The following is a 72,089-nucleotide window of genomic DNA, read 5'->3' as shown; positions in this document are numbered from 1 at the left end:
ATTTTTTTTTATTCATGGGATGTTTGATAAAGAATTCCAAATAGTGAGAGAGCTAGAAATGGGAGAAATTCTCTCTTTTCAGCTTAGAAAAGTTCAACATAAAGAAATAGGGTGACGATGTGATCTCCCCACAAAATAGGAAAATGAGCTTTTTCAAAATAAACTATTAAGACAAGTATTAGGAAACAGTGTTGTGGAAAGCATTTGAAGTCAGAGTAATCTGAAATCAAATTTCACTTCTGTCACTAGGTGAGTAAACTTTAACATGATGTTTAAACTTTTGGAGCCTCAGTTTCCACAACTGAAAATGAGTATCCTAGAGTTTGGTTTACAGGGTAACTGTAAAATTTAAACATGATAATATATAAATGAATCCAAGAGTTAATTACTCATTGAGCACAAAGTACTGCCTGGAATGCTGTAAATATTTAATAAATGGTAGCTATTATTATTATTATTATTAGATTTTTACCTCTAAATAACTTTAGTGAGTATTATTTTGATCCATTACATTATAAGCATTTTTTTTCTTCAAAGCAGTCAATCAAAATCAAGTTCCATTGCTGTTTTACAGATGATTGGGGCATATGTTTTAAATCTAAAGGCTTCCTAAACATCTAGTAAAGTCAAGTTAAAGTAGGTGCTCCTATTTTAATGTAATTCATAAAGTTTGCACACATCCAAAGAGCTGGGTCTTTTGTTCCCTGAAATCCCTGTCATCCTCTTTTTTTCTCTTTAATGTGAAAAATAAATTATAAATTTTAAATCAGTTAACCAGGATGCTAAAGAGCTGGGATGTTCTAGTCAATTATATTTTACTTTGATTTATTTTTTTTCTGTCTACCTTAGTAGAAATTTCCTTTTGTCTAAACCGCAATATAAAAATTATGTTAGTATATATTGTTATGACTTTCAGCCTTAGAAGTAGTATATCATAAACATTATTAATCTTTTAAAAGAGACTCTTACAATACAACTGTCATCATTATTCTGAACATTAAATTATCGAGGCAAAGTGCTGAGTATGTTAAAGATGTATGAGATTGAGTCATCTCATATAGACCCATGCTCTTGATGTTGCTTTCTGTTAAATAAATACCTGGAACCTGTTTGTTTCTTCTAAATGTTAAATGGGAGAGGGGGCTCACGGGGTTGACAACTGAAGGTTTCTAGAGTTCTGATAAGTTGATAACTTAATAAAAAACATGTTAGCATGTTTTACAATGGAACAGTAAGCATACTTGGTACTCCTGCTTGTAAAATCGTAAGTGAACCAATTAAATGAAAATAGGGTAGCTTTCACACATCAGTTGTATTAAGTTGTCAAAAAAAGTTTTTCGATAAGTTTTTGCACTTTTAATAAGCAACATTAGTTAGTAAAAAATAAAAACTCTGACGCATTCAGAACCTATAGATCTAAACCAGACAAAACAAAGCCTCATAAATGTGTTTGTTCATTAATTTTTAAAAAGCCAGACTTTGAGTTGTTATCATGTCAACTGGCACCAAACCATACTCAATTTAGTGCAACTACAAAGTGAACCCATAGTCTACAATGGCAGGGTTTTTGATCACACTAATTAACAGCCATTTTGTTTAAAATAAACAGATACGAGTCTAATTGCCTTTTTTACATAAGAAAGAGAAGATCTTAAAAGTAAAAACATGCAAAAGAAAAGATCAGACAAACACCACTCAGACAGATAAGCAAAGTGTGTGTGAAAGGAACCCAGAGGATGTCGGAGCTGTTCTTTGGATTGACAGCCCAGTGGAGCAGAGGATTAGTCTCTCAAAGGTTAAAGGGAATTGAGAAGTGCATGGCCTGTAACTACCCATCCTTTCATCATTTCCCTTCACAAAGGACTGTACCTTAGTTTTATAATGTGTTAAGCAGTAGCAGGCCTGATAATCCTAATTAGGAGAGAACCTCTCATTATAGACAAATCATTCCTTCTACCCTAGTACACACTGACAGAAGAGGACGTAGTGCAACTAAAAATTCAAAAGTAAGTTGTGAACTGGTTCGCTAAGTTCCAGATGTTTTACTTGAATTTCATGTTAAAAAAAAAAAGTGCCCTCAATCAGGTATTTGTGTTTTCTAAGGCCTACAAGTGGTCCTTAATATAAATATAAAATATTGTACTGGGAATCTATTTATACATCAAAAATTGAGTTTGTGTACTTGTTGAATTTTTATCTCTCTAGCTGGTCAGAATGATTCCTGAAGACACTGCCTTATTTCAATTAATAAATAATATGCTAATTAGGTATTACTACACACCCACACACACATATATATAATGTATGTGATAAAAGCCACAAACAAAATAAACATAATTTAAAAACAATACCTGCTGTATCACCTATGATGAGCGATTTAAATGTATAACCAATATAATAGGAACATCACTCACCCTACAATACCTAATATCAATGAGTACATGAAATAATTTTTAAGTTATTAAATATGATTTTAACCTCTGCAAAAAATATTCCTTTTGCTTACTCACAAAATATTGACTACTCAAAAACATTCATCTTTCTATTAATCTTTGTATCCCTGTTCCTAGAATGGTATCATGCAGAGAAGGGCGTCCTAAAGTGTCTGGGGAGCCACTTTTTAAACTAAGCAAATCTGATCAGCATACACTAGTATCTGCATTTATAACAAGGCTAAAGCTGAAACCAATGCTTTGTTGGTATATGTTTAACTATCAACTCTCCAGGAGGAAAAAGAAAAAAGCCCTGGCTAGCAGCATTTGCAAATTTCATGGTGAAATACCCCTAACGTCAGATTTCAAGCTAACACCCCACCGTGAACTTACTGAACACAGAATGGGGAAAAGATGTGCTTATTTGGCTCACACAAGCTGGTTCATGCCTGCAAGAGTTGGTTCTGTCACACCACTGGTTGAACTCAAAATGCTTTAGAAGTAGAATAGCAAATTCCCAGAAATAGGATTTAAGTTGACTATGTTGTTTTCAACCATCTATATCTGTGAAGCAAGCAACAAAACAAACAAGACAAACAAACAAAAACTCATAGACACAGATAAGTTTAGTGGTTACCATATGGAAAGGGAGTGGGGGGATAGATAAGGGTAAAGGGGGTCAAATATATGGTCACAGAAGGAAATTTAACTTTGGGTGGTGAACACACAATGCAATATACACGGACGTGTTATTGAATTGTACACTTGAAACCTATAATTTTATTAACCAATGTCATCCCAATAAATTTAATAAAAAATATCAATAAAGGATTTTGCAAACTAAAACAATCTATTGTCTTCAGATCTCACAAACCTTGGGAGTGTTTTTAGGTTTTCTTCTCTAGATCAAACCACCAAAAACTATAGTACAATTGCTCTTAAACCAATCTGAATAATACTCTTCATGAGTGTGAGTACAGATATGAGACTGAGCCTCCCGTGAATGATTAGTACTGGCCCTCAGCCAGAAAAAATTCTGCAAAGGTCTAGCCTCTCTAGTTCTTACTGAACACCTCAATGTATTTTCTAATATCTGAGATTCTATAACCTAAAAAGGAGCAAGGTGGCTTTAATGGTAATTCATCAATTTATTCTGCATATCTGACTGCCGTTTGTGAATATTTAAATATGAAGAGCAAACAATGTTTATGAAAACTAGAACATAATTTAATATGTAATAAAAATCTTGATTAATCAAGAATTTGTCTTATAAAAGTGGCCACTTTATAGCATACTCAACTTCTAAGGAAACATTTACATAAATATATTTTATTTGTATAAAGGATGCCATAAATTATTTTCATCTTAAGGCCTAAATAACTGCATGACATAAAGTAAATATAGAAGAAATATAGAAGAAAGTTATAAGATTCGAAGGATCATTTTTAATGTGAAATATAACAATAAGATTTTATACTTATTCTATATATATTTTGTTATATAAATAATACTATATAAATATATTTAGCTATGGCTTAGAGAGATGCTTGATTTAACAAGGTTTAATAGACAGACCCCTTCTAAAATGACTTCTCTAACAAAAATAACAGCTTAAAAACTAAGAAAATAGCTGCTAATATCTGGTGCCTTAAAATCATGTTTGAATTAACTTCATCTGGATGATATACCCAATGTAATGTCATTTTAAGTCTTGATGTCTATCATGGGAAAAATTTGATCTGTAAGAAAAGATTAGAGGACTACTATATCATAATTTTAAATAATTTTATGTAATTCTATTATAAAAATTAATAACAATAATTCTGCATGGAATAATTTATATTGCCATGTGTTTTACCCTATATTACATTTTTTTAATTCTACACATAAAAAATTAATTAATTTGAAAAATATCAATAAAATTGAAAATAATTCTATAACTTCTTTGAAGTGAAAAGTAGTAAAATTCAAGAAACCATCAAGTTTATAATATTTAGATTATTTATGAGAGTATATTATAATTTAGTATATTAAACATACATAAAAATGGAACTTGGTCAGGGTCTCCAACAAGATTGAAAGTACTTTGAGGGTAGGAATCATATGTTATCCGTCTTTACATCCTGAGCATCTAGTACAATATCTTGCAAAAAGTAAGCACACCAAAATGTTTGTCAACTGAGTTGAAGGTGGTAGTGATGAGTGTGATGTGGAGTGAGAGACACTCTAAAAGATTGTGAGGACCAGTGCTGTCACCTCTCCTTGTTTTCTGGGCTCTAGCCATCTAGTGTATTATCAGCGTACTGGAACAATGAGTACCTGGCAAGAGATACACTATATCCCATAAAGTACAGAAAAAAATAATTTGTTATTAGAAGAAAGTTAACAGGCTAATTCTAAACTTTAGAATTTTAATCAGTAGTGGAAGAGAAAAGGTTACATTCAACTTCCTGGAAGGAGAGCCTAACGTGCTGAGCAGTGTTGCCTGTATATGAGAACCACTGTCCCTTCAGGAATCGTTTCTGGTTAGCAAGAAGAGGGGCATAGCAACTCAGAGTAAGACACAGAAACATAACAATTTGACAGAGTCCTTTTATGTCTATTAAATCTAACAATGAAAAATCAGGGCTTGGATTCTACATATTTTTGGTTTTCTTTTTTCCACTTTTCAAATATCTTCTTATTGTGTTTTTTAATAGCATCAGTCCATCACAGATTAAAAAGTAAAAAAAGAAAAGAAAAACTTGTCCTCATCACAGATAATTTGCAAAGCACTGGTGTAGACCGCAATGCTACTCTGGATAATAGAACTAGCACCTATATATAGATATTCTAAGGTGGTCAAATTTTGGTCAACCATTAAAGTAGAACAAAATAAAAGAGCCTTTTAACAATGAAAACTGACCAAGAGTAGAAATGACTGACAAAAAAATGCAGCGAACCAAACGCTATCGCAATTGTTCAAGAGGAAGGTGGAGGAATGAAAGAGAAGGAGTTGAACCCTTGCTCCAGCCTGGACTCACAGCTCTCCACTTTCCTCTTCTTCGTTATCACACTGCCCTTCATGCACCTCTGTGCATTGGCCTTCCCCATTAGTCTGGGAGTTCCTTGAGGGCAGAGGCATGTTTTATTCATCTTTGCCTGGTCTCTAAACACAGTGGAGGCTCACAAAATTTACTACAAAAATAAATCTCTAACATCGAGATGGAATAAAATGATACCAAAAATCTTCCTGGTCTGTGATTCAGTGGTTGATAAGAATGACAATTCCAATCTGAAGAAAATGTCATGACATATTTCAAAATTAAGGTTAAACATTCCATAATTAAAGGGTTAACAGCCTTCTGATATCATTTCTATTCGTATACTCAGGGTGAGAATTTAAATATTTTTGTATATGGCTACATATCACAGAGAAAGAATTTTATGACCCACATACAATCATAATTTTACCACCTCAGTGTTGAAAATGACCACCGTCCGGCAGTTTTTAGAAACATTGAATGTTCTGGGTATGAGGGACACATCAAAAAGACAAATTCTTCACTATAGTATGTGAATTCCAGTCTCAGTTTGATTAGAAGGAACTATATTTAAAGAAATAGATGAATGCCTTCAGTTCTCTGGGTTTCAGGTTCTTTTCAAAATGAGATGAATACTCACACATCTGCATCAAATAATACTGTAAACTGAAGAGTTTGTTAAATACTACTTACCTATAAGCATTTATCTATTATTTATTATTATTTGCATTTGTACTATTTATATATAGATTCATATAGTAATCATTTAAATATAAGTATTCTAGATTCTAAATTATCAGTATAGTTTATCTTTCCCTTGAAGTCTATTTAAAAAGTAGCTAAGTAAAGTTACCAGTTAATAGAATAACTTGCCAAAGAATTACTTACTTTATTAACTTATGAAATTAATTTGTAAACAGTTAAGAAAAAAAAAAAGCAAGTCTTTTAAAAAAGAAACACAAAACCCTCAAAATAAATATAAAGATTTAAAAAGTGTATTTGTCCTATACCTAGAAAATCCAGAATCAAGGACTATTTGTCACACCCCAAACAATGTATTTGGTAGTATACTGAAAGAGCTTTTTAAATTACTATTGAAGAGTTAGAAATAATCTTGAATTTTTTTTCTTTCATGTATCTTATCATAAAACCTTACTACCATTTAAACAGTTTATTGTATTTGATATTAAAATCCCAAGTTCATAAAGGATCAGATTTCCATTTATCTATTAAGATCAATGAAGAACACATTTACATCTTTCTCTTTGTACTTCTCTCATTTTATTATTTTCTTGAAAGAAACAAAGGTGCTCTCCTATTATGCTGTAATTCAACAGCTTTATCAGAATACTGCAATATTTACCTTACATCTACAGATTTCACAGTTAATAAAAAGAATCATATTCTTTCTCATCTTCTTAAAGAAAGATCTCTCCACTTTGATGATGACCATGATGGAGGCCAGTATCGCAGGCTCGATAAATTCTAAATGGAGCTCATTACTAGTTTTATTCCTGTTAAAGCTACTCCATGCCTTGTGTTCTCTATTTCTGTTAGTGGCAGCAGCATCTTCTTAGTCACCTGAAATTAAAAATCTTGGAGCTTTATTTGTCCATCCTCTTGGTTTTCTTTCATATCCAGTTGCTGAGTTTTAACAATTCTTCCACTGAAATCTCTTTTTCATCTGTTCCTTCCATTGCATTCTCACTTATAGGACTAGCTCAGGACTTCATTATTTCTTGCTTGAATGATTACCCAACTCTTTCCCCATTCTATCTTATTTTTAAATGCCTTTATTTCCAATATCTCTATCTCTATCCCATCCTACTTATAAATGTCAAATGATACTTTCTAGAATTCAGGGAAGTTCCAATCATGTCATTCTCCTGCTCTGAAATCTTAAACATCTTTCAAATGCCTGACAAATAACATCCAACTTATTCAAGGACTTTTATTATCATTCCAAACTATTTCCCACTATTTTCCCTATTAATAGTATGAATCAATGCCTCCCTTTTAATCTAACAAAGCAGAACTTCTCTCTGTTCCCATTAAGCACCTGATTTCTTAAATCTGAGTCTTCACGTATGTTGTTCCCTCTACCTGAAATGCCATTTCTCTGCACAGAGAATATTTAAATTTTATGCATTCTTCAATGTACAAGTAAAATATCAACTTCTCCTAACTCTCCTTGACCATTCCTCTGCACCCTCACTGCCACCCTATTAGAAATATACATAACACATTAACCTCCCTTATTATATGTGTCATTTTCTACCCAGCACATTTGTTTTTGTTTCACCTCTCAAACTAAAAAAATACTAATATCTATTGTTTTCTATGACCAGGCACTGGCTAAGCACTCTACATACATATAATCTATACATAAGGTCTTTGCAACAACCCTTTTACAGTTGAGGAAGATAAAGAACATACCCAAGATCACACGTGTATAATATATCTCCAACTCTGAAGTACTTAAGACAATACTTAACTTGCACATATAAAGATATATTAAATGAAAAATAAGTTCTATAAAATTTTACATTGAAAAATAAGGGGTATCCAGGTATTTATTGAATTTTATGTATATTTATTTCATATGTAATTACCTACTATGAGATAGATCTGTGCTCGGTGCTGGAGAATTCATTAAGAAAATTGTAATAACTAATGTCTAATAGATACCTACCATAGACAGGATTCTAAGAACTTGGCCAGTATTAACTTACTTAATTCTGAGAGCCACATAATTCCTATTTTCTGAAGAGAATAACTGAGGTACAAAAACAACTAACTAGCTACCTTACCCAAGATTCCACATCTAGTTTGGATCCAGAAGAAGTTTCTGGATGGAGGCAGTCTGGCTTTACAGCCGGCATGCTGAATCATCGTACTATGCTGCTTTCTTAGCATGGGGCTATCGTCTACCCTCAAGAATCTCAGTACAGAAGGGATTATCTGCTAGTATGGGCCCATCTACCTAAATTCAAAAACATTTTTAAATTAATTCTTAAAATAGCCTTTGGTAAATCTATCTAATGTGAACTGGGAGAACTCTTGATTAGTAGTTAATACAGTCATCAAAAGCCTTTAAGTTGAAAGCTTTTAAGTAGAATCACACAATGTGTGAACAGAAGACTATTTTTAACTTCGGACATTAAAAAAAAATTGCCATTCCCCTCAGCATCCATCCTATGCAGCATCTCTCAACAGCAACAACTCCTAAAACAACAAGAGAAGTAACAAGTGCTGCCATTTATGCATGGATAAACTGTACACTCGCACACTGAGAAAGATTCCCAAATGGGAAAAGAAAGAATGTAAACAGGAAAAATATGCCAGCATAGGAACAGAAATTGCCCTTAAATGACAGTTTCTCCTGACACAGAATGAAAGATAAGTATAATTCCCCAGAGGAGAGAATGGGGAAATCAGGACAGCTTTCATTTGGCAATAATAACATATTAAGAACAATTTTACTCATAGATTTTTTTTCAGTCTTTGAAATGCTAACACTTACCAGAAATGATATTCTCCTCACTATTATTACTATTATACATATTAATATACATCAGAGTGGAGATGTAAGTAATCCTTGATCCATGTAGAATGTTAGATCTTCTAAGAAATAAAAATCGTCATACTTTTTCATTGAAATCCAATTTCAGTTTGCCTAACCATTCTACAAATAGTATGTTTATGAATCAAATTTAACTAAAAAGTAGACTTCCAAAGTTTTTATTTTAGAAAATTATACTTCAGAATAATTTTTCATTCTTGTGATTTCATTTTATGATAGATATTACTTTTAAATTTGTGCGGAATGTATCTTTAAGGAACCACATGGAACAGAGAAAACCACATAAATGTGGACTCTTGATAATTATGTACACTCACTTGAAAATTTATAGTAAGAATAGCATGAATAAAAGGTTGATCCAAATTAACATACTGATATAATCTTATTTCTATAGATATTTGTTCATTGTAGAAAATCAACTTTGGATGTTTCTATTACTTAATGTGTATGTTTATAAATATATAAATATATAAATATAAATATATATATATATATATATATATAAACATTTCCCTACCATTACAACACCAGTGTAGCAGCTAGAGTGAAATATATAGAGAACCACAGTGAAAATGCAGTTAAACAATGTTTAGGACAACTCAAATTCAGTCACAAAGATATATATTTCCTCAGTTTTCTGACTAATGAGACATTTCAGGAAAATACTTTAATTTTCCTTTAAAAGGCATCAGGCTTTTCTAATCTTCAAAAATAAAACTGTATGTAGAAGATAATGCTTCTTTTTCTTTTATCTAAAATTAAACAAAATAAAACAAAACAACACCATGTAAAATTTTTCTAGGATGTGAAAACACCAGGTGAATTAACTTAGCTCTATAGCAATTTTATCTTTCAGTGAAAGTTCTTATGGACCTCTCGAAATCACTCACCACAAAAACTAAACCTTGTTTGGGGCATCCCCATTCTTTGTCACTTTAATTTAGTTATTTAAATGAACAATAAGTTTTCTTCTCAGATGAGATGCTAATCATGGGGGCAGTCTTCTAAATCAAAACTGAAAAGCAAATGAATACTTGCATATTTTACTGTAATTCTAGTTGGCAAGAGTAAAGAAACTCCTTTGTTTTAAGGATGCATGATCACCTACAGACTCTCTCAGCCTCCTTTAACAAAGACATCTGCCTGGGTGATAAAAATTTGGCCACAGTGAGCCTAACTTGACTATAAATTGATTTCCTAAGCATTTTTCAGAGTTTAAACACCACACATAAAACTCTTTACAATCTTTTTCATTTTCTTCATTAGTTGTTTTGAAGCAACACATGAAGTCTTCAAAGTGTTTTCCCTAAGTTAAAAAAGACTTTGTTTTAAAAAAGTGTGCTGAATCAGACATACATTATGTCACAAAGGCAGAGATCAATTCTATTCATATTGTCCATTGCATTTCAAGTTTGTATATGCTGCTAACGTAAAAGAGCTGCAAGAAATGAATGACGTCCATAGTATTAAACATCATCTCGGCTCCATGGAGCGTCTTTGGTCTCTAAAGTCTCATAAAGGAGTAAATCTGGCGATTTATCATGTCTACAACCATAGTACTCACTTAACCAAGATTTACATATTTAGTTCTAATCTTCTCTCTGTAAGTCAGTCCATTCAACTCATTAATCTTTCTTGCTACTTGTCTCTGGTTGCTTCTAGTTGGTTTACTAAGAAGGTAACATTTTACTAAAAACTTCTCCCTCTTCTTAATTTCGATTCAAAGGATTATAAACTTCTTGAGAGCAAGGACTATGATTTCTTGAATTAAAAATAAGTTACAGAGATAAGATGCCTTATTGGAGATAATCTTTCATCACCTTGCCTTTTGCTAGAGGACAATGTTTTAAATCATATTAATTAGGAACACTGCATTTGTTTCTTTCTTCTGGGAAAGAATGAACCACAGCTGAGCATCTTCAGACCTTTAAACTATAAAGGAGGTATGTGTGTGTGTGTGTGTTCTGTGGTTAGTAACTACCACCGAATGCCTTATGATAAAATAATCCTCTTAAAGGAATAGAACTACATTTTCCCAGTGGAAATAAACATTGTATATGCATCATAACAAACATTCCTCATTTTTCTTTAAAAAATCATATGTGTCAAAAGATTTTTGAAATCAATTTCCAGTGAAGATTCAGGACCTTTTTGCCCTAATAGCATTCTGTCCATCAAATGATTATAGCCATAATTAACATGTATTCTTCTCAGCCACTGCTTTATATGGACTGAATCCAAAAAAGTTTAAATCTGGAGGTAGAAAAAAATAAGCAAATGTAAAATTAAATAATATAAGGGCTTTTACTGAAAATAATTTTTTAAACCTATGTAGAAAAAAATGCTTTTGTATTCAGAAGAGTGGGAAACTCAGAGATAAAAAAACATTACAGTAGATTTAGGAATTGGAAGTCAAAGGCACATTGACAAGATTTTGACAGGTGGAGAAGGAAATAAGAGTAGTTAGGTACTGGGGGAAATGTCCTGTAAAGAAAAATTGAGGTGGGTTTAAGTAAAATAATAGAAGGAAGTAAACACAAGTTATTCAATAGGACACTAATAATATATCACAGCAGAACAAAGATTGTAAAATATGAATACCAAATCCCAACAAATAATAATGAGAACATAGACCAAATAATCCAAAAAACATTGGGGTTGGGTGGTTTTAGCTTCAAATTGTGTAAATAATTTTCAAGATTTTTCTAGCTCTCGTAATCAAAACTCCAATCTTGGGGGCTATTAAAAAAGTAACTTTACCAGTAATTCAAATTAGGATATGAGAACTTCAGAGTTGGCATTAAAAGCACAGAATTGTCCAAACAAATTGTTAGAAAGACTTTTTAGCGGTGTAGGGGAAAGAGCAGACTTGGACCAGAAAGATTTCATTTTGTCTCTGCCATTGACTTTCTATGTGGCAACTATTCTGCACTTGTTTCTTTCATCTGTAACTCTATATATCAAGTACCCTTCCTATTTCTTGTGATTACTAGAAAAATATATTTAAATGCACCTACAAAAAAATCTGACATATAATAGCTATCAATAATTTGTAACTATTACTATTATATACTTTCCCACATTGAAGCTTCTTTGTATAATGTGGTTAAATGTTTTATCCTCTCAACCCTGAAATGTTTGTCTTCCCTCTTCCACCTGTCAAAAACATGAGTCTTTCAAGCAGCTATTATTATAATATTTTCATATTAATCAACTATATTTTATGCATACCCATTACATGCCTCCTGATAATGTCTCTTCTAAAGACCTTTTCAATTTTTGTAATTATATTTTGAGATACAACATATATAATAGCTAGATTAACTGACCAACCGTATCTCTTTCAGGACCTAAAGGAGGCTTAAAAGTGACTTGGTCCAATCATTACCAAATGTATGAATTTCTTCTCTAACATCCTAACAAATAATGAATTCAATCTCTGTGGCAGATGTCCAAGAAGTCCACCATTTCTAATGAAAGCTCACTCCAATCTGAAGTAGTTTCATAAAAGGCTTTTCTTATCCTTTGAGCCCCAACCCATCTCCCTACAATAGCCAAACGAGAAAGAAATCTAAGTACACTTGTGTCCAAAGGTCTTTTGCATTTGAGAGCAACTCCTCCTGTCTCTTCCTCAAATCCCTTAATTCTGGTTGCTAGTCCTATAATCCTTTTTAAGATGTGACTTAAAATTAGTTAAAAATAAGACTCCTAGAATGTTACAGAGTAGTTTCAGTTCCTTATCAGCATTATAGCTCATCAACAGATACACCCAACACCACACTAGTTTGGGGAGAAGCCCAAGCAATGTTAACAATACCACAACGTTTACCCATACTGTGTCCCCTGAAGTCATTAACCCTTTTCCTTCCAATACAAGGAAATCACTTTTTTTTTAACCATATTTGTGAGTGTGTAGGGACTTTGTGTTGATCCCCAAAGCAATGACCTATTCTATTCTATTCTGCTGAGATGAATTTGAACCCTAATACTATTAACCAACATACTGTTAATCTGAAGGTTCTTCAACTTAGATCATCTTACCAATAAGGCACTTATTGAGAGAGTGAATCATATACCAGAGGCCTCTGGCAAGACACTGGAAGTTTTTACTATTACATGGATTCATGCAATCAACATTCTTGAGTTATAATACTACAGTGTCCAATGTCATTAAAAAATGCCTTGCTGATATCTAAACACATTAAATCTAATGCATTCCCTTCATCAACCATGTCTGCTATAGGTTATCTTTTAATTATCAAAAAAAGCATAAAACATCTTATATGATGCTTTGGCTTCCAAAGAAAATAAAAACTGGTTAGAGTTACCTGTATGCCACCTAGGAAAGAACACTAAACAAACTACTGTGCCACAGGCATTTGCTAAAATCAGAAGTCGATGAAGTTAATGATAAAAGCTAATTGAAGTTTATCATTGACCAGCCTAGGTCTCTAGACCCAGCAGTAAGAGAAATCCATAAATTATTCCTTGAAATACTGTAGATTTCCAAATAACCTAGAATTAGAACCAAAGTAAAATGTATGCCTTGCTTCCTTTATCTGAAAATAAAATTTAAATTTAAGAAACTTAGAAAAATCTTTCTTTATAATATTTTATATATTTTATAGTGCTGTATACCTTTTTATATAAATATCTGTTTATATTTTAACTTTCAAAATCCAAGCTGCATTCTCTAAATATATAATCAGTGTTCCTTTTACAAAAATCAAAAGGTAAATACTATAAAGAGACTATAAGTCTGCACGACACAGAATATTTCATGAATATTCATTAAAAGGGACACAAAACAAGTACATGAGACTAGATCCTCAAGATAAAGCCAAATGCTTCCCTGCTATTTCTTTGAATATTTTATATAGCCCATTTCTTCATTTTAAAAAAACAGGCAATCCTCCTTAATACTCCATTTAAGACAAGAAGTTACTCCAGAGCAACAAAAATTACCCCTGTAATTACCAATATTCTACTTTTAGAGCTATTTCTCCCAAGGAAAGACAGTGAATATGTAGTTCAGGATCCCATTTAAATAGGCTGTCATCATTACAAATTTTAATGTCTGCCCTATTAAAGGAGGAGCTGCCAGCAGATGAGAAAATACCTCTGTCCATCAGGTCACAGTAGCCAGTGTCCTCTTTTTCACCAACAAGGAAAACCTTCAATAGAGGCAAGATGACATTAAGCTTTAGTACATTCCATACCCAGGGCACGGCAGATAATAGGAGTTTGGCTCTTATCCTTCTCCCATAGCAGCATCGGAGAACACCTTTATTTCCCAATTACAACATAGTAGAGGAAAATGAAATATTATTTCCCTGAAGCAAAACTAAAATAGTTATTTTTTACTTTGTCAAACTCTCAAAAGTGTAAACTTTAAGAAGAGGGAAGAAATTCAGATAACTGAATGATTCATCACAAATCTATTCGAGAGTGACTTAAAATGCTTAAGGTTAAAACAATTCCTCAGCTACTTATACTATAGGCTGTGTCTTATTAAATATCTGTATGAGTTGCCAGCTTCCCAGATACAATGCATGTCTGCTCAATGTGTTAGAAAAAGACCCACAGCATCACTAAATCTGTACTTAGAACTGATGAGATAATTTTACATTTAATTTTGAAGATGTTCAATATTAAATATTTCATTTTGCCATAAGTAAGAATCCTTAATACTTAAAAATCTTCCTGGAACCCAACCTCATTCTCACCCAAACCTGTTTTAAGTCTTTCCACTATAAATAACCAAGTCCAAAATGTGTTCTGAAGCATATAGGTGATATTAGGTGATTTCCATTAAGTAGCATTATAAGAAAATCTCCACAGAATTCAAAAAGTAAGATATCACAAATTAATTTTAATCCATTAGGGTTTTCAAGGATTCTATAGTTTTAAAATATTCTAATAGAAAGTTAAGGCCAGAATGAGATAAGATCCCCGCAAACTATATTTATTGTGTTAATGTACCATTTGTCTTCTGGGCAAGTAACTAAAGGTCATTTGTTCTTCATGGCAAGTGTTGAAAATAGTTTACATTGAAGGTCTAACTTAAAGGAACAATGTGAAACCCCCTGGGCCTAAAATGACCTTTGTACGCTAACACAGATGTCCAAATCTCTTAAAGAGCAGAATAGTGATGTTTGCACTCTGATTTCCAGTTAATTCAACTCCCTTTTCTTAAATGCCTCTGATGGAGAAATTAGAATCATTTCCTGCTTATAGATCTCAGGACACTTTGATTAACTATCAGAGTCAGGTATCAAAATTGAATGCCAGACTGGAGAGGGGAAAGTTTCCAAGCCTATATTTGTCAAATGAGAGGGTGGTTGTGGGAGAGAGAGGCACGTGGTAAAATCTGTTTGGGAGTAGAGGGCTGTTTCTATTCCCCAGGGTTCGAGTGGGCTTCAGGGAGGCTATTTAGTAATCTCACACAGTGCTTGGCAGAAACCCAATAAAGCCTGCTCAGAGCACGTCTCCTTCGGAAGAATAAGAGAATGAGGGAAGAAGAATAAAGAAAAAGGAGGCAAGGCCTAACTTAAGGTTGCAGGCTATTTTACTTCATACACTCACAAAAAATCCTTTGGCCATATCATATTCCTTGCTGTCCCAAAGAGGACCACCAGAGTATCCCTTGCTAGATAAGAAGGCTCTGATGGAGATAGAGGGATGTACGCTTTCATTTTCTCTTCTAGATCAGCTGGAGCTGATATTTCCCTCAGACTTTACTAACCACACATTGAGGTTTCTGCTCATGAAAAAAAAAAAATAGCCACAAATTCACCTAAAACATTTTGTAACTTTTAATGTGGTGTAAAGACACCTAAATTCAAGTTCACTTCATACTGCCCCCAAAGACAAAAGCCCTAACAGCACACCTCACTTGTCCTCCTGCAGTTTACAGCAGCCTTCACACATGCATGTGCTTGCTGCTTTGTCACATTTGCATGGCAAAACGATGCCACAGGACAGACGCTGCAATGAATAGAAAAGAGACCATTTGTTCTACAGCACGGTTTTCTTCAGGCTACATATTCTATCAATATCCAGAACAAGAAAAGCACCCAGGGCACCTAGAATCAGATCAGATTTTATTAATTAAAGAAAAGAATTGTGTCCTGGAATTTTGCCCTGTGGTTCCCCAAGATTGTTCCTGAGATGGGCATTCAATATTCAGAGAGGGGGTGAAAAGAGAGATAATGTGTTTTTATAATCCTTTTAATATCATTTTCCTTCTATTTATTATAAAGTAAATTAGCCTATTGTCCTTTCTTATGAGGCACTTTCTTTAAAGAAGGCCGTTAGTACTATGCAAGCACATTCTGAAACAGGTATGAAGCCAGTATGTCCGAGTGTGGCTGAAACCAGAACAGCTCTTTTTTTCCACTTACACAGGAAAATTCAGGGGAAAAAAAATGGCTACATGGGCAACTCACAGTTTCTTTTGGAATGCTTTCATGGAAATTCAGACTGTATTTGATACACACACCATATTTTTTAATGGTGTTGTGTGGGTGGGTTGGAGGCACATGAAGAGCTCCAAAATCCATATAAATATCCAAAACGGGCATGGAGAAACTCTCTCATTTCCCTTTTATTGTCTATTGCTCATTTGCTAGCTTACTTGTAGCATGATACCCTAATATTCCTTTATGCCTATTTTAACTTAAACATTAGCACCAGGTTTCTAAAACACATGGCTAAAAATGTCAATGCCTCGCCTCCCCCCAACCGAAAAAAAAAAAAAAAAGATTTAAAAACTAACAAACACCAAAACTGCTGGTACATTTGTAATAAGAGGTAAGACAAGCCTACCCCTATTCTTTTCATCCCAAAGCCAACCAAGACAGACAAACCAACCAACCAAAAACCTAATGTCTCTTTCTTTCTCTCTTCATGCCAGGGCTGCTGCCTGGGTGGCAGCCATTCATTCTGGCTTGTGTGCACTTGGAGTGAAGGGACTAGTTAATGGGGAAATTACAGATGACTCTGTATGGTGGGTTCTCTTATTTACATTTGCGGTAAAACCCAAGGCAACTGATCTGTAACCCTGACTTGAATTGAGCCCTTACATGGAAATTTTTCCAGCCTGTGGCAGCACCTAAACAGGCTTTCTGGGAAGGGTGCAAGAACCTACTCTTCCTACTGTAGCCTTAGCCAGGGTACTTTATTATACAAATCATGATCCCCGGACCATCCCTCCCACACCCATCCCCAAAGCACTGTTTGCAAGAGTCACATGCTGGTGTCTGGTTAAAAAAAAAAAAAAAAATTCTCAGGCAATGCAAACTGATAAATTTTGGTTCTGGATCTTAGAAATAATATTTGAATCAAAAAGTAAAGATGTATAAAGGTCCTTTGGAGTACAGAAGTAACCAAAGTATAATTAATTGACCAATATAATGGAAACTATAAAGAAGAACAAAGGGATAAAGGACTGATGAAGGAACAAAGGAATGGACAGAGGAAGTTCTGATAAACACTGGAATCACATTTCAAATCCGAGGCTGTCCACTGCAATTAACACTCACTCTAAAAGTATGTAATGAAACTCAGTCTACCTTCCTTGCTCTGTTTTCCCTCATGGCATGAGAAAATGCTTTGTCTTTCACCACTGTACAAATGTGTTGTTTCACACTCCTAGTAGAATATTTTTTTAAGGTGAATTATGAGCCAGCGAGTCACTACATGTTCCTAATGCATTTGCCAAATTAGGAACTCAGCATCTTCACTCCATTTAATTGCTTTGAGGCAATAAAGTATAAACAGCTTTGGTTAAAGCAAGAACTACAAACAGATACACACAGTCACCAAATTTTTTATCAGAATGAAATCTTTAAACTCAAACTAATCAAAAGAGGAAGGAAGAACTACCATCTGTCTCCCCCTCACATTAGCCTGCTATAGCTTCATACATTTCACACTGGCTAAAAGGGGCTTCAATGCAAAGTGCAAGTGTAGCACCGATGTGAGCTGACCAACTGAAAGAGTTGTTGGTTTGGGGAACTAAATGTCAGGTATTAAAGGAAATAAATGCCTTCTGACTGATCGTTTAGCCACATTCCCCCCTGATTTAAAAGTCCCTGAAAAGTTTCACCTTCTTTGGTGTGAAGCAAAGGACATTTCCCCCCACAGGAAATGTCTTGCCTAAAGTAAAATAAATTGCATAGTATGGTACATCTATTTCAGGAAGTTTAGTAAACCTGAACAACTGCAGAAAAAGTGAAGGACGGGTTCTAGGCCATAAGGTACAAGACCAATAATGATGCTGAAATGATGAAAAGTAATCATTTCATAGACTGTGGTGAAGTTGCTTCAAAAAGTCAATGATTCAATCCCTTCAAGTATTAATAGAAACAGAAACTCGGGGTTATAATAAACACTTAAGGCCATCTTGTCATTGGCAAGTGATGCTAAACAATGTTACCATAACTGAATCACTTCTTGGAGTCTACGAGTAATACTTATATGTATTTTGATCTTGATACTTCTGATGAAAATTGGCCTTTTATGAAAGAATAGGCTGTAAAACAGTTTAGATTTATTCCAATACACAAGGTCTCAGGCATTAGGTTTAAGATGTAAAGTTTTACGTGTGTGTTAAAAAATCATTTTAAGAATAAATGAAATAAAACTCAAATATATAAAATAATATTCAAGCCTTTTGATGACTACTTTCCCTCTTTCTCCTTCATTAAGAAAAATATTTAATTGCCATGAACACAATTGATAATATAACATGGTCTTTTCCACTGTTCAATCTCTTTACCTACTTTATGAGCTGGTTTGCCAAAAGGGCCCAGGGTGCTGAAGGAATCTCATCTCTTGTTAGAGTTCCTTGGTTACCCTTTGTGAGCCTTACCTATATTACAGCTCCCAATAAGGATATCTTTCTTCACATCATGGGATTTTATTTGTGTGTGTGGGGGGGGGGATGGGTCTCATCATTTTCTTCTAAAAAGAAGGCCTGAAATATATGGTTAAGAGTCATTGTCAGCAGTACTCAAACTTGTAAGATCATAAAAACAAGAAAGTCTAAGAAATAGTCATAGTCAAGAGGAGCCTAAGAAGATATAATATGGAATGGGGTATCCGGGACGAGGACCTAGAACAGAAAAAAAAAGAATGATATTAAGGAAAAACTAAGAAATCAAATAAAGTATAGACTTTAGTTAAGAATAAAGTATCCATACTGGTTCTTTAATTATAATGTAATTAATGTGCCATATGGATATAAGATATTAATAATAGAAAAAAACTGTGGGGGACAGTATATGGGAACTCTGTACTACAGCTTTTCTGTAAATCTCAAACTCCTCTAAAACAATAAGTGTGTTTTAAAAAGTTGGTGTCAGTAATGATGCAACTGAATCCCCTTTAAATGTAGAAGTACCTGCATCAATTGTTAACTTCTTCAAATGTAGAATATATTGGGTGATGTGAAAGAATTGAAAAAATTGACACAATCTCTTTAGAAATAATATGAAAAAACTGACACAAGCTCTTTAGAAATAATGATACTTATTGAGATTCCCTGTCCACAGTAAAAATAACTTCAAGGTTTTCATAATTTAAAAAGAAGGAAAATATCTACAGCCATCCTCCCCTGAACAAGCCCGATCCCATCTGATCTCAGAAGCTAAGCAGGGTCGGGCCTGGTCAGTACTTGAATGGGAGACCACCTAGGAAGACCAGGTGCTGTAGGCATAAAAAATTAAAAAATAAGAAATTGTAAGCTGACAAGGCCCTTGCAATCTGTGAGGTCAAACGAGGGTTAGCTCACCCCACCCAAAAAAAAAAATTTAATTAAAATTAAAAAAAAATAAAAAGAAGGAAAATATCTGGGTAAATCATACTGATATATAGAACATACACATGGAGTACCCGGGTAGGGGAATAACTCTGCACCTTTCTCTTCCCTCTACAGCATAGAGGACTAGGCAGGACAATGAAAAATATATGCGTAGGTCCTCGCGCACTTATAAAGTATATAAAGGTAAGATAATCATGGGACCTGATGGATCTACTACTCTCTGAAGATCAGTTGCCAAGGCAGGAAACTGGAATATGTTTTCCAATTCAGGCCAGCCAATAAAAATGAGAATAGATAATAATACCTTGAAAGTTTCAAAATCCTTCGCATTACTTCATTTTATCCTCACAACTATCTGAAACAGTTAGCATAGATTATTATCATCATAATTTATGAAGAAAACAAAGACATAGAAAGGTTATGAAATTTACCTAAAGTTACAGCATAAGTAAGTGACCTAATTAAAGTGAGGATCCAGCTCTCTCAACTTCAACCTCCTACCTTAACTCATACCTGGGAATAATGTGCTTTCAAGAAAAGAATTTTATTATCTTAATGTATTTTACAGTTCAATGCACAGCATTCTAAGTATAACTGAAGTCTATGGTGAGTCGATTCCAATGTACCACAATTTCCTGTAAAACATTAATGCTAAACAAAGAGAAAAAGCCATGATAGCATAAGAGAAAACTGATCATTCTTTTTTCTCATTATCGGTGTGATGAAAACAAATACTAAAAAATAATGTTCCTTACAGAATCATGTTCAGAATTAATTATTTAAAGAATTTGATAGGTTCCTCTCCAAATATTATGACAGGCATGCCATTAATGTTGGGTTTGAATACTGCATATTATATCTTTGCCTTTAAAAGGTCATTTTATTCTCTGATCCCATGATTAGCAGGAATACTCACTGCTAATCTACCTTGCGAGCCACTTTTATTATAAAGTTGCTAACAGAAGAGTCAAAGTCCATCTTGCTTTCAATGAACCATTGTCAAATTAAGGATATCTAGTTATAACCTGGCACTTACTCAAGAAATGAAATTTAGTTCTTGTTCAATTCGGCTACAACTAAAATAGTATCAGAGTGATTTAGTCATTTGATGACTACCTGCTAGATGTCTGCTGTGGGCACTGCACCAGAATATGGATCTTATAGGAATAAAGCATGGTCCCAGTGTATTGACTTAGTCTAATCAAAGGAAGCCAATATAATTAGGTACAGAGTTAGAATATTTAAAGGAAATAATTTTCTGATATTCTTCTTGTTCTTGTTCTTTTTCTGTCCAGCACTTGGAATTATAAATGAGTCCTGAAGATAAAGTACTAGGAAAATAATTCAGAAAAGATTGTCATAAAATAATCCTCGGAAACCTAATTCCAGAGAATTTAACCTGGTTTTATCAGAGAGTATCAACCAATAATGAATCTGGATGCTAGTTTCTTTCCAGTTTGAGTGAACATTTGAGAAAAATGGTTACCTTGAGGTCAACTTCCACACAACAACATCAAAAAGACACAGATGATTTCTAGTTTAGGTTCAAAGATCTGATTAAGAAAATGTTATAAGTTCTGAAGTATATCTCATGATACACTAACATCTGAAATTGTACCATTTATGAATAATTGTTTATTAACTAATGTAACCAGAGAAAGTGTATATTTGAAAATAAAAGTCAAAATTATCATAGAGTTAGAGAGGGTGTTGTAGGGCAAAGAATGTAGACCTACATCTAGGGTGAAGTTCTGAGAGAGTCCTTTCCTAGCAAGGTCAAAGACAAAGCTAGGATTTGACTCTGGATAATTTCTGTGTTATAAATTACTCTAGATTTTTACACCATATTTGAGAATAAACATAAAATGAATCCCATAACTTTATTCTGTGGCAATAAATTCAGTTAAATATGCCACAGTGATCTAAACTGTTGAAGGGAGAACAAACTTGAAACAGTCTAATCTCATAACCGAACAGAGTCGAAGTTGAAGAACAGTAGTCTCCAAACTCTTTGATCCAAAAAGTATGTGTTTTCTTTTTCCCCTCCTGCGACAGGGGGGTGGTGGGGGGAGTGTGTGGGGGGGATTCCAGAATCTTAATACTGCACCTTCTGCTCATTTTCAAGTAACTCCTACACTAGCGAAAAATACCTATAAAAAAGAGTAATGCCTAAATATTGAGAGGTTATTGAAAGTTTACCCAAACTTTTTGAAAAAGCTGAATTGGACTACAAATCCGTGGAGACATGATTTCCCTCTGTCCTTTTTGGCTTTGTCTATTTGGAAAAGAACAATAATTAGAGAAAGTATCATTCATTTTTAACACCTCTTCCAGATCCTTTCTTATCTTCCAAAACTTATCCAGCTTTACTCGTATGTTTGAGGAAGTGAGAATTCCAGGAATTCTGACTGTCTGGCTCAGTGCGCTCAAGCTTCACAATTTCCAGGTAACTTATGTAATGTTACTGGGAGCAGCAGAAGAGCAACATAACAACTGTACAAAAAGCCTTGAGGGATTTTTCTATTTGGCTGGTTAAAATGTTCAGAATTATTTAAGAGTTGGAAAAGGAACAATAAACCACACCCTCAAAGGACTGCAGTCTAAATTCCACCATTAGTTTATACCATGTTTCCCTATCCAAAACTTCAGTATATTAAGGAGACTAAAAGGAAAGAGCACCCAAAAAATGGGCTGATGTAATCCAAGCTTGCCTGAAATAAAAGTTCTAAAATATAATTTGATTAAAGAACATAGACTGAATTTATTACTTAACACCTTGCTCTTTATGCATATATAAATTCTACTGGCTTCTTCCCAAAGCAAAAAAAGCTCATTTCTCCACCATTTGCGGTTTCTACAAGTATCATTAAGCATGAAATTTCTTATGACACAGAGCTGTCTGGGACTTTGTGCTGAGGAAACTGTTAGAAAATGATCTCACCTATAGCACAGTCCTTCAACAAAGACACTGAAGATAGCGCTATGATGTTAATGCAGGGCATGTCTATAAACATATATAATGACAGAAGTTCATTATATAGTTTCTCATACAATTTTATAATTGAATGAATTGTGAAAGAAAATTAATAAGATGTGTTTAGATTGTGCCTGTTTACCAAATGGCTGTAATCCCTCTCTCCGAAAATATTATTTGTTGAAGTATATTTCTTCAAGAAGTGTTTAAAACTTCTTGAAGATATAAAACTTCGGGAAGTTTTTGTTTTAGTCTTTTTAGTTTTTAAAGACTAAGTTACTCGGCTTCACCTTAATAACTATGAACAGAATCATCCTAAAGCCCCAGATAAAGTGGGCGAGGAGGTCAAGAATTGTTCGGGACCCTGAAAGAATTTTGACAAGAGCCTTCCAACAGTGAAACTGTGGAAAGCTTCTGTTCTGATGTTTTGGGGATTTTTTATTGGGTCTTTGTCATATGTCAGGCATCATTCTTAGTGTTTTACATGGATGATTTCAGTTAAGACTCATGACAGACTAATAATGTAAATATTAATATCACTATTTTACTGGTGTGGAAACAAAGTCTGCGATTAAATAACTTTCCAAAGATCCAGTAAGTCAGTGATATAGCTGAGATTCCTACTTAAACAATCTGACGCCTAAATTCACATTCTTAGCCCCTTCGCTATACTGTGCCTACCATATTAGCTTATGCTCTTTACATCTCCTTCCTCCTCAAAGGATCATGAGTATGGCCACCAGTAAAGAGCCGAGTATGATCTTGACTCTTTCTGCTTTGGTAAAATATTAACTTCAAACACCTATGACAATAATTTCTCACTTCATTCACTCAGCAATTCAATAAATATTTACTGACTGCTTCTTATCTATGAAACAAAACTAAAACATAATTCCTGCCTCAAAAGATCTTATAATCCATTACTTTAAAAGGACTATACAAATCACTGAAATAAATGAAATGAATTGCAAAGAACCAGATCATTACACTCTTGTGCCTAAATTTTTACCAGGAGCTCAAAATCAACACAAAATCAATTTGTGCTGGGTCACAAATCCCTATGAGGACTGGCCTGGAGACTCCCTGGCTGTATTGGAGCATCTCTTACCACCATCCCTTGGCTTAGTGTGCTGTAGAAACTTGACCTTCTTATTCTGGGAACTCACCAAGATTTCTCCTTTCTCAGGACCTTTGTGCCTGTTCCCCTTTCCCACATCTTCCCATGGCTAGCACCTTCTTTGTATTCAAGTCAAAGTCTAATATCACCTTCTCAAAGAGACCTATTCTGAACCACTCAATCAAATCTGGCATGTACTCTCCTCCTCCCTGTGCCAAGTATAATTCCATCATAATTATATGATGTATTCACGGCATGTACCACCACCAGAAATTAAGTATTTTAAAGTTGTATTTACTTGCTTATTGGTCTACAAGCCCATCCATAACCAGAAGTCAAAGCCCATAAGACCAGGGACCTTGTTCTTACAACTCCTGGACAAGAAAGTTTTCACAAAATCAAGAGCATGAGATATGCACTTGAAAATAGACGTGGCAACATTGAAGAATCAGCAAAGATGAGTGCTATGGTTACTGCTAGGAAATGGAATAACGTGAGCAAATACACAGCAGGGAGAGATCTGGAGTATGTTCAAGAAAGATGAAATAGTCTGATTTGGAAGGTATACGTCCACACATAAGAAAAGTAGATAGAGTTAACATCATAGAAGGTCTCCAGTGTCAGGAAGAAGAATTATGTGAGTAATAGGGATCCAGAATGTTTCTTAACAAGAAAGTGCCGTAGGCAAAGTGGAACATAGTATTAGAAAGACTAAAGGCTGATTTAATAGCCCAGGCAAAGGATACTAATAATGTTTTAAGTTGCTCTGATGAAACACTAAAAACCTCCACTTTTTTTTTTTTAAATAGCAAACTCATAAGAGAACAGGAAGAGAACTATGAACTTGGTGCTGCTAACTATTGGAACAGAAAGTACAATGTTATGAAGTATAAAGTTGAACATAATGATGAAATTTGTTTCTCTAATATCTGTTCAAAAGCCTTTTGCAAAATAAACACAGATTTATTATATCAAACCACCCAAGTGACTCATCTCTTTGGAAATGTGTCTCTGGCATCTTCTTTCCTCGGGCCGCAAATCCTTTCAGAAAATCAAGCAGATTAGTGGCCTGATGACAGTACAGAAGTCAGTACTCAAAATCCTAAATCCACTTTTGCCACTGACATGCTGTCTAACGTGGAGCTTTATGTCATTTCTGCATTTATAAAATATCTTTCCATGGTGAATATTATATAAATTATCAGTGACTAGAAAGTAATATAAATTTTCAAATAATCACACTAATACGTCAAAGTACATATATAGACTTCTTAATGGAATCACTTGCAAAGTATTCTTGCATTATCCTGTACTTATTTAGTTCTCAGTCTGGCAGTAAAAATAGAAATATTCACGTTAATGTATATATGTGTGAGCGTGTATGTCCTACAAACAGTGGCTCAGTCCTTACAATTTCCCAGATAACAAAATTTAAAAAAAGTTTCCTTTGAAAAGACATGATGATGTAAACACAAGGAAGTTTAAAATAACACTTGTATAAACTGTTTGAATTGAAGAGAAAAAAACATACCCCAAAAGAGTTTTGTCAGAATAAAAAGAAAACAAATCCCAAATCCTGACAGCAACATAAAAGCCAAATTCTCCCCCTTCCTTTCATAATGGCTTTTCTATTGAGCTTCATTTTGACCTTTCATTACTTTCCCAACATTGAAGAATATTGCCTTTCAAAACTCTCCATTTCTCTGCCAGTTGTACCATTATTCCTTCTCCCATTGTTGAGAGTTCTTAGCTACTGCTGTTCCAATATGAAATGCATAATCTTTGGTCTCTCCTAACAAATAGAAACCAGCATTTTTATATGCTTTCCACTTTAAATTCATACCCCACATAAAAAAGTAAGATAACCATAAATACATAAACATACCAAGAAACAGAAAACAGAAAAGGTGTTTGTCTATTTGCTGGGGGGGGGGGGAAACAGTCCATATTATAATTGATCTATAGGCCATGCACCCTTCCCTGTCGGCTGCAACAGGATGTGCCGTGTATGAAAGAAAAGCAGCCTTACTTCATTAGTCAGAGCTGTGAGGGTGGACCAACTGTATGATCTGATTGATAAAGTTTCATTACAAATTAGCCCATCTCTTTGATGAAAACAAGCAAGGCAGAGACTGTACCACAATTTTATCCTCATAAATTAGTCAACTAGACAAACACTAAACAGAGCTTGCCACAGGAGGGACAAACTAATTTAATTAATTCACACACAGCACCTCATTAAGAGCAGTTTTAGCACTAAGGTTGTGAACTTGTTGACCCTGCATTATTTTCCACAAAGATGCCCACTTAGTTGTCAAGGATGAGGGGCCAGGAAAGGGGTAAGATAAATACCTTTGTGTACTACTGCAACTGAGAAGATCTAGTGCAGGGAAGAATAATATAAACAAGCTCTATAGTCCTAAAACCCAAACAGTAATATGCAAGACTTTTAGCCTAAGTGTTAATTTTAATCGACAGGTTATATTTTGCTTTTGTTAGGTGTTCCGAACTTCCAAGAAGTAGCAAAAACAATTTGTATGGGCTCCTGAGACCTAACACTAGGAAACCTCCTTGGTTGCAGCTACACACCTCTAAATACTCTTGTTTATTTAATATTTATTTCTTTTCAACATATTCTTAAAAATACAAGTCTTTTTTTTCATAAATTCAAGGGACAAGATCTTAGTTTCTCAATACAATTCTCCAGTGGTATGTAGGTACAAATAAGGGGACTCTCTGATGTAGCCGATTCCAATAATGAGGCAAGGGAAAAACAAGATGAGCCTGGAACAACTTGTGGTGCCAGAAAATAACAAAAGTACTAGAAAAAAAAAAAAACAGGGGCCTCTCGACAGGACACAGAAATCAACCTGAACAGACCCCAAAGGCCAAAAAAGAAAGAATTTGAGCTACAAAATAATAAAGATATTAGCAGACCATACCATAAAATAATAAATATCCATGTGTCCACTATGAGGGATTGACAAAATTTATTGATGATGTAAATTAGTCATTGAACATGGGAACAAAAAAACTGGGAAGAAGGAACAGCATTTCCTTACAGAAAAATTCCAAACAAGTTAAGAAAAAAGAAGGAAATACAAGATCATCATTAAAACATTGTAGTAATAATTGTTGTAAGCAAGAAGGGTGCTACAATCGGTGGGCAAAACTTTAAAAAAAAAAAAAAAGATATTTACATAATCTCTTCTTGTGTTGCTCGCCAAGATATTTATTAATTCAATGGGAACAATAGTCAATTTACAATGGAGAAATGCAGCAGCTATCACGTTAATCAAGCGATCAAGATTAACATAAACATAGTGTCATGAAACATCGTATATCTCTTCATATGATGCCCTGAGAAAAACACATCACTTCTGTGGTCTTCTGTTCAAAAGTGCATATCCTCAAAATAATTGACCAGTACTTATCAAAGTTGTCAAGGTCATGAAAGACAAGGAATAGCTGAAGAATCATCACAGACTGGAGGAGACCAAGGCGACGTAACAGCTAAATGCGATGTGGGATTCTGGACTGGGTCTTGGATCAGAAAAATAACATCAGTAAGAAAACTAGTAAAACTAGAATAAGGTGAGTATTCAGAAACTGTTTCGTATTGATGTTAACTCTCTGGTTTTGATTACTGTACTAAGGTTATGTAAAGTGGTTAACATTAGCAGAAGCCAAATGAAGGACATAAGGAAGCTAGCTTTTATTTTGCAACTTTTTTGTAAGTCTAAATTCATCTCGAAATTTTTTTTTTTAAACCATAGGCCAAAATGAAGAGAAGATAATGTAAGAGATTCTACAATGAAACTGATAAAACTTGTAGAATCACCAATCTAAATAGTCATCCAGACTGAACAATCACATTTTTAATTTCTCAGATTAGAATTACAAAGTTTTTTCCAACAAAAATTTAGAACATAGAATAAGTGTTTTACTTTTTTTGTTTGTTTGTTTAACTCTAGGGCTATTCCCATGGCTTTGCTTCACAGCAATCTTTTAAAATATAATTAATAACCAGCTGAGTTAAATTGGTCACTTCATAACCTAATTTTCTTATAGAACTATTCCAATCATTATTGCATATAATACTTTTAACACTTAAGTCTTTAAACTGAATGTATCAGACTCTAGGCCATGTTAACAGTTCCACTGTGCTTATTCTTACAGGATTACATGGTCAGTCTTCTAAAAATTAGTCCCAGGACTAATTTTACAGTCTTAAAAATAATATATTCAAAATATAAAAAAATTTTAAATATATAAAAATTATGTCACTAAAAGGCTTTCCACTTATAACTATACCTAACTTACAGATATATTTTAAGAGTGAAAATAGTTATCAATGAAATATGCAAAATAGTTCCTTTAAGAAAAATTAACAATATTCCATAAAAATACAAGCATGCCAAAATCTTCTTCATGACAAACAATATTTAAAGCACATGCACATTATTTTAAAAATATCTACCATGTTTCCAAAGTTAATGACAAATGAAAAAATAGAGAATTATATAAATTTTTTACACAAATATTCAAATAGAATCTACTCTTCCTTCTTTTTGCTCACAATGCCTAGTGATATGAATTCTAACTCTAGTTTTCCCTCTTTTTCAAATAAAACCTTATCTGCTTTGAGTTCATATCTACCTTGATGAGTGAGTGGATTAAAAAGACTAGTAAACTGAGCCTAGAGCTTAGCTTAAAAGGTGCAATTACAATATTTCCAACCGCCCTGGCTGCTCTCACTTTTTTTTTTTTTTTTTTTCATGCTGCATCTAAGATAAGATGAGGTGCGGGTGAGAAAAAAAAAAAAAAGATCAAAATTATTTCAAGTATTACGTCTCCATTGTGGGGTTTGAAAAAAATACAGAGGAGGCAGTACAGATAAGGAGAGACTAAAGAATCTTTGCAGGAGACTTTAATTTTTGAAGGATTTAATTGTAACAGTAGTGAAATAATTTTGAGACCTGATCATGTCATAAACCTATACCTAAATCTGGAAAAGACAAGGAAGTCCCATTGTGCCCCTCTTTGTTGTTGACTTTTTTCTTAAGTTTCAGAAACAATGGCTCGAACCACTAAATTAGTTCAACACCTGATTAATATTAGTATTGGGCTTTGACCTGAAAGCTGACAATGTGACAAAACCTTGAGTTACAGAAGCCATAGAAACAAAAGAGACAGTGAAGAGGAAGCTTGCTGAAGGAATATAATCAACATAAGAGAACAGATGTCATAGAAATTAAAAATAAGAAGAAGGTGGTGGTTTCTTCAGATGTTATTGAATGATGTAAACACTGAAAAAAATTAAGAAGAGTCAGTATGTGTGATGCTTTTAGCATGGAACTTCTTTTGAATATGTCGATATTTAGCCATAAGGTAAATAAACCTAACCATAAGAACTTTGTAAACATACCCAGAGAAAAACAGGTGCTCTGATAACAAAACACTATTCACAGCGTTACACCTCTATTACACAGCTAAGTTTGTCTATATCTGAGGCAATCAACCAGCCAAGTGGATCAAAAAACATTTTTTTTTAATTTTATAAGCAATTATTACACAACTTCTCAAACACGTGCACCATGAGTATATCAGTTTTTATGTCAAAAACTGTCCTAAGAGTATATGTCATTACGATTAAGATTTTGCTACTCCCATACCTGGAGGGCAAAGGATTGGGTATCTGTGTATGTGTGCAAATGGTGGTAGCGGCAGCAAACAGAGGGGTAATTTCTCAACAAACACGTACCACTATATTCTCAGGCATTTTCTATCCTCCCTGTTTCTCAGCCCTTCCACAGCTCTGTCCAGTACAACCGAAGCACACGTTTACAGCACTTTCTTCTTAGCATTTCATACATAGTTATTAATTTAATCCTCAGAGGAACATTATGAGATTAGATCAATTATTAAACACAAGGAACCTGAGATATAGAAGAGTTAAGCAAATCGTCCAAGGTAAATGGTCAAGCTGGAATTGAATTTGGGGATTTTGGTTCCACATCTGATAGTCTTAAATTTCTACTATCTCTTTAGTAGTTGGGAATTTCTAAATGATGTCTTTTGGAGTAAATGAATGGTACCAACACATGACTCATTTAATTCAACATGAGTTTAAAGCACAAACAGCCCTTCCCATTTCTTTCTCTTGTCATTAAAAAAACCCCATTTCAGTCTCTAGACCTCTAGGCTCTGAGCCTTTGACTCACTGCCACTTCTGAGTAGGCCTATCCCTACCTTCTCATTTCCACTCCCAGAGGACAAAATTCCCTATTTCTATCTCCAATCTCTGAGTTAGTGTGGTACTTTTCTTACCCTATCTGTTTAGTTTCTATGGATAATTAAAGTAATATAACTTACATAAGAAAATAAAGAGCTAGTTATTATTCATTGGAAAGCTCAGAACTAGTATAAAAAAAAGTCGAGGTGTTAATTGAAGTAGTTTAATAATTTCAGGCAGCAAACACACAAAATATATTTTTTAAAATGTCATATTTCTTGTGTGAATGAAAGGGTGTAATATTGGGGTTTGTTGGGCTGGTACTCTTACAGTAAATTCTACTGACTCACACCATAAGTGGAAGTTATGAGAAATAAGAATATATCTTACTCTGTGTACAATGCTGACCTACTAACCAAATTTCAGGTCAGGCAGATGTTTCCAAAATTCCATATGAGCAGAAATGTGTTTTATTCAGTTATGGACACAAAAACTAGGGGCCTTATTTCAGGTAATGGATGTCTTTGAGAATCTGAATAAGGCTGTCATTTCTTTCCACACACAAAAAATACGTGTACCTAATATTTTACACACAATTTCATGAAAGCCATAATCCCTTGAAATTCATCCATGGGATCTAGTTTAAGAATCCCTTTTCAAGAAATAAACAGAATACAAAAGCATACACCTCGGAAGAACAACATTTACAAAGTTTATTTGTATATCATGATTTTTAAATTTAATATGGACCACAATTCTTCATAGATATAATTTTTATTAATAATGCTTTCACATCATGACAGTGCCACAAATCTAACTTTAATGATACTTTTTAGTTTATAGCTTATTCGTACAGAAAACTTATTTATTCTGCCTTCCATATGGGTCCAAATTTCAGCCCAGGGAAACATGGTTATAATCCTAGCACACATCTTTCCAGATCCTTTAGGTACCAGCAGATGACAGCATCAGGATGCATTCACTCCACCCAGAGCGCTTCTGCACCTGAGCTATGAAGGCAGAAGATGTGAGTCTACAACTCCAATCAGGGCAGCCTCCTGAGTGTGTTCCTCCTACTGTTAGCAGCCTGCATTTTTATGAGCATTTATGGGAATTTTGATAGTAATTTGACCCCAAACTGTTTTTGCCTTGTAAAAAACCTTAAATCTTTTCCTTGTGATATAACAACAACAACAACAACAACAATATTATGACACTTCTATAAGTAATTTAAAATATAGTGGGACCATAGTGTATTTTTGTAATCTTTTTTTATCAATTCATATTACAACATAAAAATCTTTGCATGCTAATACCTATATTTTCACAATATTATTTTTAATGACTGTATACTACTCTACTGCTTGGGATACCATAATTTACTTAAGCAATGTCCCATTTTAAAACATTTATATTATTTTCAACTTTTAACTATTACAGATCATTGAAGTAAGCATAGACAGCTGACAGCCAATGAAAATTTTTTAATTTTTTTAAAATCTGAAAATAGACAAAAATGCTTCAAGGTATATATCAGTTCACAAAACTACTTCTAGAGGAAAAAGAGATTCAATAATGATTTTGAACAAATTATTTGGGTAGTTTGTGTTCTACCAAGTTGCTTTCCATAGCATTGCTTTCAACCTACAATGAAATGAATTTCCATTTTAAAAAATATGATACTTTCATTACATTGTGAGAAAGCTAATGGCAGAGGTGAGTATGGAATATCACAGAAGGGGAAAGAAATGTGTAGTTTGGCTGTGCAGGATTCACAATGATTTCCTACAAGGCGAAATCCCCTAACCTGAGTCTTGAAGGATGACTAAGATTTAGCGAGGTAATCCAAATGAAGCAACCATTTTTTCTTGTCCTATTCTCTACGACCTGAATTTTAGGGTAAACAAATGTTCTTAGTTGATGAGGTAAAATTCTCCTTTATAGAAGAGTTACAGCCAGTAAATACAAAAAGAAATTATAAAATTATGCAGTTAATGTTATGCAACCCTTAATAAAATAACTGATTCAGGCAGCGATCATCAATGGATTAAGCCCTTAGTTTACACAATGATTGATGATGACTTTTTAAAGTTTACAAACTGATACAAACAGAGTAAGGAGACATGAGTTGGGGTCTTATATGCCAGGCAGACAAAGGGCATAAACAAGAACTCTGACTAAAGAATTAGCATTACATCATCAGAGAGCAGTAAGCAGCATAGGTAGGGCCAGGTCATAGAAAACCTTGTTTGCCAAGCTAAGGAGCTTGGGTAGTACTCTGTAGAATACGGGAAACCAAGCAAGGTTTTTCAGCAGTGGCTGCTGTGGTTAGATTATACTCTTGTCTAGACCATCACTCCAGCAGCCCCGTGCAGAGTGGACTTCATGATGGTGGTGGAAAGAGGAGCAAGTCTGGAGAAATGAAGCTCAGTTAAGAGCCTCCTGCAAAACTGAAGACAAGGGACAACAAAAGAATAATATGAGTATAGTAGAGGGGCCAGGAATGAGTCATGGGAAGGGAAAGAACAAGAATCAAGGCTGACTTTCAACTTCATGAAGGAGTAGCTAAGTGACTGATATTGAGAAATGAAATTCAAAAGGAAAAGCATATTTTGAAAAAGAGATGAGGGGAAAAGGGAAATGATAAAGTCCATTTTAAACATGTCAAATGTAAGGTTTTGTAGAACATCTGAACTAGTTTATATGCAAACAACTCAAGGCCTTGACCACAACCAGAGCTGTGGATTCAAGACTCTTCAGAATATCGGCAGCAGCTGAAACCCCAAGAATTGATCAGCTCACTCACTCCATGGTCCAGGGGACATGTCTGGTATCTACCACAGTATTTAGCATTGTATTGGGCTCTTAATAAGTATTAAGTAAATGGTAAATGAGATTGCCCAAGGAAAGAATGAAGAGTGCGAAAAACAGTGGACTAAAGACAGAACTCTGAAGGCCCAATGTTAAGGAATGAAAGTATAAAGAGGTCCCCTGAAGGAAATAAATAATAAAGGTCAGACTAGAGGAACGACAGAGACCACTTAGCCACAGAAACAAAAATAACAGAGAATTTCGAGAAAAAAATATAAGGTTTGACCAATGCCTATTCACTGGGCAAAACTGAGGTACCTGATGATCTTAGACTTCCTGAATCTCTGAGGCAAATGACCTACTTTGCTCATCCTAAAAATAAAGATGAGTAGCAGCATGATGGCCAGTCAGTAGACAATGCCACTATTTGTGTGACCAGGACCATATCATTTAACCTTTCTGTTCTTTCCTTATTTTTAAAGTGAAGCCTATGAACTATATTATCTCTAAGGTTACATTCAATTCTAAAAATCTACAAAAGCAAATCCTTTGGTCTAAAGTGTTCCGAAGATAGTAAGAGACAAGTTCCCAGTTTGAGATCCATTACATTTTATGCTGGACTTCTGCTCTACTCACTCCCTTTCGTCTGCTTCATCCTCATTTTTGCCTCTACCTTTTCTTTTTCCTATAAGGGGTCTCAAAATTGCTTCAGGGTAAAAGTGATGGACCTCATATGAACATAAAAATAACCACAACATGTATGACAACAAATAAAAGATGACAGATGAAGGGATATGTCAGACCCAGCATTTATTTATGCCAGTAATTCACGAATACAAAAAATACTAATAGATAAATTCCTTAAAATATTCTTTGGGGATAAAGAGTAATTAACAGTGATAGCCAAAATGCCATCAACTCAACAAGTAATCATGAAAGCACATAGCTCTGAATCTTCTTCTCTGTGGGGAGTCAGATAGATGCACTGATGTGGAATGTGCTGGTTTCTCATCAGCAAGCTATAAAGACCCTCACTTTTATTTGCTCTGCACTTATATGTGGTATCATGGTCTTGGCTCAGAAAATAACTAGAAAATTAATTCATGTTATTCCAGTGAATCTGTTAACTTTGGTCTTATCTACACTAAATATTTAAATCATGTTAGAATGACAGTACATTAACATTGGAACCAGAAATCCATTTACAGTTATAAAGACCAGCCTATGAATCTGACATTCCTAATCTTACTTTTATTGATAAATGTTGAGAATATCGTCCATAAAATTTAGTGAAAAATTATCTGACTTCTTTTCGCTTAATCTGTATTAATGGCTTCACATACCATTTTAAGAATAAATGTGAAGAAACTTGTCATATGAATAAGAAGTTTTATGTTTATTACATTAGAGAAATTATCCAAATAGACTGGTATCATTTTTCTCAAATTAATCTCACAATCAGGTAGCCAGAGAAACAAGCATATTTTCATGCTAAAAACACGCATTTATTCAACTTGCTATCTACAGTCAACACACAGGTAAGTAAAGTCTGTTTGGAAGCAATTACAGAACACAATAAAAATACAAATATAGGATTTTCCACACAAGGATGAATGGAGTGGACAAATACATATCCACTGACCAGAATAAATGCTATGCATATAGCAGAGATATTTAACTGAGGTCTGGTTCTCTATAACTCAATCAACTGATTCCAATTTTCAATTTTTTAATGATCTTAAAAGAATTATGCCCCCAAATGTTGATTAAGACAAATTAAATTAAACACCTAAAGGAGGGGTCATTATATAGGCAGGAAGAGAATAACCAGGCAGGAAGTAAGGATCAGGTAGATAAGCAAATGAGATGCAGATCACTGGCACCAGAAGTTGGATAGTTAAAAGTTATCAGAAACACATGTACATGTCTTTTAAAAATATACTTGTCTGGGCTGCAGCCCCAGAAATTCTGATAGTGCCTGAATTTTAAAACTCCACTGATGATTCTGATGATTAGCCAGGATTGAAATCAAGGGGGTCTATGTACAAGATAGGATATCCGAAGAGAGGGAACACGTGTCAGGTGTTAGCATAATTCTGAGATGAGAACTTTGCCCCAGAAAAAATTTCTTATACTTGTGAATCTCAGTCAAGAGCTGGTCCCAGGATATGAGTACTTATGGTGAACAGTAAGTATTTCTGGCTGGAAGGAGACACGAAGGAAGAAAAGCCAAGGACAATCTTTAGAGTGCATTCTACCTTTTTTCATAATCACACAAATCTTAGGCAGTTACAACAAATTGCTTCATATGTGAGTGTCTTACCCTGTCTCCACTCCCAAAGAAAACAAATTCTACAGGACCAGAGAATGTGACTTATACTTTATTAGATATACAGAAGACATGCAATAAATTACCATAACTATTTTGTTCCAAGTAAACCTCTAAACCTCTCCCCCTACCTTTACTCTGTACTCCTCCCTGAAGTCACATGCACCAGAAAAAATTATTTCCTTAGAATTCAACTTTTGAAAACCCTAATTTCATTTTAAATTCAACTTTAAATTCATATAATTTTTAATTTTCTAAATTAACATTAATCTGATAATCTGTTCACCTCCCACTTAATGTATTCATATCTCTTTGCCCACAATACCCGACGTCCCATGATTATGTTAAATCTCTGTGTCAATTTACATGGCATGAACTGATTAGGAACAGTTCAAAAACATCGTCACTTCAAATTGCATCAATTTCGTTATTTCTAAAGATTATTTTTTAAAATGTATAAGTTCAATGTTCAAAATCTTAATGGAATTAATTCAATAAACATTTATTGGGCATCTCTAATTTTTATCATAAATTTTGGTGAGTCAGATAGTCATTTAGGAGTTTGCTCAATAAAAACCACTTTGAAAAGATCACTGCAATTCATTTTAACTGATAATCCATTGTCATGATTAAATCCAATGTTGAGTCAATTAATGTGGAAAACAGAGAGGTACCAGTCTTAAATCTATATTCCAATCACAAGAGAGAATAGACAAAAGAACCATAAGAAAAAGAAATTTTAACTCTTAAAGACTGCAGGAAAATACTCAAGCATGCTGACCTTCCCCTCTGCAGAAAGTTCAGAAGCCTGAATCAACACTAGGTGAAGTGATATTCTGTTCAGATGTTTTAGATTTGCCCAGTTTACAAGCTGTCCTAAAACGGGATACTTAATCTACTACTTGAATAGTAATTACATAATTAAGGGAAGTCGCTAAGACTGTCATAAACTCTAAATTCTTTTTGAAATTAACCACAGAATCCTATCTTTATCCCTTCTGTTTTCACCAGAAGTTTAACAACTGACTCATTTCCAGAGATCAAATTTTAATAAAACTGAAAAATATTACTTAAGACTTAAATATAAAACCTTGAAATTAATGGAAGCAATATGCATATATGCTCCTTTTTTCCTTCTGTATCTTGATGCAATGCATACCTTTAACATAGTTTAAAAGAAGAAAGAGTGTGGTACAATAAAAAGATGTGAATTCACTGCAAGTCACCAGAGCTGGGTTCTAATATTAACTTTGTAAACAGAATTGCCTTGGACAAGCCAGTCAATAGCTCTAGAACTCGATTTTGCACTTGTTAAATAAGGAATTCCACATTAGGTTATCTTTCAGGTCTTCTCAAATCCTGGATCTTAGTGGACAAAGTTATTTCTAAATTCAAGTAGAATCTGTTTGACCAAGAACTGTAATCTGCCCAGAGTCATTTGTGTTAACTTAATAGAAAAAAAATATCAGGTATGACTAATAAGGTTAATTTGAGCAAAGTTAGAAGTGGTGTTTAGGTACTTAGGAACCCAAAATGGTTTCTTCTTACAGATGAAACCTCCATATTTAACTCAATACAAAGGCAAGGATTGTTGGCTTCCCAAATGAAACCTCTTGTTTGTAACCTGGCAAGTATTTATTCTAATCAAAGGAGAAGCAGAACATTAGGAAATAATTAAAGGGATCTCCAATACATGTCTATGTTTTATCTCTCCAACAAACTAGGGGTCAAATTCAGACCATTGTGTTTCTTTACATACTTTTGTACTTATCTGGGAACAGCACAAGAATGTTTGAGGGAGAAATACTATAGCCACTCCCCATTCTGACTTTTAATTACAGTCTTCAGGATTGCCACTGAGTTTGATCTGTTTTAAAAATAAATGTCCCACTTCCATGCATATTATCTCCCCTGGAGCAAATTCCTCTTATCGTCTCAAAGTGTCATGACAAGTTTGTGAAATTACAGAACTATACGATCTCAAAGACAGAAAACCTTAAAGATTCCCTAAAACAATTCTTGTTAAGTGGCCTAGCCCTTCCACTGCTTTGCGAGCCTCCTCTCCATTGATGGACAGCTCTAGTTTTTCTGAAGGTTTTTCATTTTATAGTGCTAAAATGATCTTCATTTACTCTTCTGGCTGTTCTTTGAGAGCACACCAAATAGTTGAAGACAGTTGTGATGTCCCTAGTTAGGCCTCTAGAGTGAGTCAAGTTTAGCTGTGGGGTCTTGCAGTAATCAGCCAAGCTTTTCTTTTTTAATAGCACCATCAAACTACTGCCTTATTAATGATTTAAACTTCACATTCTTTTTTTCCCCAGGAACTACCCTCAAGAGAATTGCTACCATTTAGCCTTATATTACTACTTTTACATTTATCTGAGAATTGAATCCTGATTATTCGATCAGATATATAAGCTACCCCTCCAAGATATTTATCATCTAAAGATCTAGTAATCACATTTTTACTGAAGTTGTCAATAAATACTCAACAGCAAGGACAAGGTCAGAAACCATATTCCATTAACACTGATCCATGAATCAGTTACCTATGAGTTCAGTTGTTTTGCTTGTCAGATCTACCTAAATATCTCATGCTATTACTTACCCAACATGTTTTCTCACAATTATTTGAGTAAATTCTTTTGTAAGCTCAAATATACATTTGTCTGGGACTGGAAGCCTGAACTCATTTTAAGAAATACTAACTCTAGTCCTCATCCCAGCCTGGGCTTGCATCTCCACTTAAGTTTGCTGAATCTCCATTTTCTATTTTGGAAAGAAAACAGAGGTGGAGCTCTTCCATTGTCAATTATAATATTATAGTCCGATGTTATCATAGTAGATTTTTGGAGGGCAAAGACTTCTTATATTTTAGGACCTACAATGCAAACAAGAGAATCTGCACACACAGGTTTCCCACTAAATGTTTGTTGATGCATGAATGAGAGAATGAATGGCCATGATCATTAAGTGTCCTAAAGTTCCTGCCTTTCTTAAAAAGCCCTAGTTCTGTACCTTTTCTTCTGTCTTGATACACATTTTTTAAAATCCTTAGTTTATCAAAGAGCTCCTGACATAGTTAAACTTCTATTTAACTCCTATTCTTTCTCAGCAGGATTATTCTCAATTATGTAGTCAGAATTACAATTTTAGAGCATCTCATCCTTCGTGAGCTATATTTCTTCTTTACAATCTTTATATATGGAATTATAAATCAGGCAACATTCATGCTTAATTGGTATTTTCAGTGTAATTTTTTTTGTTTCTTTCTCCATTCTTTATGTTTCAGCTTCAAAACATTTAGGCTCCTAACACTAGAAAAGATAAAAATAATAATATAAATTTGTTCTTTTGTGTCTTCAAAGCTTTTGTATTTCAGTTTCAATGCTTTAACTCCTTAAATTAATCTGTAGAATGATTTAAAATCTTAATACTTGCTAAATAATAAACGAGAGAACAAAAAAATTATTCTGAAGAACTTAAATACTGTACCTAAAATACACATTAGCTTTCAAAAGCAATCATATTAAAACTGATCCTTTAATATCACACTTAGTAATTTAAATCACAATAATTTCTCCTTTACTTAGCAAGTATTCTGCAAACCTCAGCCATCTTAAACAGTTGCAATACCCACTTCTATCCCCCTTTCCTTGCTGCCATTTGACCACAGAGGAAACATTTTGAGTGGCAAATTAATGAATTCTGAATAGCTTCTAAAAATGGAAATCTCCAAGAATACCTAACATCATTCATAACTCAACATGACCATGAAGCTCATAAGATGAGGACCATCACTTGGGTGTGGCTCTATTGACCAAATTAACAGGTCAGAAGCATGGAAAACCCTGTGGAGAAAGGCAGAAAGTAGATAAGACAGAGGAGGTGGGAGCGGGGAGAAAGTAGCAAAAGAGAGAAGCAGAGGATGTTAAATGCAATAATTGCAAGGAAACAGTAGAAAAAAAGAGAGAGTCATATACCCTTTGCAGTCCTTGAGGATCTCAAGAGATGACAGCTTGGGAGAATAATTCATGTCCTTAATGACTACCATGGACCACCAATGCATCTTTAACCCTGACCAAACATGTTATCTAATAACAACTAAAGCAAACTTCCATCAAAGGAATTATATTCTATGTTTTTTACCACCTCCCCACCCTGACCCAGGTTTAGAAATTAGCAACAGGTAAGTAAACTTATATAAGCTTAGATTTGTTTATTAAACCACATCTCTCTCAGCAAAGCACTAAAAAGCTGTCTTTCAGCAGAACTCAAAAATTAATAACAAAATTCTATGGTAAATGTAGCACCACAAAAGTTTTGACACCTTATTTATACCAAGTACCATTATTTGTAAGTAGAAAACAACTCTGAATTCACCGCAGTAAATTGACAATGCAGTCTGAACATATAGAACAAAGTGTAATTTAGTGTCACGAATCTGTCGCAAAATCAATTTCTCACAATTTTCAGTTATTTTATCTATGACTTACTGATCACAAATTTTATTAACCAGCTTTTAAACGAACCTAATTTTAATCCACTTGGAAAATTAAAGCTCAAATTTTCTCATAGTTACTTAATCAGAAAATGTTGGGGGAAAAAAAGAAGTGTTAAGAAACTAAAAGGTAGTTTTCCTTTCCTCCAGAGAATACAAAGAATCTCTCATATCTCAGCCAAATATATTTAGAATACCGGCAGCTCAGATTGGCCTGATTGACACTAGTAAACAACACCAGAAACAAACCCAGGGCTAAGGAAAATCGTTATCATAAGCAGTTTTGTGATCCATTTTTTTTTCCCTCCGTAAAACAGGTAAAAGAATGCTCGAAGATATCACACATAGTCATTTACATATAGTATCATTTTATGGAATTTTCCAAGGTGTTAATTAAAGTTTTAATGAATGTTAATCATCTTCAATTTCATTGGCAATCTCTGTTCAACCATATGCCTATCTTTTACACCTGAAAGTTCTTTAAAAAAAAATTACTTCAAATTGTTTTACTTCTTTAACATGATATTTGTGTTAATATTTAGGAAACAAAATTTCTTCAGCTTATACAGCAATCTTCTATAGTTCTTTTACATATTTCTAACTTCTTTAAATAAGGTATGAGTATGTAAGATTTGCATGATCATTATACTTTCAAATGAGGATCTAAAAATATTTATTCTTTTTTTTAACCATTTTTCTTTTAAAGTTAAACTTGGTTTATGCCCAGGAAACAAGACTAAGCTGGAAAATTGAACATGGTATTGCATCCTAGGTAGGACCCTAGAAATAAAATTATATCTCATTTAATCATTGTGCAATTTTTGCTTCTTTAATTTTTCTCTGGTTCAAAATACTCTTATATTCATTTGTTCATTTAAAACTCTTTCCTGAGAAGTTGTCTAAGTTCTAGGCATATAGCAATGAACAGAAGAGAAATGTATTTCTCTTCTCAGTGAGCTTACATTCCAATTGAGGGAGGCAAGAAAATATATAGCAAATTCAAAATGATAATATGAGCTAAGGAGAAAAATAAAGCAGGAAGCAGGAAGGTGGGGAAGGAAGTATATCTGTGTTCTTGGAGAGGGGTGGAAAGGATGATTAAATTTTAGCTAGGTGGACATGGAAGAATTCATCAAGAAAATACACCTGAATAAAGATCTACAAAAGTAGGGCAAGTCACACAGATATCTGAGAAAGGGCGCTCTTCTATCATAAGAGAAATGGAACCACTGGAGGCCTTGAACGAAAAAGTAACATAATTTGTCTGCATTTTAACATAGTCATTCTGGTTGTGTGTTAAAAATTGGCTAGAGATGAGCAATGGTAGCAGCAGAAACATCAGTTAGGAGGCTTTTGAAATAATCCAGATGCAAGGTGATAATAGCTTGAACTATGGTGGTAGCTAAGGAAGTGGTAAGAAGCAATCAGAATCTGGATATATTTTGAAGGTAGAAAAAAATAGGATTCCCAGGAGACTAGGATGTTTAAAGAAAGAGCAGCTTAAGGATGACCAAGGATTTGGCCCGAGCAACTGAAAGAATGGAGTTGCCATAAAATGGGAAAGACTATGGTGGGTTCAGGGTGGGGACAGGTCAGGAGCTCATTTTTGTAGCTATTATATTAAATTGCCTATTAGACATTCAGAGAGAGATGTCAAGTAGGCAGCTGGATATAAGAGTTCAAAGTTCAGAAGGGAGCTCTGGGCTCCAGATATATATTTAGAAGTCATCAGTGTATATGTGGCATTGAGAGCCATTAGACTGGATAAAGACTAACAAAGATTTTTGTTTTGATAGAAAAGAGATGAGGTCCAAGAACTAAGCCCTAGGGCATGCCAATGTTTAGAGATTACAATGATGAAGAGAGACCAAATAAAGAACAGAAAAGCAGCAGCTTAGTAGGGAGAAGGAAAATCAAGAAAATAGAAGCCAAGTGAAAAACGTGTTACAAAGCAACAAGAATAAGAAACGGTGTCCAATGCTGCTGATAGAACAAGGTGAGAACTGACAACTGATCATGGGCATAGCAACAAGAGGCAACCATTTGATAAAGAGTAGTTTTCACAGTGTGACGAAAGCAAATATCTCTTCAGAGTGGTTTCAAGAGAAAAGGAGAAAAAAGAATTTGGAGAAAATTCATACAACTTTTCAAGGAATTCTTTAAACAGATGGAGACAAATGTGGGGTAAGCTGGAGAGGAGTGGCATCAAAAGAGTATTTTTCCTCTTAAAATGGAAGAATAACAAGTTGGTAGGTTGATGAGAAGGATCTAGGAGAGTGGGAAATTTTGATGATGCAGGAAAGAGAGAGGAACATGGGTGGAGTAACACACGAGCAGACCAGAGGGAACAGACTGGAGGACCTTGTGTGTAAGTGGAGGCGTCAGCCTTTCCTAGGATCACCAGCAGTTTATACATAGGAACCAGGAGAAAGCAGAGTATATGCAGGGTGACAGAAGTTTTAAGAGGTCCTCTTCTTGTTCCTTTAGTTTTGTAGAAGGAATAGGAAGCAAGATCATGAACTAAGAGTGCAGATGAGAGAGGAAGCATAACAAGTGTAACAGGTGTGAGAGGAGAAAAGGGTATTCTAGGCATTCCTTCATCACTGGGCCTCAGCATATGCTATTCCTTTTTCTGAGAAATCTCTTCTCCTGGATCATCATGCAGTTTCTTCCTTCTTATCATTCAGATCTAAATTGTAATGTCATCTTCTTCCCTGACCACCCAAAGCAGATTCTGAGAACTATTCCCTATTATATTATGCTATTTCTTCTTCATATGAAATTATCCTATTTATAGTTTATTTTTTTTATCATGCCCACTAGATTTTAACCTCCTTGAGGGCAAGGACTATCTATTTTGTTCACTGCTTTATCTCTAATGCCAAAAAGAGCACATGGCACACAGTAGGTACTTGATTCACCACCCCATGGGCTACATTTTAGGAAGGTTTAACTTCCCCAGATAAATAATGTCTATATGGGACAATGGCTTAGAGTAGGTTTCTCACCATACTGAGATTCCAGATTGATATAACCCAAATAAATAAAATATCTGAGGAGAGATCAGTGACATAGTACATAAATATAGTTATATTTTTGTTATTATTATCACTTGAATAGCAAAGTTAAAATTTGTTGCATCAATGTTAGTCTTGCTAAGACTATCTAGGAGAACACTAAAACTAATTATGACCTGGTTTGAGACAAATTAACCTCTAGATTTGACACTGAGTCAGCAATTCAGTTTTCAAAGTTTATGAAAAAAAAAATAAGTAACGACTCTACTGCTGTATTTCTTTTCATTTTCTCTATTCTAGATTATTTGCATCTCTTTAAATGTTGCTAAATATAATCTAAAAAAAATAAAGGGGATTTTCTGACATTCTGCAAGAAGCTCAACAACATTAGCCAGCACCATTTTCCATCACATGGTTCCAACTCTTCACCTTGGAGCAGGGAGGGATACATATAGACATGAGCATTTAACCAACCAGTTTCTCAGAACTGAATGTCCTACTGATTTTTTTCCTTTTTTTCATTCCTTATGAAAAAAAAAATAACTTTTTTCCCTTAAGAGAGAGAGAGAGTGTGTGAGTGAGTCACCACAAGTTATAAGTGTAAATGTCAATTATTTTAGAAATGGCGAATTAAGTTGACATGATTTTTTAAACTTACTTTTCCTTTGAGGCACGTTACTTATTTGAATTAAATGGATGATACTTGCAAAACATTCATGCACAAAAAAGCTGTCCTTACCACAAACTTCTAGAAATGCAAGTTTAATAATTTATATTATTTTTGTTTTATTTCAGGAACACATAGAGAAAGAATACCTCCCGATGGCTTATTATGCAGCATTTTCACGAGAAGGAAGCCAACGAATCTGAGGGGACACTGTGTGTTAATGTAAGCCATGACTAACGTGCTCTCTTCATAGCCATTTTTCAGGATCACATTTACACAAAGTGGCAGGGTCGGCACTGCTGGTTTTAAAGTGTACATCCCCTTTTATGGAAAATATCAACAGGAATGTTTTTTTTTTTTCATGGCTGGAGGTCTTTTTCTCATCTAAATATTAAAGTCTGACAAGTCTTTCCAACTTAGTACTTAAATAATCATGCTTGCTACTTGTTAATTAGTAGCAGAGTGATAACTATTAAAAGTTGAAAGAGTTTCCTGGTGGTTGCAACAAGTTTCAACATGATCTCAAGCTTTGTCAATAACCACAAGGGGAAAAAGAAAGCAAAAGGAAAATTCCTCTCCAGAGTCTTTCATTTCTGAGGGAAGGGTAAAGAACATCATATCACTCTCACTTGAAAGACATCTTAACACCTAAAGGAGGCCAAATGGCAGGTCCGACCACGTTGTGAATGCAAAATACAACCCAGCACAGGAGACAGGAGACCTGGATACTAAGATCAATTCCCTCACTTATTTATGTGACTTTAAAAGTCTCATTCAGCATCACTGGACCTCAATTTCCTTCAGTGGATTTGAAGGAAGAATTATAGGCTATGGAACAGTGTCCTAGTTCTAAAATTCTATTTTCACCAGCTGATTTAAAACTTGAAAAATTTTTGCAAAATACTCCTGAAAGCCTGAGCATTATAGTTTTTCTCTTTTGATAGGCAAATACTCAGTATTTTGATAGCTGGTATTAGTATGCCACTTTTTGATTTAAGAACATTTGAGCTTTTATATATGTATATTATCTCATTTACTACTCTGAGCAGTCTTGTGAACTGTTATCACTATTTCTTTGACAAGCTAGGAAAGAAAAAAGGATGAAGGAGAAAAGAGATAAAGTGGCTTGTCTAAGGTCAGAAGGGAGGTGCCACCAACCAACACCCAGAATTATTTGACCTTATCACTTCACTGAGAATTATAAGTATAATCCCACATCTACAGGCCAGTTACTACACAGAAAATAGAAGCAAGCAATGAATATGCAGAGAAAAACAAACCCTCTGAGGAAAGAAAAATTATAAATGTCTTCCATGAACTCAGAAAATATATCACATTACTTTACCACGTTGGGTTTTTTCCCCGCCATTTAATTCACTGTTTTTCAGAGAAGTCGGTCTAAAATAAATTTGTCTACAGTGGCAAATTTCCTAAAACAAATATTAAACACAGCTACTGGGATCTTTGTAGCATGTTATCAAAATAATGAGATATAAATACTCAATTTATATACCACATACCTATTAACAAAAAGAAAATACACACATCATCCTCTAGGCCTGAATTAAATTTATATTTCCATTACTCAAGGAAAAAATAAAATAAAACAAGAAGCAGAATCTTAGAAGAGTTCAAGTATAAACGTCATGGTAGGTACTGTCAACACTCAGTGGTACCATCAGAAACCTTTTCCAAACTGTAGAACAACCAAAATGAACATAACCCAAAAGTAGACCTTGAATTTTTTTCCAAGGGTTGAACTTGTGGGATTACTGTCATTCCACCTGAAAAGTGATAAAGTTTGAACTTCATCAAAAGGTATACAACATATTAAAAAGATCATAAATCCGTCAACAAAGATTTCTGCTCTGCATTTCACCAAATCAAGGAATGAACAACTAACATCTATTTGACTGTTACAGTTTACAAATGTGTTCATATAACTGAGTTACTTAATTCTTACAAAAATCTTATGAGTTAAACCCAATTTTACAGGTGAGGAAAGAGAAATTCAGAGAAATTCAGTGGCCTCAATAAAGAAAACCCAGATCATGGCTTTTGATCCTCACCCTACCATGCTATTTCTGAAGTAACAGTACAGAACTGAATGGGGTATTATAGTACTAGTGGGTACATATGTTTAAGCCACTAAAAACTAGAAAAAATCCTTATAAAAATAATATTTAGAGCTTTCCTAGAAAGCCAATATTTATTGCCCTTCTCCAATTGTATCCAATATGCAGTAAGAGCCAACTTAAGGATTTAAAGTACAAGAAAAACAGAAAGAAGGGAGAAAGGAAGGATAATGGAAAGAGGGAGAAAGACAGAAGATAACTTTCCTAATTTAGCTAAAACGAGAGTACTCTCTGGACTAGAGATTGTGATGGCAATAAGCAATTGTACAGGGAAAAGAGTAGGGTCTTAAAAGGTAAACAAAAAATTCGTCATTGAAATTTAAACAGAAATATTTAATATCTATTAAAACTGCCAGGATGCTGTGGTACTTTTAAAAGTTTATCTATGATAAATTTGCTGCATTATTATGGATGTAACAAAAATTATTTACAAAGCCAAATCCAACTAAATTTAAATTGAAAAAAATTAATACATTATGCAAACTAATCTAAATCTCATTTTTAGTATACACATTAATTTGAATTCCCCCCTTTAGCCAACTCACTAGGAAAAGTATTCTATTTCTTAACTCTCCTCAAAAATATTGCAATTTCCTAAGTAATTTGAGTTTTCAAATTATATGCAATAAGATTAAACAGTACTCAAACATTCTTATTGAACCTTTTCTTGTTTATATCAACTCTTCTAATATTCCTGGTAGTGAAGCACTCCGAGGAACTTCGGGATTATCAAAATGAGGGAATCGGGAATGGTAATATTCGAGATCTACTAAAAAATGAAAATCATATGACCTGGTGAATGTCTACCTAATTTTTAAGTAAATCTCCAAAATTATGGTCCTTTTAATTTATTACTATGGAAATTAGTCATATTGTATATATTGTATATATAATTGTTTACATTTCTTACTGTTTACCTATGGAAATAATGTATTTGCAAGCAACCGGACCAGTCTACAAGCAGCCGGATTGGTCTTTAAAAGACAACAAATAAGCTCAAATGAAGAAACTTCCTGAAATAAATTTTATTATTATGAAAATTCAGCAACCTCTGACAAATATTAAGCAGGGAAAAAACCTACACTTAAAAGATATTTAGACTCTGGAAATATTTAATTATCTGAAAAATTAACCTGAAAAACTAAAATTATTTTTTCATTTCAACAACTTATCTTGTTCAGAATTATAGTTTTGAAAGACTGTGCATTATTCATACTTTGGAAAAAGTGGGCACACCAATCTAAAAATAGAGACATTTTTGCACATCAGTTATAACACATGAACACAAAAAGACATGAAATCTATTATGATTATATAAGTAAGGTATAACTATAAAGTAATACAATGTATTTTAAATATGTATTAAACCGTATTTTAAGACTTTACAGACAAATAAGTGCTTCTTCGAAGAACCAAACTTGAGAAACTATATACCCTGTCTCCTTGTTGCTACTGTTGCTTAAAACACCTTTGGAGGCCCCATTTTGTAATCCTTCAGTTTATGATGGACCAAAGAAAACAGACTTGTTACTTCAGTTCCACAATTCGTGCTGCCTTCCTCTGACACTCCCTTTTTGACTACCTGCCTGTTTTATATACCAGACTTGGCTCAAATATATCTTTTTGACTATTTCGAAGCATAAAGTCTTTCTTCAAAGTTAGAAAATTTGCCCACTCTGATGTTATCAAAAGAATATGCCTCAGGCTCTATGGCAGCTCCAAAGGAGGTGTTATGAAATATCTGAAAGAAGTATATAGCCTTGAAAGTAACTACACTGAGTTACATTGAAAATCCTTTATATCAAAATGTTTTTTAAAAAATCGAATTAGTTTCTAGTAATCTAACTTATAAATGTATATTAATAAGTAAAAAATATAAACGAAATATTTTAGGCATTTCATGTCACCTAGACATATACACTGGGGATTAATGGCTTTTAAATTTTTTTTGAAGAAAAAAAATAACCAAAATTAATATGAGGATATTTTTGTGCAGAAGAACTATTTAAATTGGCAATAAAAGTTGGACAAAGTGATCAACTTTGTTAAGTAATCCTACTGGGAGGAAATATCAAATCAAAGTACAAAAATACAGCTTGTTAAAACAGAAGCCAATGATATATTTCCCCTCTCTGTATTTCAGAAAAGCATCTACTTAAGGGGGTGAACCCTTTTATCTACCTCACTAATACTCAATTTATGTTCCTTTCTCTGACAAACTCATATTACTCCCTACAACCAAAATATCTAGGTTTTAGTGAGAGCCATATCCTTGTATAGTTTACTTTCAAGCCTGGCTACTTGGAATTCAATCCATCACATCTGGAACTACATCTAGAACCAGAAGTTTTTTTAATCTGTTGCCTTCTCAACTCGCAGTCATGACCCAAACAACCATGTGAAAATCAATAGGGAAATAGAGAATAATATACTGAAGTAAGCAGAAAAGATATCAGTCAGATTTTGTATCAAGTGTATATTTCATCCAGATTCCCAAAGAATATAGACACTACTAAAAGCACCATTTTAATCTGCATGCATAATATCAAACTTGCTGAAAAGGGAGGACAAGAGAAATGATTTACAACATTATCAAGTGGGTCCACTTCAAATTTTCAGTGATATCATTTATCTGAATCAAATTCACCAATAATCTCTAGCAAAACATAAATTTTGTAAGACTGATTGCAAGTAAAAGAGATTACTGTTAAAAGTGTCATTATCAATAAAAAGACTAATGGCCCTTCAGACTAAGACTACCAACTTCTGTATGCTTCTAAGTCCAAATCTGTTCCTAAATGGTTTCATAATGAAATAAGAAGTGGTCATGTGTAAAAGCACTAGATTTGGAGGACGTGGAATGATTTGTAGAGTTTTCAAAATAAACTTTCTAAAATGAGTTTACTAGTAGCTAACCAGAAGCCAGATGACTTCAAACTATTGAAACACCACCAGCAATAGTCTCAAAAAAAAAAAAAAAAAACAAAACTGTTCATTTCAATGAATACTTTTACTATATTCTGTACCTAAGATATTTATATTATAACAAACTTTTCAACAAATTATTATTTAAAGTTTTAAATAAATTCTTTGTTTTCTTCACACCTGTGACAAAGAGGTACATTTCTAAATTGTTTCTTTCTGTTCCAAATTAACTTAAAAAAAAAGACAAGGTATCTGATATTCTATTAAATAGTAGTCATTTCCATTTTACAAGCAAGATGTCTGAGATAAAAAGATAAAGTGGCAATTCCATAAGTGAATTAATATCATTGTTGGATTTAGAACTCAGAATCTTTCTATCTTAGATTTGTAAGATAATTTGATCTTTATAATCCGATGTTAATATCTTACATACATAACACAGTCCTTGTCCCTACATGGAACATAGGCTCTTTATAACAATACACTACAGATCTTTAATTGGTAGTTAGGAAACATGCTTTTCCTAATCATTGGGTCTCTTTTAAATATTATATTTTTAAATACTCATTTAGGGAAACTAATGAAGTAAGATATGAGAGGGATAAAGAAGGTATGCTGTTTTCAAAATTAAAATTTTCAGGACATCAGTCCAGCAAGCATAAAACAACATAAAACAAATAACTAGATAATCAAACAATAAAAGCAAACTAGAAATAATATGAAGGCTTTTTTAGAAACTATTATTGCACATATGCAATAATTACTTCCATCAAGAGTTTTATTATACATTTGTTTTTATGGAATCATAATGCACAAGTGCATGCTATTGTTTAAACACATTCACCACATACCCCATAACAGAATATGATGACTATGTATTAAGGATAATACAGAAAATGTGGCTAAATGCATTCTGTATTATGGTTCCATAATACAGCATGCAAATGGTTCTGACTAAGCAGACACAGGAGACGGTCGTTAGTGTGCACGCTGTGAATGTATATTATGAATAATGCATAAAACTTGGCTAAATCCTAATGAGTCCATTGACATCCTATGGGGTCCAAAGGAGGCTCAGATCCCAAAGCATGGCCCTGGCACATTTCTACCCACCAATCATTATTAAAAAAAAAAAAAAAAAAAAACATACACACAAAAACAAAGGACATTAAACAACATGAATGCCTTCTCATTCTAGGTAAAGGTTTTGAAATAAGCACAAAAATTGGAAGAAACTTTGAAAAGAGAGCTAAAAGTCTATCTTACATCATCACCCCACTTACAGTTTTTCGACATTAGCCATTGCAATTTAAATGGGACAAAAGCTGCAGTTGAAGCTTTTATTTTATTTATTTTCTTTTACTTTATTTTATTTTATTATTTTTGCTTTTCTTCAGGGAGCTTCTATTACAAGGAAGATCTGAGTAATCCCTAAAAAAAGTGACCAAACTCTAGACCATGGTGGTAGAAAGTCTTCCTGCTCTGAGACGGTAACGTTAACAAAATAAATGGCAGTCAGTTAAATCAGGAAATAGATATAATGTCTCTGAAAGCAGTCTTTATGGTAGAAACTCCTAAAATTCTGGTTTTTACACAGCTTTTTAAAGAATCAAAGAGAATGCCATGAGCAAGTTACGGCACATTTTAAAAAATTAATCTTTTTCCAATAGCCATTAAATACTCTTAAAAACGGTCCTTGAAAAGAGAAACCACACCTATTACCCCTACATGGTAGTGTAACCCCAAGATGAACACCTATACGAATATGTTCAACATGTTTTCACTGAGTTAAAAACGCAGAGTTGAGCAAACAGTGCTTGAGATGCACAGATTAAGTATGTGACAGAAGCCTGCACCCAAGCCTCTCCTTGGAGGCGGAGTGGGAAAGCAAGGACAGCTGCTCCTTTGTGGTGCTCCCAGGGGCAGCTGGGAAATGGGCGTTCTGAGAACATATCCCCAGAGTACAGGGAAGAGGCTGAGGGCTAGCCGCTTGGGGAAGCAGCAGGCCAAGAAAAACCCTGCACTCTCAGAAAACATGCAAGAGCAAACCGTTGAAGCGGGAGCCAGAGTTAAAGTTCTGGGATGGAGTTCTTGACAATTTGCCCAGCTGCCTGAGGTTTTCCCATCCCTTTACCAGGTACAAAAACTGGGCAGTTAAGGCAAAGGCCAAAGCTGAAAGCTGCCATGGAGTTTAAACCATGGAAATGCACAAATACCTTTATCACTGAATTCTAATACATTTATCACCGAATTACCATCCCATATTTGGGCTAAAATTAGCTCCTGGCTTAGTTGTTAATGGTAATTTAGCCTATGAGGTATGAATTGGGGGCTCACTGGAAGACCCCTTCTAAAAAATAATATCATTATATTTTCCCACTCACAGTACCAGCAGAGTCAGAAACTCTAAACACTTAGGAAAAAACAACCCTTCATAAGTTTCTATTTAAAGTACCAATACTCCTGGGTATAGTTAAGAAAAATTATGATAAATTTGCATTTGCTTTCTTTTGTGAAAAGAACTAGGACAACAGAGGAGCCTAGCATGTTTGGAGTAGGTACTGGCAATTTAAAAATAGAGTAAAAGGGTAAAGATGGGACACGCTGGTAGATTAACTTTGCTTGCTCTTCTGATTGGACTGACTCTGGCACAGGCAGGGATTCTGTGATGAGGAATTAAGAATTTCAACAGACTCTTGAAGTTTAAAACTTTCCCGACACTGTATTATTATGTTTGTATTTACACCTGGGTAGGTACTGTCACTGTTGGTAGAGCATGAAGTATGAAAATAACACAGAAAAATAAGGTATTTGTTGCAACCACTTCTGCTGTTTTCCTCGTTCTAAAATTTGCCTCATATCAAGTACAACAGAAGAAAGTTCAGTTCCTGATACAATTCCATAAAGCTATTCTCCCTTTGAAAACTATTCTCCACCACAGCTTGCCCCAGCTACATTATAAGCGACTGACAATTGCTTCACACTCTCCAGCCCCCCACTAGTGTTTCCTCACCCCTCCCAGATGCCACCAAAAGAATAACAGAAAGTCTCTCAGTAGCACTTTGCTTCTCAGCAGGAAGCTGTACTGTTTGTGATACCATTTTGATACAAACCTAAATTAGGCGTCTGGAAATAGGTAATGCATAAAAAGAAGCATTTTGTGTCACCAAATTATTATTATAGGTTACTGTTAACCCCTGGAAGATAGAGGTGAGCTCTGCAGCTCCCCACTGAGGTGACTATTTGTCATGAAATCATAGGCCCTACCTCAGAAGAGGTTTCAGGTGAGCTCACGATAAGGCAAACTATCTGGTTGACCTATAGGATTTGGATAGCTAGTTTAAGTGGGGAAGCTAAGAGAAATGCCAGTTAAACAAAAGGATCAGCACAGCGTGTGGAGCCTGCAGTCAGCTAGCACAAGCTTAACAGCTGACAACGCCTGGAGACATAGGAAAACGAAAACGGATCAGGATATTTTACTATCGGACAGATTTAAGACTCTTCCCTTCAAAAGCTCTCCTTGTAAAGACATGTAGAGAGACAGAAGTTCAGAGTAACAACTGTTTTTTTAAAGGTCACTTGTGATAAAACTATTAACTCATCGTGTTGAAATAAATTAGAAAATTGAATATAATAATGTTTCTGTTTCTTCATATAGTTCAGATAGTAAATAAATTTTAAACTTCTGGTCCATAATTAAGATTCAGAGAAATCTAAAAACTTAGTCTACGGCCATGCTATCGTGAACAAGCCCAATCCCGTCAGATCTCGGAAGCTAAACAGGGTTGGGCCTGGTTAGTACTTGGATGGGAGACACCTAAGAAGACCAGGAGTAAAAAACAAAAAAATAAGGGGATTGTAAACTGACAAGGTCCTTGCAATCTGTGAGGTCAACCAAGGGTTGCCTCGCCTAAAAATAAATAAATAAATAAAAATAAATAAAAATAAAAAAACATAAAGTAAAAATTAAAATTAAAATTAAAACTTACTCTAAAACTACTGCTCCTCATCATAAGCCTAGTGCACCAGTTCTTGAAAACATTTATTTTACTTTTTAAAATTGAACCTCTGTAATATTGATTCTTTCTTATTCGTCTTCCTTCATCACTACATTAAAATAAGTAGCATTCATAATGTTAATAATTATAACTGAATTTTTAGAATCCAAATCAAAGGCTACTTCCTATTAACCAATATTAGTAAAGAAAACACATAGAATATGCACAACATCTTGGCTTTCAGCTCAACTCAGGTCTTTTTTATATTATAAATTGTACAAGAGAGATTTCTTATATAACAGTCATAAAATAATACATATGATAATATCTCATACAATAATAACTTGACTTTTCCATCTTCCTCATGCATTTTGTCTCTGTTTTGGTAAAAATTATTACATGTGTCTGGCTTATCTCATTAAAATAAACAGGCATGACTGAGTTCATCTCTCTTGAGACACAGTAAATACAATGCAAAATGTATTTTCTCAAACCAGAATAACTGATATTTACTGAATAAATAACTAAATAATTGAAGCTTCTTCAAAGTGAGTATCACAGGCTTATGATGAAGAGCAATGGAATTATTCTGCAACTGGTATCATGGAAAAAATAAAATAGCTAATAAGAACAACCAAAGTTTTATAGGGAGCTGAGAAGACTATGGATACCAGCCAAATTTCATAGCTGCTTAGAGTTTTTAGCAGTCTCTAAATTTGAAGACAGAATAAATGCTCCTCTCCCCTTTCCTAGACACAACCCATAAAATGATAGGCTCTTTTTAATGTCTAAGAATGTTGTTTAGGTCTCATTGTATTCAGCAACAAGATCTTCAGACTGAGTAAAATGCCTAGTTAATCACATTAAGCTGCAGTACATAATATTTTAACATCAAAAGTCCTAGAATCACATACTTCAGGGTGAGGCCGGCAGAGGATCCCAATACAATCTCATTCAGGGAATTCCGACTAGTTAATTACTAGGCATCCTCAGGATATCTAGATATCATCTGAATGCTAGTTACTGAAATTAAATCTTCTGTTTCTACTTTCTAAAATAATTCCTCAATTCGAATATAACATTGCATCTAGTCATAGTTAAAGCACCTCACTGTTGACAAGGCAGTTTCTTGAGAGTTTCTGCAGACTATTTGTCACACACGATATTTGTCACATACCTGTGCAGTCCATTCCCTGCGAAGTTGCTTTTGCCGTAGCTTCCGCCTTAAAAATATTCCTACACCCATGATGATTTTGTATCTGTTCAGTTCGAATTCAGAATCATTAGTACTTTTCCATAGTTACATTTTTTGTTCACTTGATGTGTCCTTTCATTTATTCTTAAGTTTTCTATGTAAGATAAACAGGAATACCACCTTCTAAAATTACTACTATCCTACCATCCTCAGATGGAACATTAGCAGGAAGCAATATTCTCCTAGGCTATGAAGCAGACTGCCCTAAATTACATTGCAGTCACTGCCCTGAGCTCACACATTTTTGAATAGAAAGGCTCCCAGGGATCTCTCTGAACTGACTGCATTTACTGCTTTAAAATATTTTTAACCCAGACGCTGAAGTGCCAGCCTTGCAGTTCCTCATGCTAATCCCAGCTTGGGTGGCTGTTCTTAAGGGAAAGCATTCAAAACATTGTAACAGTGCATCAACTTTGACCCTTTTCACTTAAACATGAGACTCAAAAAAAGTTTGAATTCCAGAGGGAATCACTGAACTTTGACCTGCTTAAAATTAGTTTTGTTTTAGTGCCTTCATGGTGACTCAACAGGCCAATTTTCCAGACACTTAAGACGTTTCTGCCCCTGAAGATTCCAGTTCAAGTCCACAGCTATGTGCTAGTCAGATCAGAACACTTTGTCCCAGGGTTTCAAGCAACAAATTCCCAGATCTCCATCTCTTTGCCAGATGTTGGCATTAGTTGGTATTAAGCTGGATCTAAACACATACACACACACACACACACACACACACACACACACACACACACCACACAATCAAAAGACAAACCCTATATATTTTTTTCACTTAGGAGACACTACATTTTTTTCACTTAGAGCCTTTTAGGAAACAAAGTTTTCCACTCAAAATTCAGTCATGGAAAAATGTTAATCGGGATTATATAAACATTATTTACTATCCTAACTCCTACAAGAATAAAACTCCTAACTTTTGGTAAGTAGTACTGTAATACATTTATTTATAATACAAGGTTTCTGAAACTACTTTTCTAATGGGGAACAAAAAAGCTACTTGGATTTAATTTTCTAATCTATTACAGATTTTAGAAATTTTCAATGAATAATTGCATTACAAATGAACATCATCACAATGTTATACTTTCCTTCAATGTAATTCCTAAAATTACACTTGTCAAAATCCATGACAGTTAATAAGTAAAGTCACATAACAATGTAACAACTAAAGGTGCAGTACACATTCAGTTTTATTGAGTCCCTCAAAACTCTTCCTCCTTTCAGGAAAACTATTGTTTTTCCCAAAAATGAACCAGCATCTCATTTTATTAATACAAACGAAGGTGTTTACTAAGAAGGTACTAGCTACTAGTCTGGAATAATTTCTGCATAAACGCTGTGCTTTAGAATTTTCAGAGTAGTCAAGGACAAAAGCATTCAGGAAAAGAAAACCCATTTGGTTCTATGAAACTAGAAAAAAAAAAAAGAAGAATGCTAATACAGTTAACTAGGATAAAAGAATGAGTAAGACACAAATTAGTCTACACAAATTACATAGCATGTTGAACAACAAATCTTTACTATCTCCGAAGAGTAAGTTAGCCATACTGAAAAGTGGTGCAAATGTATATACCAGGTCTTCATATTCAAACACCAGTTTTCACCTCAATCTATCAATTTTCAAAGAGCTACTAAGACATCCTTAAAATGTAGGCACTGGACCCCTATTATTAATGCCCAAACCTGGAAGTCAGAAACTACATGGTACAGGGTAACAAAAACCAGTCACATCAAAGTTATGTTGAATTTTTTGCTCTCCTTTTAGACAGCACTAATTCCAATTCTAATACTCAAAAAAATAAAAACTACTCAACTGAGTAGCTGTCTCTCTGGCAATCATTTCTTTCATTTCCTGCCCATTTATAAAAGAACACAAAAACATGGTCAAAGTGGAGGTAAATGGTTCATGTTTTGGACATGTTCATTACTACTTCATTTTCATTTTATTCATAAATCACTCCACACATAAACACTGTGTGAGCCGTACTGAATGGTCACAGGTTTCTTAAATTAAGAAAATATTTGGAATTCAATCTAATTATTTTACATTTCAAGCATATGTAACTATTTGGGTTCTTTACTGATGGTTAAGAAAACAAGCACTAATAGTTCTGAAAATTGAGTAAATTACATATAAGAGGTCAACTGAAATGAAAATTTTAAATGCTATCAAATAGTACTTTCAAATGGTGTGTAAATATGAATTATGTAAAATGCTAATAGAAATACATACTTATAAATCAGACAGTAAGTGACAGTATTTAAATAAAATAAAATTTTATAGACATATTCTCACGTAAGGACCATTATCTGAAGAATCTGCCAGCATAGGATTACATTGCATTGCTCAATCCTTTAATTGTCCTAATAATAAAATATGCTACTAATTGTGTAAGGTGTTTTGGCTTTGCATTCCAAAAGACATATTTGCATTTTTCTTTGTATACGTTGTAAAACCTAATATACAATGTCATTAAAGAGTAATGTGACTGGTTTTTAAACAAACATATCATATCATCCAAATAGTGGCCACCTTAGAACAACCACTCACTCTAATCAACCATTACTCACAGTAGTTCTACCTCCCTTTGAAACTGCTTTTAAGTCTGTAACACACGTATGCATACATACTTCTAAACATCCTCAATGGTGACAAATTTTATAATTTGAAAGTCAAATTTTGGTTATTTTCATCATTTCAGACAGACATTAATAGCCAACTCTGGTGAATAAAAAAGGATGCTGAATCTTGGTATAAAATACGAAAAGAAAGTAGTGAAATAGATGTTTTCATCAGGCTCACAAATGATTCAGAAGACAATTCCAAGAGAAAGTTTCCAAATGTTTTGAACAAGGGCATCATGGGAATCAGGGTTTTGCTTCTCTGGGTAACAATTTGGAAAAATAACATTAATATGAATGTATAAACTATAGTGTGATCATTGTTTTTAAAACCAAACTTTGTACTTTTCACTTATACTCTATAAATGTTAAATCAAGCAAATATACATTTTTATTTAATACACATGTAAATTCTGAAGCTTCTACTGGGTGAAACTAAAATTAGGTCAGTTTGCAAAATATGATATATAATATAAACTTAACTATTTTGATCCTTCAAAAAAGTACAAAAAAAATCCTTATTTTTCATAATCAGATATTTACATCCAACCCCAATATATAAGTTCCTATAAACTTTTTTCTCCCATATATAGTCAAAACCTGACAAGAGCTCACTGTGGGATTATGCAGAAAAACTGCAAATTTAAACAAGGTGTGATTGTATACTTTTTCACACATTATTGTATCATGCTGCACCAGAACACTAATGTATGCACAGTTCCAAAATAGCTTGGGCTATTACTGCACAGCCTTGAAAACTACTAACATCCCAATAAGAGTACCTTTATAAAGCTGTTTCTTCATTATTGCACTCTAGTGAAAGGTTGCTTTCACCATTTGTATTTTACAATACAAAAAAAAAAAAAAAAGTAGAAATGTCTATGACATTGCCTTATAATTCTGAGGTCTTATTTCTTATTAGACTCTTTGTAGTTATAAAAGTTGTTTCATCAATATAAATATGACAATGGAACTCAATACTATTTAATCGACTCAATTATGGAACAAGTGTGCTTTTTTCCTTCTGCTGCCCTACTTTCTTTTAAGTTACATTTGAATTATTGATGAAGTTGCAATAAAGCATTTCTTTGTTAAACATAATTTAGAAGTAGAGAATGATGTTTCATGGTTAATTTTTAGACCCATAGTGATAAAACAAACACTCGCTGTCTTTTCAAAGAACGTCAATACCATGTACAAGCTTAAAAGAATGACTTTTCCTTTTTTTCCTATTGTCTTGAAAACATGATGTGCTGAAATCATGAATATAAATACAAAAATAAATGGAGAAAATGGTAAGCAAAGTACAGTATAGAAAATACCGTTTCTAAGCCTTCCTGGGTATTGAAAAGATTTATACCTGTGATAAATTAAGTTCTGCTTTTCCTCAGGTATTTTGAGAACCCATTAATCATGGAGTAGGATGAGACCTTCAAAAATGGTAGAATGAATAGTTTTCCAGACAAGGCCAACATTCCTTAGTTAGATTACTCTAATCACTACATAACTTATGTACTCTCCATTCCATTTTTCAATCAGCCAGAGTGATCATTTTAAAATGCAAACCTGGACCTTTTAATTACTTGCCATTGCTTTTATTTATTTTTTTTAAATGTCAGTTCATATCTTTTATTAATCCATATACAATTACTAGTCTTCTGGTTTGTTGAAGCAATAGGTCAGACAATGTTTGCCACAAATAACGTCCCTCAAAGTGTAGGCATAACAACTTCAGCATCACATTCATCTGAAGGGCACTCCTGATGAAGGCAATGATTTTGCCATTCTCATCCACCTTATAGTACTTCAGGACACCTAGCTTAACATTCTTTATCTTATGCTTTTTCTTCTTGGGAGTGGTATAAGCCTTCTTTTTCTTAGAAGTACCACGAAGTCTCAACACAAGAGAAGAGTAGACTCTTTTTTAATGTAGCCAGACAAAGTATGTCCATCTTCCAGTTGCTTGCCGGCAAAGGTCAGTCTTTGCTGATCAGGAGGAATTCCTTCCTTACCCTAGATCTTGGCCTTTACATTTGCTTTTGTGTCCAAAGGTTCTACCTCAAGAGCGATGGTCTTCCCCATATGGGTTTTCACAAAAATCTGCATATTGGCTGCGGTTCCACTGCAGATGATGAACTGGAAAAGGCCATTCTTTTTATGCTAAAAATCAAGAGCTTTAGCAGCACCTATACAACTACATGAGACAAGTCGTGCCTCTTCCTCCACCCTCATTCTTCATAACTCTTGTCCTTTTTGTCTGTGCACCAACCACTCTGGTTTCAGTTAGCTGCTCAGTATTCTAAACTTTAACTCCCTTCAGAGCTTTGCACATGCTGTTCTCTACTCCATGCTCACCCACAACTTATTCACCTGGTTAGCCCTTACTTCTACTCAAAACCTGGCCTAAATATTTCTTCCTCATACAAGCTTTCTGTGACTTGCAGAATAAATCAGGCTACCATATCTCCTTAGAGCTCTCTGTACTCTTCCTCCATGAGACACTCCTTAGTCCTTATCACTAATATGACAGGTACAACTTTCTTAGTCAACCTACATTCACCGAGTCGCCAGAGTAACTGATGTGCTGCATTCATTCTATAAAGCACACCTAATGGCAAAAAGACTGCTTGAGCACACCCACACACTACCACTCTAACCACTTAATTGTCTGCTTGACCCCAAGTCTGTTTATTTCATTTCTATTTATTATTGTATTGGAGTAAATTCATTAAATATTATATAACTAATGAAACATGAGGGCAAAAAAAAGAGAATGTTTTTAGTGAAATTAGATTGAATGCTTTACAAGGAGTAAACGTAGATTGGTTTTATTTCTCCCAAATAGTTTTGTATTTTAGCTCTGAAGGTCAGTTACCAGAGCCAAACTTGTTCTTAACAAGTAGAAGTTTTATGTCCTTTCAGAGTCTCTTACATCTATTCATTTGCAGATTCATTTGCAGAGTAGAACCTGTAACCAGGTTCTTCATATCATGCACTCATATGGGATGTCCAATCTTTACAAGCTGTCCAAATTCTTTACGACAAAAGGAGTGACTCGCATCAGGGCCACGTAGAAGAGGATGTTCTGTATAGGAAAGATCACATCCTCTAGCATCTTCTGTTTCATGTCCTCAGGGTCCCGCTTCCGTGCAAGGCCCTGGATAGGGAACATCATGGCTCTACCTCACAATTTCCAGCTGCTGCGCTCTGCTCTTAGCAGCTGCCTTGTGCATGGGGTAAATTGTTTATTAAATCCACTAAATTAGGTGTCAAATAGCTCCATAAAATTAGAATAATACAATTTTAAAAACCTAGACAAATGCTGCACTTTAGAATGCTTGTCAAATGATTTTAAGCTTTTAGTTAATGAAAAGTAAAAACAGTATTATCACAGGTATAACTTCCCCAAGAAGAACTCAGGGGAACCATACTTAAAGCCTTATCTATCCATCAATTGACTGGCAAATTGATAAACATTGTTAAACAATAAAACATTGACAAAATACACTGTTTAAAATTCTAAAATATTTAAGGAAGCTATTTCTTTGATTCTATGTTTTAGCGATAAAAAACAAATTTTTAACAGTCCAGCCAATAATCACAATGACATAGAGAAGAGAATGTCTCTAGTCTCTCGATTTTTTGAAATAATTAGCTGATCAACCTCCATCTTTCTCACTAGATCGGAAGCTTCATAAGGGCAGGCACCAAATCTCTGTTGTTTACCATTGTAACCCCATTACTCAAGATTTGTCATACATGACAAAAAACGGATTCACAATAAAAATATTTTAAATGAGTAATAGTTAAGATTAGTCAAGCACAACAACATTGTTTATTTTAAATTACTATTAAGATTGATATGCAAACAATTACAAAGAGATTAAGAACAAGTATGAATGGAATCACCTGAAGATATCAAGGCACAGTATTTTCTTGAGAGACAATATATATCCTTTACTCAGTAATGGAAAGATCATTTGTACATGTCTAAAAATAATTTTAATTTTTAAATTATTTTAATTTTTAAATTATTTTTAAAAGTAATACTCTCCAGCCTAACATTATGTACTCTCTAGCATTAATTTATAAACTATGTTTAAGACTACGTGATTAGGTTTCCTTAAGAATCCAACTTTGATTATTATAGCTTTATTAAGATTTCTATATGCTGGTTCCAAATACAGCTACCTTTTAATTTTACCTATAATGAAAAGTAATAATAATGCTACTTGAAACATATTTATCCCCTTCCTTCTAATAAATTCAAAGCAATCAACATCTTATGAGCAAGCGTTGCTAAATATAAAAATTAGAACACAACTGAAATGAATTTTTATTAACAAAATAAAAGACATTAATAAGGAAGCTAAGCTATCTAAAGTTCAGGCACAAGATGAATCTAGAATAATTCTTTTAAGCCAGGCTGAGTTTTGTCAGAAAAATGCTTATAAACATTTAAAATCTCAAAAAGACACAAAGGAATTTAACATATTTATGAAAAGTTTTATCTTTTCAGGTTCTCTATTAGTAAGGTGACACAAATAAAGACATCTTTTAATTACGTGTAACTGATTTATAAATTTATGAGTCAGAAAAAAAATAAGCAACAAGAGAACATTTAAAAGCATTCTGGAATATAAGGCAGGATACGGCTCATAAGTCAGAGCCAAATATACAGAGGGGTGATGGTGTCAGTGTGGCCCCAACCTTTTGGTTAATTATGATGAATTGCTAAACAGGAAGAAATGCTAAGTCATCATGACCCTGGCTAGTGCACACATGCACATGACAAATACACACATGCATACACAGACACACATGCTCCCTCTATGATCTTAAAAATATTTTAAAGCATTACAACTATATCCAAAAACCTCATTTATTTTTTAATACTTAGAGTTCATACTATCTCATTTAAATAGTTGCCTAAATTAAACTCATAAAATTGTCAAAATCTGTCTCCAGTGTACTTATTTTTTCCCCATTTAGTATATAACTTATGCTCTCAAAATCTAGCTCAGAATTCTTCAAGAAGAGTGCAGAAAAGAAAAAAAAAAGTAAGTAAAAAGATAATCCATTGGCATGCTGGAAGAAAATATTATAACTTCTAATTACATTTCTTGTTTCATAGATATTCTTTGTTCCCTTTTAGTTTCTATTTTTGTGCATTTACTATTAATAAGGTTATATTTCCTTTTTTATTGATGGTGTATATATACATGATCAAAAAATCTAAAAGAACACTAACTTAGATGCCCACCTAAAATACTTAGGCCTGCACTCTTATCCACATACTGGGCAAGAATTCCTCCCCACTTACTAATATACAGCAACGCCAACACCCCCAACATACGTTTATATCCAATCAGCTGCCCTACCTCCAATTAAAATGTTCCTTTGATCTCATTCCATAAAAAAATGTTCTCTGAGGCTGGAAGTTAAAAATGATCCACATGGTTTTATTTTCTAATCTAACTACTAATATATTGTCACAGAGGCCCTCACTTCACAACAGTAAGTAGTTCATGTTAATTCCCTACTCTTTTTGTTTGTTTCTTTCACCATTTTGCCATACATTATAGTTTTCATATGCTTGAGGAAGTGGATTATGGATTACAGAGTCTAATTTTTAGCTAAATAATCCTCATAAAGTGAACGAGTGGCTTAAAAAATATTTCCTAGAAAACAAAACAAAAATCTAGGGATTTTCAAATAATATTAATAATGCAAATATAAGTGAACATGGGAAAATGGCAGAACTGTATCATTTTGATCCATTGCTAGCTTTTTATCAGCCATAGCTCAAGGAAAATCCAGGAGAATTCAAAGGAAAAGGAAGGTTGTATTGAGTGGATGTTGTGGTGCGCTACCTTGTGGAACTCATTTCCCAGCTGCCAGGTGTGTCAGCTGCTGAAGGCTCACATCTACCCTTCCTGAGAATTGCCCTCATCGAAAGTTCTACACCCTCCCCAGGGATGGATCACATCCAACATGAATATGAGGTTACAAAGCAGGTACCTGGTCCCTTTGCCGCAGTTTATGACATCTCTGAGGAGCCATCCAGTTCTGGAGCCTCCCATAAGTTAGCTGAACTGTCAGCTGTATCACAATCAACTTCTCCTTCATCCCATCCTGCTTCTCTCAGCCCCTCACAGGTGTTATCCCCAAGAGCCCTCCCAATAAACCAAACCCAGTACATGCAAATCTATATGTCAAAGTTGGTCTCCAGGGAACTCTGATGTACTACCACTGTTACTTCTATTATAATTTAGCCTGAGCCTTGCTCTAAGTCTTTATTGTGCCCTGAACATTAGCTAAAGTACAACACATGTACATAAATTATGAATGTGTGTGCATACATCTGGAGGAAGGTGTAATCTAAAAATTTTACTGATGGATACCCCTAAAGTATTAATTTGTCACCAAATACGCAAAGACAGCCTTTTAACTGCTCACCTAAGGAGCCAGTAGTCTATTTTTTTTGGCTAAGGTATCATTATTTCATTCACAAGCAAAGCAGACCGTGTTACTCATTACCCAGCACTATAATGTTCCCATGGCCTACAAGATAGAATCTGACACACATGAGTCTATGATATAAAGATCACCTTGATCTGACCACTGCCAAACATCGCAGCTTCATCTCAGCTGCTCCCTACCATGAACTTTATGTTCTATTGACACAAAATTCTCTGTAATTTCATGCACACATCATTCTACTTCTTACTTCCTTGCCTTTAACTCATGTCGCCCCATCTGCTTTGAATATCCTCCTCCCTTTTTAGGGCACCATCCTCTGTCTTATTTATCTTAACTCCGAGCCCTACCAAGGGCAGGTTGGTGGAAGCAGTGGGTCCAAGTAAGGCAATAAGGGTGTGAAATGTTGCAGAAATTTTAAGAAGCATAATATAACTAAAAGTCAGTAGGCTTCTTATTATCATCTGGTCCAAAATTCTAAACCATATCAGTAAGAAAATGGTCCCTTCCACCAGGGCTGACCGCCCCCAAGGCTGCCCTGGATATGCCACTCATCTGTTTTAAGCCTTGGCTCAGGAATTACAGAAAACATTGAGCACTTCCAGTAAAACTTGTAGGTTTGAACATAGGCCATTATTAACTCCAGGGAAACTAAATAAGTTGTGTACAAAGTAAAAGTAATCAATACATAATAAACAGCATTTACATAGTCAAAGTAACTGTGTTTAATGAACTTATTTACTGCCCCACCCCACCCCTGCAAAAAAGAAAAAAAAACATGAAATTATATTGGGACAACAGGAAAAAGAATATATATGTTTTTAGGAAGTATGGCTAGGGGAAGAATAGTATAACAAAGCGAAATAGTAGTTACCAATTGAAAACTAACATTTCTTTTTTAATATTAGTAATTTTATTTTATTTAGAAGTACAAAGTTGAAAGTGGTTGGAATGGAGCAGGCACAACCAGGAGTAAGACAGGAGTGCTACTTTATTACATTGCTTTGAGTTTTATACGATGTATACACATCATTTTCATGGGTATTTAATGATTAATAAAATACTCAGCTCATATATTTAGAAAATCTTGCCCAACCTCTCTTCTGTGCTCTCGAAATACTCTATCACTATACCTATCACACTGATATATAATTACTAGTTTATTTTACTAGCTCTCCTATCAAATCCAGGTTTTTGCAGACAAGAATAAAGATTTGTTTATATTTATATCCTCTGGCAGAAATGATGCTTAAATTCAAATCTGAATTCAATAAATATTTACTGAGCTCCCAGTAGACCAAAGTTGTAATAAGATACAGGTTCCTGATTTCAAAGAATAACATTTATAACCATAAAATGTCATCATATGGTAGAGCTCATTATGTGCCAAGGATTGTTTTAATTCTCTCATTGATTCCTCACAACTGCTTGGCTAGGTAAATACAATTATCCCCATTCTGCAGATAAGGAATCACAGATTGGGTGAGGTTACATATATTGTCCAGTTAGAATGAGGTAAATGATGACCCAAAATAGGACTATAACACGGAACTATTGAAAAATAAGGAGTAGATATTTTATTGAGCATTCACATTATTAGGCATGAGCTCATAATATCTCTCAAAAGACATGTTCACAACATGCTTATGATATGGTACAACATAGAGTAAGAGCCAGAAAAGTGGTTATAGGTACAAATATCATAAGATCAGAAGGAGAGATTTTTGGTAAGCATATTCTGTGAGGATACTGTGAAAAAGTAAAATTTTAATTAAAATCGATATGAAGAGATGATATATACAAAAGGAAGGCACAGAAATCTGAAGGCAAATATGTATAGAGACTGGAGGTACTACATGTTTTGTGTCACATCTCTCTGCCTACATACACAAGGGCTAAAGCAGGTACAAGTCCCGACAACACAGTCCCTGGCAGAGGTAAAGACTTATGCATCTCTTTTCTGAACCTATGAACTATGAGAACAATGGGTAATCACCACAGGGAATTAGGTTGGTGGAATAAGAATTGCGGGGACGGGGGTGTTACAAAGCACCCAAAACTGGGCAATTATCCCTCCACATTTGTTTGTTTCTAAATCTTTCTTACCTCCATCGCTAACACTACTGGTATAGTCCAAAACCCAAGCCATCTTCTGTCTCTTGCCTGAATCACTGCAATAGCCTCTGAATTAGCCTGCCCAAATTCATTCCTGTCTCTCTTAAATTTTACCTACGTGTTATATCCATAAACTTTATTAGTCCCTTGCTTAAAACTATTCAGTGGGTTTCTTATCACCCTTATTATGAAGACTTAAGTCTCTAACATGGCCCTTAAGGCTTAATGATCTGATCCCAACCTACCTCTATACCTTAATCTATCTCCCTTTCCCAATTGCTCTGCTCCAGCCACGCTGGCCTTCTAATTCCAAGAACAAGCCCTTCTCCCTCTCTCTTTGGAACCTACTCCCTATGTCTCAAATCTTTTTTCTCTTTCCCTCTTTACCTCATTAACCATCTTTCAAAAGTGACTTCCTTTTGGCTGCCTCTTCTGACTGCCTCCCCAAAATATATCATACACTTTTCCTATATGTTATATATACTTCTGTGAAATATAGTTGCAGGTAATTGTTTTATTAAAGTTAATCTTCCCTAATAAACTTTAAATCCTGTGTACAATGTGTATGCCTGTTCCACACATCACTGACTCTCTAGCAGTCAACGGGGTATCTGGCTCCTGTAAGGTGCTCAGGAAATTTTTTTTGGTCATTGAATGAATGAAGAGACAAAACAAAGAGGGAAAACCAAAACACAGAGTCAAGTGGACTGGGAACCAAGAAGAGTCAACTGATGGGGAGGCTTGAAGTAGACAGAAAAGGCAACTCTGGAAGAATTCCCTGAGTCACACAAGGTTCGGGTGTGAGCAGTAGCTTTTTATGCAAGGCCAATATCCTCTGGCCTGAGCATTCTGAAAACAGTTGATAAGGTTGACATGTTGCAAACAGTTTTGGAATCACCTGGGAAATTGTGTTCAGTGAATCCAGATCGGAAGCAAATCGTTCTCAAAGTGAAGGTTTAAAATATGATCCAGAAAACATATAAGACTTAGAGATAGATTATAAGGCGCTTAAAAAATGGATTTAAAAGTCTAAGTCCCATCTGTGTGTGGTTCTTACGGTCTCTGAATTTTTGAGAAAGGGGCAACATGATCCAAATAGAATCTCGGGAAGCTTGACCTGACAGTGGTAAATAGAGCAAATTGTAAAAAGAGATCCTAGTTTGATGAACTTTGCAATAGTCCAGAAATAGAGTGGTAAAAGTTCACTGATAAAGAAAAGGAAAAATACAAGTGTCAGTCTGAGAGATGACTCAACAGGGATTAAAACACGCTACCTATACGACAGTGCGTAAGAGCCCAGTCTTCAGAATCGGACCACTCACTGTAGGTTCGAGTCTCAGCATCACCACCTACCAGCTATGCTACCTTGGGCAAGTTCAATTTCCTTATCTGTATAATGAGGCAGCATTTGTATCTATATCAAAGAGTTACTGGAAAGAATCAATAAAAATAAAAACAAACTACTTACCACAATGCCTGGCAATAATAAACTATCGAACAATGACAACTATCCCTTCAAGCTAAGCAGGAGAAGGGGCACAGTGATGGCATGCCATGAACTTACTTTTGGTGGGCGTGTCTTCATGTCAAAAGAAGATAGCCGCTTACTATAAAGAGTTAACTCCTTCCTGTTCTGACTTTTGATCTGGATTCATGCCAAACCTAATCTTGGCACAACTCTTTCAGAGACCTTATTCTTCAAACTGTTTAAGCCGTTTCTAAAGTTACACTTCCAAAATTTATTTCCAACTTGCCAATTTATTCTAATGCCCACCCCCCCTAGAAATAATCCTAGTTACGAAACTTGGAGGCAAATGCTCCGTAGCTTAATACACCACTTCTCGCTTCCCAAGAAATGTCAGAAAGATTATATGGAAAGCAAATGCAATGCTAAACTTGGATGTTAAGAGTTAACAGAGAGTGATTTTTTTTTTTCTCCAAGGATAGGTAATAGCATCAGATTCTGAAATTAAGCACAGCAGGAAGAAAGAGGCTGCATAGATTTCACAGGGTATCACAGACCTCTGCAATAAAGCACTTAAAAATGCCTTGTATTGCTAATTCTTTACACAATCTCCTTTTATTTCCAAAGCAGTATGCGGGGCTTGAGCCATGAGACGTGCATTGATGTTAACATTAAACTGCTTGAATTAGAGCCATTTTTCTACTGCAACTCCTGTTAGGTTTAGAATTACTTTTTACCTTTTCCCCCAAGTACATTTTAAAGCCTGACTTTCCAGATCAAATGAATGGTTGCCTTTTCTAATAATTTTGAACCCACCTTTGCAGTCATTACCTTAGCAAACATCCTTCCCCTCAACATTCCAGTGACCAGGCTTCAACCCGTATGGGAAGTCTGCCTACTTAAAGGTCCCTAGATCTCATGACACTCTGGGAATTTGAAGTGAATGAGGGCAACTCTCTTGGTTGCTTTCAATTCTCCACCCCACCCACGCCCCCCAACACATATACACACACCGAGGCTCAAGTCAAAACTCTACATATGCTGATTGAACCATCCAGCAGATACGTATTAAACAGCTAATAGTGGCAAGGCACTATGCTAGGCACCATGAGGATTTTTGAGACAGTAAAATGGAAGTGGCATTAGCAGCAAAGTACTGCTTGGTGACAGGTAAACAATCAGATGGAAACTTTACTAAACTCTAAATAAACCAAGAACATGAAGTTTTATGAAGATTTGCTATTTTCATGATCACCAATCAAATGGTTAGCATTTGTAAAAAAAAATTTTCTCTAAGATATTTTTTATCATTTAAAAGCTTTTTTCCCAGTCCATGTGAATATCTTTTCATTTGTTCAATAAATATTTATTGAGTACTATAATCATATGAAGAACGTAGTAATTGCTGTTCCCAAGATAATACACACAAACAGTACCTGATGGTTTGATCCCATACAACCTCAGGTTTGTTTTTGCATTGTTTATTTGTACGTTTGAAGGCACTTTCCTGTAAGCATCATATTCATCTAATTAAAGCCTTGTCTTTGTCTTATCTCGCTGTGATTCCTTTTCAGCATACTCTTTCTCGACTTCTTTACCTGCAATAATCATAATCAAACTACTCTAATGTAATTTTCCACATATTATACTCTTCCTCTATTTTTACTCATTGGTTAAGCAAAAGTTTTTAAGCACTACTATGCTCCAGATACTATTCTAAGTATTTGGGATACAGAACTGAATAAATAAATCAACCTCTGGTCTTCAGTTTACTTTGCCACCTTAGATTTGTCCTGTTACAAAGTTTTTTCCAAGCTTAGAATGTATATAACTGCCACCCTTCCCCCGACCGAAACTCACTTTGTGTCAGCTTCCCTCACCCCCGACTTTAAGCATGCTAATGTTCTATATACTCAAATTTACTAAAGGTTCTTTAAATTTTACTTCAAAACTCCTAAAACCTCGTCATCAAGGCTTTCTAGCAGTCCAACAGTCAGTAGTACTTTATCTTGGCACTGCCACTATTCTTTCAGCATCTTACTTTAATTCCACTTGCCATATAACTTACTACCAAAATAAATCAATAAAAATTTTTATCACTGGTTGTCAAACTTTTATGTGCAAAAGAACTGCCAGATATGCGTGTTAAAAATGCCGGTTACAGGGCATTCAACTACAGATTCAGGTTCCCTAAGTCTGGGTCAGGCCAGAGAGATAGGTTTTTTAAAAATATCCCAGATGGTTTTCAACTAGGTGGTTAAGGAGATCGATCACCTTTGAGAAACACCATTCTATAATTTTCTTAATGTTAGTTTTTATGTACTCAAAATCTCTACTTCACATCAGAAAATATTTCCCATAAGTTTAAGCAACATGCATGTGTTCAACAAATATTGTTTTGATTAATAAATTGATCAGCAGTTACTTGATCATAATAAACAACATTTAGAAATTACAGCTCAGGCATCATAATCAGTGACCACTTCTCACCAGTTCCTCCTAACTATCCCCTGTGGTAGACGGGAAGATATGGTTAGCGCTCCTGTTTTGTGGACAGGAACCCCATACCAGTATCTTGGCCACAGCATAACAGAAAAAGATCAAATGGTAGAGTCAAAAAGACTCAAATCCAAGGAATGATTCTCTTGTTCATTAGCTGAGGAAAATGAGCAAGCACTTGACCCACTAAAGTTTGTCTGCCCACCTGTGGAAAGGTGATAACTTATCTAATTGGTGGGCTATGAGGATTAAATGAGATAATCCATGTAAAGCACCTAGCATGGTGCCTGGAATGCAGTCTATGCTCAACTGCTGTTAGTTTTCCCATCATGCAGGGCTGCTTTGAATCAAAATGAAACTTGGTGCTCAAGATATGTTGGTTCAGTAATCATTTATTCTGTTACTGCCCTGTTTCAGGCATCCTAGTTGTGCTAGAGATATAACAGTACACTCAGGGAGTTTACCTTCTAAATGTTTTGTCAACCTATGGTTACCCACTTTCAAACTAGGCAGCAATGTATTTAGCACACCTTCTACTTCTCACTTCATCCAGCGAGATTAACACAATGCAGAGTGGTGTATAGTCCCATGAGAATAAAGGCCTCGTGGTAAAAGAAAGGTATTAATAAGCAGTGATAGGGCAAGGAAGGCGGGGAAGGAACAGCATTTTGAGGGGCTGAGGAAGGCCCTAGAAATAATGGGCCCATTAAGTTTCCTTACATAGTGATACATTTGTGTGTTTGGTGTACATGAAAATTGTCACTTTGTTTCCTGATTTAATGTAAGAAAGACACTACTATTCTATTAATAGTGAAGGTATGATGGAGATGAGGCTGAGAGAGCGAAGTAAGAAAAGCCAAGACATAATTATAAGAAATAGTATCCACTTGTTCAAAAGTAGTACCTAGTGCAAGAATAATGAGACTCACTGTGCCAGACACATATGACAGCCTGCCAATACTGCACAGTAACACCAAGCATCGCAAGAATTTACATGCAAACCTCAGTCAGCTCCTGATACTACCCATCAAACAACTTCAGCTTTCAGTAGCCACGAATTACACCAGGAAATCTCAGCAGACATCAGATTTGAGGGCAGGCCTTAACCCAGAATAGTAATGGACAAGCAACTACCATGCAGAGGGTATAAAACCTGGCTCGGCAGAGAATTAAATCAGAAGTTTAGTGAGAAACACCATTTAGGAAACATGTCTTCAAAAGCACTAACATCTTCTCTTTTTTTTTCCCCTCATAAATGTTAAGTTCATCAGCTCTTTTAACTAGAGACATTGAAATAACCAGCACTCACTATTTGGAGAAAAGTATGCCAGAAGCCTCACAGTAAGCGTCTTTATCCTGGGCAGAGATTCCCCAGAGGGGTCACTTGTCTGAGGAATGTGTCAAAAATTAGCTCTCTTTTCCTGCCTCTCGTCCTCCTTGGATTCTGAAGTTGTCCCAGTGCCAGTTTCCCACAGTACAACACACAGAACCACCTAAAAAACAGGGGCAAAAATACCAGTGGCCTCATGAATCCCACTTGAAACTGGCATGCTACGTCAATGTCTTATATCCCAAAAAATGCTTCCTAGTCTGCACAGAAGGATTTCTCTCCGTTATATTACCGAGAACCAGTCTGACTGAGTCTAAATGGCATGGTCTTCATTCTCCACCGCAATTGCCCCCTCCAGGCTGGCCCTGGAAAAATAGCAACAACTCAATTCTCAGTCCAATAACGTCTTTTCTCAGATGTTGTTCTCCCAGTGGGTAGAAGAATGAACTGCTGCAATGCCACCAGCTCCTCTACAGTTTCTTTTAATTTAAAGTTACAACAGAAGGGAAGAAAAGAGACTTTCTATTAAGGGACAACTCCCTGAAGGGTCTCTTAGCTGACAATCGAAGGACTGCTCATGGCAGTGATCAAATCTAACGCAACAAAGTGCTGGTAGCTCTGTGACTCATCACAGCAGGAGCTCGCGCTGAGGGCCACTTGAGTTCAGTGCTTTGTGGTGCGGCAAGTTGGTTTTGGAACAGTAACACAGGGGAGCAAAGACTCTCGCAAGGTGTTTGAGGCTCAAGATAAAATGCAGACTTACAGTGCAGGTTGCTTCTCAACTGAATAGGAAGCCTAGAGGAGTAAGAAAACGAAGAGAGCATACTGTCTACCTCATTCTTTAAGGCAAATTACCTGAAGATGGTCAAGGTCAGTTGGTCTTTCTGTTGTATGGTTTATAACCTGCTAAAAATAAGGATTGAAGCATGAGAAATTAACTGAGCTCTTTTAAAAAAAGGTAAACACTATGGCTATTTGCTTGCAGAAACAATGCCTTGTAATTACATGATCTATTGTTTAAAGATATTTACAATCACTTGATCCAATTCAGCTATTCTCAGTTGCATTTTATGAGTACATTAAAAAGAATGCAACATATATTGAGCATGCCCTCTGTGCTATACACAGTACTACAGATTTACATATAATCTCATATAACCTCATTTAATCTTGACTAAGACTCTGTGAAGTGATACTATCATTGTACTCATTTTACAGGAGAGGAAAATAAAGCATCAGAGAGCTAAAAACAAAACAATTCCAGGTCTTTTTTCAGTGATAGGTCCACCTGACCAGAGTGTCTACTACTAACCCCTGGGCAATGTTGCCAAACAACAACGTTACCACTCAGATCTCCTGTTTTGAGAATACAATGGACACAGCACACCCCACCTGCTGCCCCTATGTCTCTCGCATCATTTGTGCACCAAGGCCAGACTTCCAGGATCCTGCTTTTATCTGATGACTGAGCACAGTAGGGGTGAAAATGGAGGCCATTCCTTAGAGACAAAGGACTCCTCCAACTGTTGTCCCTCACCTGCCTCGCCAAAACTTTCTTGGGCTGTGTTACAGTCAGCTTCTTCCTACTCAGTCCTCCTTCCTTCCTTCCGTCTCCCTTGCATAAATGCTATACATGGATGAATGCTGAAGACCATCCTAGCCTTCTGCTATTGCCCCCAATAAATGTCTTACTTGTCTAATTCCAGCTTGGCATCTTCTTCTTGAGGGACCCAAAT

At 34.7% G+C, this 72,089-nt stretch overlaps 1 protein-coding gene and 2 pseudogenes across 1 annotated transcript; 1 reads left to right on the top strand and 2 right to left on the bottom strand.

The window, feature by feature from the left end:
* Window positions 1-19,638: 19,638 nt before the first annotated feature.
* Window positions 19,639-19,757, top strand: LOC118614354 (annotated as a pseudogene).
* A 38,357-nt stretch (window positions 19,758-58,114) lies between these two features.
* On the bottom strand, window positions 58,115-58,570 carry LOC118613853 (annotated as a pseudogene).
* An 881-nt stretch (window positions 58,571-59,451) lies between these two features.
* On the bottom strand, window positions 59,452-61,324 carry LOC107497441 (mitochondrial import receptor subunit TOM5 homolog). Its single transcript, XM_036237919.1, has one exon. The coding sequence runs from the start codon at window positions 59,637-59,639 to the stop codon at window positions 59,481-59,483; it is 159 nt and encodes a 52-aa protein (XP_036093812.1). The 5' UTR covers window positions 59,640-61,324; the 3' UTR covers window positions 59,452-59,480.
* Between the last annotated feature and the right edge of the window lie 10,765 nt (window positions 61,325-72,089).

This window comes from Rousettus aegyptiacus, unplaced genomic scaffold (genome assembly GCF_014176215.1).
Source record: "Rousettus aegyptiacus isolate mRouAeg1 unplaced genomic scaffold, mRouAeg1.p scaffold_m13_p_2, whole genome shotgun sequence".
Taxonomy (NCBI): Eukaryota; Metazoa; Chordata; class Mammalia; order Chiroptera; family Pteropodidae; genus Rousettus; species Rousettus aegyptiacus.
The sequence above is the reverse complement of the archived record's forward strand: the minus strand, read 5'-3'. Positions and strand labels throughout refer to the sequence as shown.

What these genes read in the sequence shown, in the direction of transcription:
- LOC107497441 (XM_036237919.1), bottom strand. Translation starts at nt 59,639, where the DNA reads ATGATGTTCCCTATCCAGGGCCTTGCACGGAAGCGGGACCCTGAGGAC.